At 39.3% G+C, this 72,089-nt stretch overlaps 4 protein-coding genes across 4 annotated transcripts; 2 read left to right on the top strand and 2 right to left on the bottom strand.

Moving 5' to 3' along the window:
- Positions 1–36,135: 36,135 nt before the first annotated feature.
- LOC109237551 (cysteine proteinase inhibitor 4-like) lies at positions 36,136–36,504 on the top strand. The gene has a single exon (XM_019403870.1). The coding sequence runs from the start codon at positions 36,136–36,138 to the stop codon at positions 36,502–36,504; it is 369 nt and encodes a 122-aa protein (XP_019259415.1).
- A 4,376-nt stretch (positions 36,505–40,880) lies between these two features.
- Positions 40,881–41,464, bottom strand: LOC109237556 (auxin-responsive protein SAUR50-like). Its single transcript, XM_019403875.1, has one exon. It carries the CDS (start codon positions 41,290–41,292, stop codon positions 40,981–40,983), a length of 312 nt encoding a protein of 103 aa, XP_019259420.1. The 5' UTR covers positions 41,293–41,464; the 3' UTR covers positions 40,881–40,980.
- A 14,866-nt stretch (positions 41,465–56,330) lies between these two features.
- Positions 56,331–57,220, top strand: LOC109237555. The gene is made up of 2 exons (XM_019403874.1): positions 56,331–56,580; positions 57,023–57,220. Exons 1-2 carry the CDS (start codon positions 56,385–56,387, stop codon positions 57,211–57,213), a joined length of 387 nt encoding a protein of 128 aa, XP_019259419.1. The 5' UTR covers positions 56,331–56,384; the 3' UTR covers positions 57,214–57,220.
- A 661-nt stretch (positions 57,221–57,881) lies between these two features.
- Positions 57,882–60,973, bottom strand: LOC109237561 (protein ROOT PRIMORDIUM DEFECTIVE 1). Its single transcript, XM_019403881.1, has 3 exons — positions 59,625–60,973; positions 59,259–59,409; positions 57,882–58,567 (listed from the first exon to the last, which is right to left on the bottom strand). Exons 1-2 carry the CDS (start codon positions 60,856–60,858, stop codon positions 59,399–59,401), a joined length of 1,245 nt encoding a protein of 414 aa, XP_019259426.1. The 5' UTR covers positions 60,859–60,973; the 3' UTR covers positions 57,882–58,567; positions 59,259–59,398.
- Positions 60,974–72,089: the final 11,116 nt, after the last annotated feature.

Raw genomic sequence — 72,089 nt, 5'->3', positions numbered from 1 at the left:
CCCCCCCCCCCTCTTTTACTTGTTTATTTTCAAATTTCTCAAACTGTTTTTTCTCAAAATTTAGCTTTTTCTCTCGTTTCTTTTCACTCCATCTATTTGCAACCTTTATGTGAAAATCCCCTCTTATTTGAATCCTTATTTGTCTATATGTTATTTGTACCCTAAAGTCACAACAATATCTTGGTCGGGAACCACACTAGTGGATTCTGAGGGGTGCCTAACACCTTCCCCTTGGAATAATTTCAAGCCCTTACCCAATCTCTGGTTATCCAAACAAAACCCTTCTTAGTGTCCTAATGCACTTTAATCATTAGGTGGCGACTCTTCACTTCTCTTAAACCCAATTCCCAAAAGGGAATGAGTTGTCCTCCCAAATGTCATAAACCCGATTTCGCGAGAAAAAGGGGGCATCGACAAGAGTTACCAAAGGCTTCAAGAATCCAGGGCAGTGCTCACACTAGGGAAGTTAACAGAGATCATTCAGATGAGGGACTAAAGACCAAGTCCTAGTGTGTTAGAGTTCACAAGGACCTCAAATGGTCCCCGAGCAGTGCTCACACTAGAGAGGTCAAAGGACAGAACCTATATAGCCTTGGGTTTCAGCCGGCTAAGAATAGGATTCAAAGAACTTACGCAAGAGGTGAAAGAGAAAAGACTAAAGTTGAGGGACAGGAATTGAGGGGTTTAAACAGACACGACCAAATTGAACATATTAGGCAAATAGTTGAACAATTCACAGAACTTAAAAGTAAATTTAGGAAACCAGTTTCAACACTTAGCACATAAACAACCACATGCTAAAGAGAAGCTGATAAGAACATGTTTGCAGGATTGACTGGGGTTATTATCACTAGACAGGTTGAAACATGATTGGGAATTATTCTAAGTATATAGGCAATATTGTGCTAAACCACATAATCACAGAAAGGAGAAGGTATCATGTTAGCAATGGGGCAAGATCACAGACGCATATGCCAAGGCATTTTACAGAGATTCTGGACAGCATGAAAGGCACACAAGTAGCAGATAAGCATACAAGCATTGTTATAGAGGTCTAATTAACAGAATATGATTCAGTTTGTGCCAAAGGTTTAACCTAACACCTTAAAGTAACAATTCAAAACATGCTGAGGTAACTGTTCTAAATTACAAACAGATACTAAAGGGGTATGGTATCAAATAAACATGCTGAGGACCATAATGACTAACAGTGAAAGTCTCAACACAAACTACTGTAGGGATTCAGGGAGGAGTGGGTGAATAAACATGTTCATAGGCATTAAAGAGTCAATACACTAACTGAACATCAAAACAAGACGAGATAATACATAAAATCAAGGCTTGGACCAATTCTGGTTCGAATCAAAGAGGATCTGTAAACCCTAACCTTAGGGTTCAGCAAGATCCGAACAGATCGGGCTCACATGGTGCAAAATAACGTGTGTGGACATAATATCGTCCAGATTCAAGAGACAAAGATCGATTAGGACCGAATCAAAGTAGGGATACTTGCCATTTTTAGGCAAGTACTAGGTAATTCCGTAAAGAATCACCCAATAAAGGAAATATGTCAAAATGGTAAGTAAATGGGAAGAAAATCCCATTAGAACGGGATTAGGAGATGATTTTGGTGAGGCGGCGGGCTAGGGATCTTCATAGGAGGAGAGTAGATAGGCGGCTGGTTTAGGAAAATGGGGTTAGGGTTTGGGGGATGGTGACATATGGAAAGGGGGGAATGCTTGTGAGCCGTTGATAATTTTTGATCAACGGTTGGGATTTAAGCAGGGGTTGGGTCGGGTTTAATAAAATGGGTAAGGGACTAGGCTAATGGTGTTGGGCCAAGGGTATTGGGCTGGTGTATTGGGTAGTTTTAGGCCCGAATTTGGGTAGGAATTTAGGCTAGTTTTTAAATATCCAATATTTAATAAATAAATAATTTATAAAAGCAATTAATAAATAATAAAAATATCATTTATGGACTAAAATGATTTAAAATAATTACTTAACATTATAAAAATATAAAAAGTTTTTTCTGCATAAATAATATAATTATACATGCATATGGGCTATTATTGTAAAATGTGCAATTTAGCCTAAAAATGTAAATGTAATTATAAAAATGCACTAAAAATATTAAAATTATGCTGGTATAATTGATAAGTTTGGATGATTAATTCATCATAAAAATAATTTATAGGGTAATTATTAGACATTTATGTAACAAAAATGCAAAAATAAATTGATTTAAATCTTTAAAAATCATGGAAAATTATGAAAAATACTGTGTATGTTTGTAAATCAAATGATGATGCATATGCATTATTTTGAAGGTATATGTATATATATTTAAAATATGAGAGAAAAATTGGGTATCAACAAGGGGTCGGAAGGCTTCGCGAACGCGATGAGGAGGTCACGAACACGTAGAGGAAATTTTGGAAGCTGTTGTTTTAGCCTTCGCAATCGTGAAGGAGCTCCTGCGATCGCGATGAAGGACTGGCCTGGGCAGATTGTTTTAAATCGGGATTTTTGTTCATTTCACTCATTTCTCTCTAAGTTTGGGCGATTTTTAGAGCTCTTGGAGGGAAGATTTTCATCAGCTATGTCAAGGTATGTAATTCCCGCACATTTATGAGTTAAATACATGGTTTGTAAATGGATTTATACATGAAAATTAGTAGAAATTTGGGATTTTGAAGAAATACCTAGAAATTGGTATTTTAAATTTTTTACCACGAAATTGGACATGGAATTGGGAATTAAATCATGTATTTGAGTTCGTAGAGTTATGGGTAAAGTTTATTTTCGAAAATTTTCGGAATCCGAGCACGTGGGCCCGGGGGTTGACTTTAATGACTTTTCGAGCGGAGTTTGGAATTGCTATAAATTGATTAATTATAAGAATTGGAGTATATTTTGATTGAATCGCACATTTGTTTGACTAGTTTCGGATCGTTTGGCTTTGAATTGAAGAGTTAGAGAGGCGTTGGAGCCGGTTATGAAACTTCCGAATGAGGTAATGTCACGACCCAAAATCCACTACGTGTCGTGATGGCGCCGGACACCGTTGTCAGGCAAGCCAACTAAATACTTAATTAAGCTCCAATTTTAACAATTTTTGAAAAGTCCAAGATTTTCCTTTAAATTTCATAAGTACAAAAGTAGTTACTTCATCTTGAATTAAATAATGAAAATCAATACAAAACATTTCAAAACCATCCCAGAACCCGGTGTCACAAGTGCATGAGCAACTACTGATAAGGAAAATAAAATACAATGTCTGTCCGAAATATAGTAGACAGGGAATAAATAAAGTACTGGAAGGGAACTACACTAGCTGCGGGTCGTCTCGAACAATGAAGCTCACCTAGTCCCCAAACATCCGTGCTGCCATCTAATGTAAAATATACCTGTGCAACAAATGCACAGAAGTGTAGTATGAGTACGTAATCAACGTGTACTCAGCAAGTATCCCGTCAAATCTCGAAGAAGTAGAGACGAGATGGTCGACTCTGACTCTTACTAGAGGTCAATTAACAATATACTAAAATGTGAGGAAATCATGGATTTTATAGCAGTTCTAGTTCATAAAGCGAGAAGACAGGTAAACACCTTTAACAAATAATAAAGGATTTTCAAGGTTTACTTTTCATTATCTTACCAATTTATGTCGAGCCATGAGAGGCAATATCAACATTTAAATTCTCGGGAAACAATGTATATGTCATGCACAAATCATGCCGAGGTCGACGGCCCGCTCCAACAGAAATGTAAGATGTGCACTGCCGAGGGTCGAGCGGCACGAACCATAGATGCATCTATTTAATCTGCCGAGGCGTTTGGCCCGTTCCATAAATAAACACATACCCTGCTCGCGAATCATGCATGCGACGCAGGTACACATAGGGATACATGCTCAATCAGTCAATTAAGAACTTATCGGGGAATATTTATCCAAATAAAACCAATTCTCCTTTAACAAATTTTAAGAAATAAAGTTTAATCCTTTTAGAAATTCACTTACTAATTCAATGTGATTTAAGCAATTCAAGCTATCAATGGGTTCATAAACAATCCAAGTATAACATGCTTTTGGGTCCTAACTACCCGGGTAATAGAATAATAGTAGCTACGCACGGACTCTCGTCACCTCGTGCGTACGTAGGCCCCGCAAATAGGAGCACATAATCAATTATTTCACATATGGGGACAATTCCCTCTTACAAGGTTACAAAGGAGACTCACCTCGCTCCGAAGATCCATAACCGGCATTCCAACCCCTTCCGAAGACTCGAATCGATGCACAATGCTTCAAAAGTAGCCAATAATTATGTAAATCCATTAATATATGCTAAGGTGCTCATTATAATCCATTTTATAACAATTCCTAACCCCGATCGAAAAGTTGACAAAAATGCCCTCGGGCCCACGTGCCCGGAATACAAAAATTTTCGAAGATAAAGACTACCCATAGCCTCACGAACTCAAATATATGATTTTCTCTAAATTCCATACCCAAAATCGTGGTCAAATCCCAAGAATACTAATTTTCTAGGTTTTCCCTCAAACCCCAAGTTTTCTACAATTTTCCAAGTCTAAATCCATAGATAAACCTTGTATATACTCAAAACTAGTAGAAATCACTTACCTCATGCTTGGTGATGAAAATGGCACTCCAAAGTTGCTCCAAAATCGGCTCCCATGGAAGAAATGAAGTGAAAATGAGCCAAACTTCGATTTTTAAAGAAATCTCTTTGCCTCCAGCAGTTTCTGCTTCTGCGGAAAAATTTGCGCTTCTGCGGTTGCGCTTCTGAGGAAAAATTTCCGCTTCTGCGGAAAAATTTCCGCTTCTGCCGTTCCGTTTCTGCGGTTATGACAGCAACCAGCACTTTTTCGACACGGAAATGAGCATAACTTCCTCATACGATATCCAAATTCGACGATTCTTTTTGCTATGGCTCCGAAATTACGATACGGATCTAATGGTTCAATAAAAACTTAATTTGGAGCTCATTTTATTAATATGGTAACCCTTTATGTCCAAAGAAACGGCGTTGAAACATCAAATAAGAGCGCGATTACCACCCGAAACACACCCGAGGCCCCCGGGACCCAGACCAATCACACAAACCAGTCCCAAAACACATTACGGACTTGCTCGAGGACTCAAATCACATCAAACAACGCTAAAGTCATGAATCAACCTCCAATCCAAGCTTTATGAATTTTAGAACTTCCAACTTCTACATTCGATGCTTAAACCTATCAAAACACGTCCGATTGACCTCAAATTTTGCACACAAGTCATATTTGACATTACGGACCTACTCCAGCTTTCGAAATCGGATTCCGACCCCGATATCAAAAAGTCCACTTCCGGTCAAACTTCTCAAAAACCTTCAAATTTCTATCTTTAGCCAAATGGCTCCAAAATGACCTACGGACCTCCGAATTCACTTCCGATTGCGCCCCCAACTCCAGAATCACCGTAAGGAGCTATTCACAGTCTCGGAATCCCAAACGGACATCGATAACACTAAAATGCACTTCAAGCCAAACTTATGAAATTTCTCCTAAAATGCTAACTTCCACACTAGGCGCCAAAACGCTCCCGGGTTATCCAAAACCCAATCCGGGCATACGCCCAAGTCCGAAATCATCATACGAACCTGCTGGAACCTTCAGATCCTGATTCCGAGGTTGTTTACACAAAATTCCAATCCTAGTTCATTCTTTGAACTTTAAGCTTCCGAAATGAGAATTCTCTTTCCAAATCAACTCCGAACTTCCCGAAATTCAATTCCGACCACGCGTACAAGTCATAATACCTGAAATGAAGCTGTTCATGGACTCCGACTACTGAACGGAGCGCTATGACTCAAAACGACCGGTCGGGTCGTTACAGGTAAGTCTCATGTCTAACCTTGTGAGGAGGAAACTACCCCTAGGTGATATTTATTGTTGTGTGCAACTAGTTGTGGGTGATACGTACGCACGAGGTGACGAGAGTCTGTATGTTTCTTAAGCATGATTTTATCCTGATAGACTTAGGACCTTATCATATAATATTTAAATGTTTGGACTCATCTTGCTAGTTTAATTAATTGAAATTTTAACTGAAAATGGATTTGGAAACAAATAAATATATTAGGCCACGCTTTATCACCTTGAGTTGTTGCCAAGATATTTGATAAATGTAAAGAGGTATCCTTATTATTGTGCTCATGTACTGTATTGTATATACATTTCTTGTAATTCAGTAACTTCCTTCCTTTCCTGTGGAGCAGGCCGAACGCCTCGGTAGTATATAGATGTATTTATAGTTCGTGTCGCTTGACCCTCGACAATGTACACATTATTCCGGATCGGGCCGAACGACCTCAGCAGAATCGTTGCATGATATCGCTAGTAGTCCGAATATTCACGAGATAAACCTTCCACTGTTGCCCAACATTTTATGGTACTTCTTATTTAATTGGTAATGGCACTTGTCTTATTATGAGATATTAAGGTTGAATACAAGATCGAGACATTTATGCTTTAAAAGAAATAATTGGAAAATTATGAAGTAACATATTTACACCACTATTATTGTGCACTTCATATCTGTTATGAATTATTATATTATTTACTTGGACCTCTAGTAAGTGTCGATGTCGACCCCTCGTCACTACTTCTCCGGGGTTAGGCTAGATACCTACTCGGTACGTGTTGATTTACGTGCTTATGTTGCACTTCTGCACTAAATGTGCAGGATCTGACAAGTCATTTGGTGATCATCTTGGCGCGTAGGTGCATCTGTTGAGGAGAATTTATGTGAGCTGCAATTTAGACTACGCATCGCGGTCCATCGAGTCCCCACTATAGTATTTGTTCTATCCTGTCTTAGTTACATTTTGGACAGATGTTGTATTATTGTTATACTCCTTAGAAAATGCTCATGCACTTGTGACACCGAGTTTTGGGGGTTCCTACGGGTTGTTCGTTATTGTAATTGCATATTTATTATCATTTTGCCCTGAAAATCCTATTTTATACCATTAAATTAATGGAATTTATGATTTTGAAAGAAATAAAATGAGTAAATAAATTGATAAATCAACGTTGGCTTGCCTGACGGTGGTGTTAGGCACCATCACGATCGATAGTGGATTTTGGATCGTGACAACTTGGTATTAGAGCGTTAGGTTCACTTAGGTCTCACGAGTCTAGTAGAGTCTTGCAAATCGTTACGGACACATCTGTACTTATCTTCGAGAGGCTACAGGGCTGTTAGGAGCACTTCCCTTCTTGATTCCTCATCGTGCAATTTGATTCCTGTGAGGCTTGTGGCTTTAGTTCCTTCCTACTCGTTCTTATACGACGTTCAGCACTCGTGTCAATTGGGTATTGAGGAGTTGCAGTGGTACTACAGACGTGGAGCAAGATGTTTCTCCCTGCGCATTCGAGCAAGTTATTATCTTCTTGCGGAAGGATGTTCTGTCATTTAAGCTTAGTAGTTGTATTTTCGATGGTTTCAAGGCTACGCGCAGATTGCTATGATGTTCAGACATTGTTATCACACAATGTTGGTGTAATGGTGGGGTGCTTATCTATGTGTTGAGGCAGTGAATGACTTGAACGGAGGATTTCTCAGTGCATGATTTAAGGGTGCAGCATTTAAATCCAGCTGAGGAAAGACAATCGGTCTATGAATGCTCAAGCTTTGGTTGATGGAGTAGCAAGACTTAATATTCTCAAGTGTGGTGGAATTCTCATTATTGATGTGGTGTCGTCGTCCTTGTTGTAACGCATTAAGGTTCACCGGTGTTATGGTCTTCTTTGATTTTTTGCCTTCGGGACAGGGTGTTGTGAAATGGTGCCCGAGGAGCAGGTGTCAGAGATAGCGGTGTGTAGCGGTTCAGAATCGAATTGGTATTTCTAATGTTAATGGCTCGAGAAAGATGAACTTCTAGGAGGTTTAGAGTTGGTAGCGACTCATTCGTTCAGGTGCTACAGGTCTGGATTTGATTTGGGGCAATGTTCGAGCAGAGAAGTATGAGGAATGGCATGACGGGAGGTGTCTCACGATTGTTGAATTACTAGCATGTCAAGTATGAAAAGCAGAGGTCGAGAAGTTGCTTAAAGAAGATGGTTTAGCCGAAGTGGGAGTAGCAGAGTAGCATATGGATTTTGTGGTAAGATAGCCACATGCCTTGAGAAAAGTTTAGAGCGATTTGGGAATCATGATGGACAATGACAAGTCCATACATGCCATTTGGGATGGTGGCTACTGTGTTGAGGAACATTGAATATAGCAGGAAGGAGTTGATAAGTAGGGATTTTGACCGCTTATTTGTTCTCTTTTACTTGCGTTTTAGCTCAAAAATGCATAAAGGTATTCCCAAGAACTAATGAAATGTGATTTTGTGGAGGAATATTGGGAAACAAGTCAAAGAAATCAAAATCAACTCATAAAGGAGTTAAAAGTGAACAACAACCAAAATATGGCAAAAAGGCCAGCAGTGCGGACCGTACAATTCTAGTGCGGTCGTAGCAGAGGAGATTCAGAGAGTTAGTTTTTGGGCCAGCTGATGGCATGCAGACCGCACCGAAATTGTACGGCCGCAGGATTTCAAGTGCGGCCGCACTCATTATTACGCGGTCCGCAGAAGTGAAGAATCAGAGAGTTGGGTTCAAGTCCAAAGTCAAGGAGTGCGGACCGCATCATTTTTGTGCGGTCGCACAATCTGAAGTGCGGCAGCACTCATTTTATGCGGACCGAAGAAGTCCCGAAGTTCCAAGCCCAAGTTCCAGGAATGCGGACCGCACTATAATTGTGCGGCCGCCGAAGCTCATCGTGCGGACCGCACTCAAAATTATGCGGCCACACTACATTCGTAGGGGCATTTTTGTCACAGAGTTTTAGCTTAGTATAAATAGGACTTTTTGTCATTTTTAGGTTAAGTTTTGTATTTGGGAGAGCACCTGAGACTTTTCCTTTACTGTTTTGAGTAATTTTGTACTAGATTAACTTCTAAAAATTAGATTATCTTTCTCTAATAAGTTATTATGCATTCTATCTTAATTTCTTCTAGTATTTTTTCATTTTTCATCAGTAGCTAAATTTCTAGCTAGGGTTGTGGCCCAACCCTAGTGTGGGTACTTACTGGTGTTTGATATAGGGCTTGTTTGTGATTGGGTTAGTGATATTTAGCCTTGTTCATGCTTTTATTCAAGAATTAATGGTTGCAAATATTGATTCATGCCTATTTAACTTAGTCTCTACTTGAGAAAGAGAGACTAAGTCTAGGAAAACTTGGCTAACAAGAAATTGGGGTGAACTCAAGAAATCGATAGCCCCAATTAAAGGGTCAAATATAGAGATAGTAAGGCCCGACTTGAGCATATATCACTTGTTTTGTGCAATACCCATTTAGACTGGAGAAAGCCAAATTGGGCAAAATCACTCAAACTACCGAGAGGTATAGAGTGGGTAATTGCGTGTGATTGCTATATTACGACCCCGACTAATCAAACTTGCCCTAGAGTTTACAACCCGTTAGGTAACCACCTAGGTGGAAGTCACGACCCTAGATCCTTTATCATTTGGAAAACAACCAAAACCAAAAATATTGTCTTTAGTTTATTATTTGCAGTCAATAGCTTAAAGTGGAAATAGAAACAACAAATAAGAATGTGGAAGTGTAATTTGAGGCACATCACACAATTGCACTAAATATATACCTAATCCCAATTCTAGCTCCCTTAGGATTGGACCCCGACTCGTGTTTGGGATTTATTATTGCTTCGACCGCCTCACTATAAATACTTGTGCTGTGAGTTTGGGCGACATCAATTTTTGGCGCCGTTGTGGGGGGAGTTGAAAAGATTTAGCTATATATCAAGGTTTTTGTGTGCTTTATCTTCTTTTCCTCCCGAGTAACTAATTTTGTTTGTAGGAAAATGGCTCTCAACAACGAGCCCATTGGAAATGTGCCATTGGGGGAGGAAGTGGACGATGATCAAATGGATGCGGTTCTTCTTGAACCTCAAGCTAATAGACGAGGCCGCCCGTCTCAAGATAATGTGCCCGCCCCTCCCCCACCTCCACCAAGAGTAGCAGCCTACCGACAATTACCAAACAAGGGTTATGTAAGTGCTATAGTCCCGCCCCGCATTAGGGCGGGCAACTTCCAAGTCACCAACGTGATGCTTACACTACTTGAGCAACGGGGATTCTTTACCGGGGCTCCGAGTCAAAATGCCTACAAGCATCTCAAGGGGTTCATCGATACGTTTTGGGGGAGCAAGAAAACAAATGTCTCTGAGGACACGCTGAGGTTGAGGCTATTTCCCTTTTCTCTACTGAGAAAGGCATTGGACTGGTTAGAAAGATTTACCAATCATTCCATCCACACTTGGGATGAGTTGGCGGAGAAGTTCATTTCCAAATTCTTCTCTCTGAGACATATGGCGACGTTTTCGGGATGAGATTCGTGCATTCAAGCAAGAACCCAATGAGCCATTCCATGAGATTTGGGAAAGATATCGTACCATGGTTAAAGACTGCCTGAACAATGATATGACTAAGGCCATGATCCAACAGATCTTCTACAGGGGGGGTCAACCCAACAAATCAATGTGTGGTTAACCAACTCGGCGGGGGAAACTTCATGAACACTCCTTACGCCGAAGCTTGTGAAATTCTTGACGAGATGGTGGATACCTCTTCAGCATGGCAAAGTAGAGACAATGTTCTGCAAGGTGACCCTAATGTTATTCACCTACACAAGGAGCTGCATGATCATGGGCAAGCTATTGCCGAGTTGACAACTACCATGAACCAATTAGCCAAAGCTCAGCTTCAACAAGTTCAAGGGACGAAACAAGTGCATGCAATGGAAGGTGTGAATATGATGGTAAACAAGAGATGGCAACAAGGTCAACAAATGCAAAACCGCCGGAACAATTCATGCAAGATGATAGTGGTTATGATCAAGGTGATTCATTCAATAAGCAAGAATAAGAAGTTCAATATGTTCAAAATTATCAAGGCCAAAAAACAATGATCAAGGATAAAGTCAACAACAATGGAGGTCGCAAGGAAATCAAGGCAATTGGAACAACCAAGGCCATCAAGACAATTGGAGTGGTGGCAAAAATAATCAAAGAAATTGCAATAATCAAGGTAACCAAGGCAATTAGGGAGGTAATCATCAAGACAATTGGGGCGGCAACAATCAAAGTAATTGGGGAGGTAATAATCAAGGAGGGTGCAACAATAACAACAACCGGGGGTCGAGTTTTCAAAGACCCCCGATGTTCCAACGACCAAGCAATCCACCTCCCTATCCTTCTCAAGGCCCAAGATCTTCTTCCAATGAGATGGGTAGAATTGAAAACATGTTTAAACAGATGATGGAGAAGAATGCCGACTCCGATGCTCAATTAGCCTCACACAACACTTCTATTTGGAATTTGGAGGTTCTATTAGGCCAAATCATGCAATCTTTGAACACTCGTCCTAAGAGGGCACTACCTAGTGATACGGTGGTAAACCTAAATGTGGGAATAATACGGGTGTCACACCCCAACCTCGGGAGGCGCGACCGGCGCTCAATCGAGTGAACCCAACTGAGCAAGCCTTATCAAACACTTTCTACCCAACTTAATGTGATTAAGGGATCCGGTTTCCATTTAATTAGATAATAAGAGGGGTTGTACATTCAACATTGACAGTTCATTTTATAACACAACCTTAAACTGTAGTTAGATTTCCAAGAGTTCATACAGTTATAGTTTAGAAGAAAGCAAGATTTTATAATTACAAAATAGTTCACGGACCCATCCAACGCCCGTACATAACCCACACAAACGTCTATGGAGCCTTTAAGGATACAAAAGACAATAATGACACTGCCGGCAATAAGGCCCCGGCTATACCTCAAATGTGGATATCTATAACAAAAGATGTACAACAAAACCCCTAGAAGGAGAAAGGGGCTCACCAAGACTTTGAGAGGAGGATGCTCCGCTATGCGTGATCGGCACTATCCGCTATGAAGCCACCTACATTCATTTAAAAATGTAGCTCCCCTGGCAAAAAGGACGTTAGTACCATGGAATAGTACTAGTATGTATAACTAAACACCATGCTGTTAGAAAGAACAACCATACAAGAGTAAAGAGGAAATCATAAAGACAACAAAGTTTCAAATAAGCAACATGTCAACAATATAAGGAGGTTCGCATGATTTTCACATAGTTTCTGAAATTTTTGATTGGAGCATCCCACACTGTTGCATCATTATCCACATTGCCACCGCTTCCTTGAGCGGAGTCCGATCACGGCCCGATCGGCTAAGCCATCTCCCCGAGACGTTACCATTATTTCATTCACACTTTCCAGTTTGAATCATCAATACATTACCACCATGTGCATATATCATAGCGTCCGATCACGGCCCGATCGGCTAAGTCGCCTCCCCGAGACGTTACCATTCTCCGTTATTCATCTCACTCCAATCTTTGGTTACACATGTATTAGTTTACCGGCACTTGGGGCCACAATTTCCACATTCCATAACTCATGTTTCACATTGTTCTCATTTTCAACATTTACTTTGCCACTTAAGATCATAGGCACATACAAAAGATATTTAAGTCATAAGCATAGAGAGGAATTCGTCAAGTTTGGCATATTAGTCCCAAAGTGACCTTGGCATGACATTTAGGCATTTAGCACATAGATCATGTTCTCCACACATCCTCCATTTACAAAGAATAACACATTAAACACATGAAGGAGTACCTACCACATACATTTTCACAACAATAATTCACTTAACATAACAAGTACCGCATCAATCACATTTCGAACTTACAACATTTACACGGGCACCATGGAAGCTCAATTTTTAATAGGAGGGGGTTTTATCCATACATACCTCAATGGAGCTTTCGTTAAATCTTTATATTAATTTCCGGGACTCTTAACACTTCAATCCATTTAATAAGAATTGCAAATTGAACCAAGAATTAGAGACATGATTAGGATTCTAGCTTATTCGAGCATACTACCAAACACTAAGTGTGCACAGTGATTCTAGGACCTCTTTTGTGAGGGATTCATCATCCTATGCCACAATTGCTATCCTTTTGGTTCACAACCTCCCCTTATCCCATTATCTTTTATGCATGCAAGATTATCAGCCTTTAAACCCATGAACCCACTTGCCAATCACTTATTTTAATAGAAATTTCGAAATTATAGGTGAGGGTACAGTTCTTACCTCTTAGGATTAAGACCTAGTAATTTCAATCGACAATCTCAAGGATTTGGGGCGAGGATTTAGAGGGGACTTGATGAAGATTACTCACTCTCACTCTAGAACTCCCTTTCTCTCTCTCTCTCTCTCTCTCTATATATATATATATATATATATATATATATATATATATATATGCCGTGAAATAACAAAAAAATGGTCTAATGGGGTGTTTTTAATGGGATGGGGTCGGGTTTTAAAAATTAGAAAATAGGAGCCCGACTCAGATTTCCGATCGCATTGCGATCGCAAAGTTGACATGCGGCCCGCAGAATGGACCGCAAAAATGCTCCCCAAAACCTGAACACACTGTCTGGGTATGCGACAGAAATGCGGTCCGCATACCCGTTCTTCGGTCGCATAATGCACCGCAGAACTGCCCCTTACAAAATCCCAAGTGAATTATGCGACGACTATGCGTCCTGCAGATCGATTATACGATCGCATAATTGGCCGCATAGTTGACGTCAAATTGGCCAACACACTGCTTCACTCTGCGGCGACTATGCGGTCCACAAAGTTGTTATGCGATCGCATTCTCGACCGCAGATCTTTCACGGGGCCTTACAACGGGACATGCTATGTCCGTGACTACTAGAAGTAGAAAAGGTGGAGATGCAACCACCTCAAATCAAAGAAGGATTGTGGATGAAGATGTTGTGGTACAAGAAGATGAAATCCCAAGCAATGTGGTTCATCTAATGAATAAGTGAGAATTGATATTGATGAAAGTGTGGAGAAGACGCAAGAAGAAGTGAACCCGTCTAGGGAACACGTGATTGACATGCCGGAACCGGTAGTGCCAAAGGCTCAGGCACCAATGCCTAGGTCTCCTCCTCCATACCTTCAAAGGCTTGCAAAGCAAAATAGTGAAAACTAATTCAAAAAGTTTATTGATATGATGAAGAGTTTGTCGATTAGTGTGTCGTTGGTTGAGGCATTGGAAAAAATGCCGAGATATGCCAAGTTCATGAAGGACTTGGTAACAATGAAAAGATCAATGATTGTGAGACCATCAAGATGACTCACCAAGTAAGTGCTATTGTGCATACAATGGCTCCGAAGTTGGAAGATCTGGGCGCTTTCATTATCCCATGTACTGTTGGGAGTGCCGACTTTGCCAAAACATTATGTGATCTTAGGGCGAGTATCAACTGGATGCCCTATTCGGTGTTCAAAATTTGGGAATTGGGCAACCAAGACCCATATTCATGAGGTTGCAAATGACGGATCGAACAATGAAGAGGCCCTTGGGTATTATTGATGATGTATTGATTCGAGTTGACAAGTTCATCCTCCCAGCGGACTTTGTGATCCTTGATTGTAAAGTAGACTATGAGGTGCCTATCATCTTAATCACCTTTCTGATAACTCGTGGACCTCTCCGGTGCAATGTGTCCCAAAGAAAGGGGGCATGACCGTGGTAACAAATGACAAGAATGAATATATCCCAATGAGAACCGTCACTGGGTGGAGAGTGTGCATAGACTATAGGAAGCTCAACAAAGTTACTTAGAAAGATCATTTCCCGCTTCCATTTCTTGATCAAATGCTCGATAGGTTGGCCAGACGTGCTTTATATTGCTTTCTTGATGAATACTCTGGCTATAATCAAATCCTTATCACTCTTGAGGACCAAGAGAAGACCACTTTCACTTGTCCCTATGGTACTTTCGCATTCTCGCGGATGCCTTTTGGGTTGTGTAATGCACCGGCTACTTTTCAACGGTGTATGATGGCTATTTTCACCAACATGGTGGAGGATATTCTTGAGGTCTTTATGGATGATTTTTCTGTGGTTGGGAATTCATTTGAAGATTGTTTGAACAATTTGGATAGGGTATTGGCTAGATGTGAGGAGATAAATTTGGTTTCGAATTGGGAGAAGTGTCACTTCATGGTCGAGGAAGTCATTTCCCTTTGCCACAAAATTTCAAAGCATGGTATTGAGGTCGACAAGGCCAAGATTGAGGTGATCTCCAAAATCCCCCCCCCCTCCCCCCGGCATCCGCGAAGGAAGTGAGGAGCTCCTTGGTCATGCGGATTTCTATCGCCGATTCATCAAGGACTTTTCCAAAGTGGTGAACCCATTGTGCAAACTTTTGGAGAAGGATGCCAAGTTCCATTTCAATGAAGATTATATGAAGGCATTCGAGTTGCTTAAGTTCAAGTGGACTACTACTCCTACTATCACCGCACCGGATTGGAGCTTTCCATTTGAGCTCATGTGTGATGCTAGCGATGTTGCGCTTGGAGTGGTGTTGGGGAAAAGGATCAACAAAATCATCCATCCGGTTTACTATGCTAGAAAGACCATGGATGATGCCCAAGTCGACTACACAATGACCGAAAAGGAGCTACTTGCTATTGTTTTTGCTATTGATAAGTTCTGGCCGTATTTGATGGGTACTAAGGTGATTGTTCACACCGACTATGCGGTGCTTCGGTATTTGATGAGCAAGAAGGATTTTAAGGCAAGGTTGATGCCGTGGGTGCTTCTACTGCAAGAGTTTTATCTAGAGGTTCAAGACTGCAAGGGCAGTGAAAATCAAGTGGCGGACCACTTATCCTGATTGGAGCAGGAGGGGAGGCCACATGACGGCCTTGAGATCAATGATTCATTTCTTGACAAGCAAATCCTAGCCGTTTCAATGACCAAGATGCCAGGGTTTGCCGATTTAGCCAATTATCTTGTATGCTACATTTTACCGAATAACTTTTCTTCAAACCGAAGGAAGAAGCTCAAACAGGATTGCTTGGATTATTATTAGGATGAGCTATATCTTTTTTGGATATGTACCGATGGTGTGATCTGGTGATGTGTGTCGGAAGAAGAACAAATAGGAATTCTTGAGGCTTGCCGCTCTTCACCGTATGGTGGTCACCATGGCGGAGCTAGAACGGCTACAAAAGTTTTGAGTTGTGGATTCTATTGGCCTACTCTCTACAAGGACGCTAGTAAGCTCGTCAAGCGTTGTGATGAATGCCATAGGGCCGGTGGGATTTCTAAGAAGAATGAGATGCCCCTAACCACTATCTTAGAGATTGATATCTTTGATCTTTAGGGTATTGATTTCATGGGACCGTTCATGAGCTTTTGTGGGGCCACTTACATTTTGGTAGTTGTGGACTATGTGTCAAAATGGGTTGAAGTCATAGCTTTACCCAACAACGAAGCTCGAAGTGTGGTGGCATTCTTGAAAAAGAACATCTTTACAAGGTTTGGTACTCCGAGGGCCATTATTAGTGATGGGGGTTCGCATTTTCGCAACCGGGCTTTTGACACCTTACTCACAAAGTATGGTGTCACTCATAAAGTCTCAACCCCCTACCATCCTCAAGCAAGAGGACAGGTTGAAGTCTCCAACCGGGAGGTCAAGAGTATTTTGTCAAAGACTGTGAATGCCGACCGGACGGATTGGTCAAGAAAACTTGATGATGCTCTTTGGGCTCATAGGACGACCTACAAGACGCCGATTGGGATGTCTCCATACTGATTGGTGTTTGGGAAGGCGTGTCATCTTCCGGTAGAACTTGAGCATAAGGTCATGTGGGCTTTGAAGAAGTTGAACCTTGAGTGGGATATCGCTACAAATCTAAGAGTGGCACATTTGAATGAGCTTGATGAATTACAGTATCATGCCTACAAAAGTTCGTCCCTTTACAAGGAGAAGATGAAGTACCTTCATGACAAGTATATCCACAACAAGGAGCTTAAAGAGGGTGATCTTGTGCAATTGTTCAATTCCCGATTACGGATGTTTCCGGGAAAGTTGATGTCAAAATGGAGTGGTCCCTTTGATGTGGTGAATGTAACCCCCTTCGGTGCTCTAGATTTGAAAAATAAGAATGATGAGGTTTTAGAGTCAATGGGCACCGGGTTAAACATTATCTTGGCAAGGTTGATGATGGACACATTGTGGCGGTTATTCATTTCAAGTGATTGGTAATCTGCGTCATGCCGCGACGTTAAATCAGGCGCTTCTTGGGAGGCGACCCATGTCTTTTTCTTTCTTTTGTTTTTCTTCTCTAGATTAGATAGGCTTTGTTTTGTGCTAACAAGTTTTGAAGTGTATGCAGGAATGGGTGTGCATTGTAGGGACTGTGCAAGAAAATTTAGCTAAGTATTACAAAAAGTGCAGACCGCACCAGAATTATGCGGACCGCACTGACACCCTGCGGCTGCATAATTCTGTGTGCGGTCGCACAATTGGAAGATAAAAAATGCATAGGCTCTGAAGTTTGGCCTGTGAAAAGTCCTTAAGAAATTGCGGCCGCACTCACTTTCGTGCGGTCCGCAGCAATTCTTCACAAGGGTAGGTAAGGAGTGCGACCGCAGTCAAAATTATGCGGCCGCACTCAGGTAGGTCTGGGCCCGACGGGTCAGAGTATAAATAGAGCACTTCATAACTTTTTACACTTTTAGACCTCTAAACTCCAAACGCCCTAAGCAACTACAGTGCACTCCATTAGCTCTAAATCTTCTCTCATTTCATCAAGTTAAATTCTCACCTGCATCTTCATTATGGGTATGTTAATTTCATCTTTAGATTCTTCATCTTTTGTTTTGTTTTGGTCTTTGATCTAGGGTTATTTCCATGCCTAAAAATGTCAATGTTTAGTTATTTTTGCTTAGAATCATGTGGGTAGCATCTTAAATGCTAATGGGGCCTGGGTAAGTAGTTAATCATGCTTAATTGCTAGAGCCATGTCTAATTCTTGAAAAACCTTGTATGAATCGTAAGGTAGTGCCCATGAAATTCAAATTATGCAGCCGCACACACTTTAGTGCAGTCCGCACTAGAGGCTATGCGGCCGCACACATTTTTGTGCGGTCCACAGCTCTCTAAGTTAGGGCAAGTTTGTTCATGAACTATGCGACCACACTCAAAATTATGCAGTCCGCAGTGGAATTGTGCGGCCGCACTCATTTTTGTGCGGTACGTACTGATGAAACATTAGAGACCCTAGTAGTCTGAACCTGGGACTGTGCGGCCGCATTCAAAATTGTGTGGTCCGCACTCTTGGTTGTGCGGCCGCACTAACTTTTGTGCGGTCCGCACTCGGCAGTTTGTGGCCACACTCACTTTTGTGCGATCCGCACTGCCCCCTTCTGAGACTGCTTTACTGCAATTATTATGTATGCATTTGTAGTTTACAAATCTAACTGAGTCTTACCCTTATGCGTTGCAGACATAGGTTAGATCTGGAAAGGGAGATATGTTAAAAGGGAGGGAAGAACCCTCCCGAGGCCGAGGTCGAGGCAAAAGCAATTTACCCCTAGCAATCCAAAGAGCAATAAGTAAGAAAGCTACAGCCAACAGAGCTCCCGAACCCTCCAAAAATAGTGAGTATGTCCCATCTGGGGAAGCTTTTGAGGGTAAGTTTGTGCAAGCACAGCCAAAAGCCAATCACAACAACTCCCTGGTAGATTCCACCTAGTAGATGAGTCATCTTTTTCTGCCAGTTCCTCTGAAGGTTCGAAAGAGGGTAGTCAAGACTCTGAGTCATCTTCCCCACATGCTCCAGCTGCTCCAATTAATTTAGACGATGATGATGATGTCCCGGATGATGGGAGAGGGGGTGATACTACAATAGGAGGGTTAGAAAGATCAAGGAGGCTAGAGCTATGGGAAGATAGATTTGTCAGTGCCAATGCATTTGCTAAATTTAGATAATGTTGGTCGAAAAGGTCGCTCACTCTTGAGCGACAATTCTTGATGAAATATTTGAACAAGCACAACCTCGATGTCCTTAGACAATTCCAGGAGCGCAAAGGATGGAAATGGTTCACCCACAACTTTCTAGATGCAAATGAGCACTTGGTCAAATAATTCTACGCCAACATTGCACACATCAAAAAGGGTACCAAGGTGAAAAAAGTCCGAAATCTAAAAATCCGTTTTGACTCTTGTGCACTGAACGCATATGTGGGGTTTGAAGAAGTAGAAGCAGTGCAATACCTGGAAAAGTTAGCTATGGTGATGCAGCTCGCCCGTGGCTAGCTGAGATTGTGGCGATCCAAGGGTCAATACCCTGTGGCTCAGAGCGGGGGTTCCAATAGTCCGATCCACCCTAAACTTTGAAGCAAAAGGGTGGCAGACATTCGTGTGCAGCCGCATTGATCCATGCCTCAATGAGAATATCCTCCCACTTCCCCGTGCAGTTTTGGTGGAATCCATTATGGATGGGTATCCGATTAATGATGGTGCCATCATGTCCACCAACATCTCTTTAGCTGTCCAAAAGGGTGAAAGATCCTATCCGTACCCTAACATCCTCACATAATACTTCAAGGATCAAAGGGTGGAGCCGAGGCATTATGACGTCGAGGTAAAGGCCAAGAAGCCTTTCTCATGGTACCACCTCCAATGAGCTGACAACCCGAAGTTCAAGGGTAAAGCTACTACCTCTACTGGCCAGTCTGAGGAGCCAGTAGTAGTGGTTACTGATTCAGGTGTCGAGCCCTCCACAGCAGTCGGTACTTCTACCGGGACAGCAGCCATGCCACCTTCATCTTCCGAACTACCTACTTCAGCTAGACTATCAGTGCCATTATCAGTGTCGGCTGCATGTACTTATCCTCAGACTACGCTGCGAGTCTCCCAAACATTGGCGAGTCTCAACAACTAGATGCAGGTAGCTACTACAAAGCTGACTAACATATCAAGTGATGTTGCAGCACAATCCTCTGCCCCAGCAGAGCCACAGGTACCTCCGTGAGTGGAGGAAACATTGAAGAAGATTCTGGAGAACCAGAAGACCATTACAGATACTCTAGTGACTCACGGGAAGGTCACTAAGGATTTGGGCAAGCAGGTCAAGAAGATCCTATTCATACCCAAACTTCCTCACAAAATACTTCAAGGATCAAAGGGTAGAGCCAAGGCATTATGACATTGAGGTAAAGGCCAAGAAGCCTTTCTCATGGTACCACCTCCAAGGAGCTGACAACCCGAAGTTCAAGGGTAAAGCTACTACCTTTGCTGTCCAGCTTGAGGAGCCAGCGGTAATGGTTACTGATTCAGGTGTCGAGCCCTCCACAGCAGCCATGCCACCTTCATCTTCCGGACCACCTACTTCTGCTATACTATTAGTGCCATTATCAGTGCCTGCCTCATCTACTTATCCTCAAATTGCACTGTGAGTCTCCCAGACATTGGCGAGTCTCAACAACTAGATGCAGGCAGCTACTACAAAGCTGACTGACATATCAAGTGTTGTTGCAGCATAGTCCTCAGCCCCAGCAGAACCACATGTACCTCTGTCAGTGGAGGAAACATTGAAGAAGATTCTGGAGAACCAGAAGACCATTACAGATACTCTAGTGACGCACGGGAAGGTCATTAAGGATTTGGGCAGGTCAAGAAGATGCGGAGGTCTCAGGCATCAAAGAAGTCGATGGAGAAGCTGAGCAAAGAGATTGAAAAGATTACATCTGTCGGAGATTTACCATTGGACCTGCTTATGCAGTCAGCAACCCCAGCAGCACAGGCAGCACCAGTAGTACCAGAGGCACCAGAGGCAGCAGCCGGCTACGATTGCCCACACCGCTAATGAGATAATCCAGATGCTCAGCAACCCTGTTGTCCCTCAGCCAGGTGATGATGAGATACAACTAGAGATCGAGGGTGCTGATGATCCCATGTAGACTGAGACCACATAGGGAGTTCTCTTAACTCTCTACCCTTTCCCTGTTCTTATCTTTTGTTAAGCATTGGGGATAATGCTTACTTACATTTGGGGGATGGTCTATTTTGATTAATTGACTTTGACATTTGGCCTGTAATAACTTACTATTTTTTCTTTTATCTTAATTTTCTCTTTGGTATGTATATATTCTTCCCTTTAGTTTGAAATATATATTCAGTTTCCCTTATGTATATATTCATTTTACTTCGGTTTGTATATTCATTTACCTCTCTTTCTGTAGTTTATTTCATAGCTTCTTTAGTTTGTTTTCCTTTGTAGTATAACTTCTTATTTACTCTAGTAGCTTCCTTTTAATTTTTTAGGTTCTTTTCACGTTTTGTGTGAATAATAAGCCTTTCATTTTCTTAAGGCCACGATTCTTTCCAAAGGTGGATTTTGTGTGAACCGGGTGACTCTTCCCAACGATGGATGGCATGACAACCTTCTTAAGGGATTGAGTCCGTTTTCTTTTATGTTTAGGAAAATATAGTAGTAATGAATAAAAGGAGTCTCAAGCATGCTTCACTTGGTAACAACATATTTACCTACGGCCTTATAGTTAAAAATAAGTTGTTGGCAAAAAAAAGCTCTAGTTGTGACCTTTTGACTCTTGTGTTGACTTAAACAGCCATCGATTGGTTCAGTTGAGTCATTTGTGATTATCAATCTAACTAGGGTTTTTGTGGTCCCTCGACTCCATTCTCTTTAGCAATCCAACGGCGTGAGAGGTGAGGTATTGAATTGCAAGTCCAAGTACCCGTGCTTACAGTCTAGAACTTGCCCTGAATATTTTTCTAGGCAAAATTCTAAGTGTAGCTTGGCTTGAGAAATGAATGTAGGCTCTCCTAGACCCGATTTGAAGTTTGAAATCTTCCATAGCCTACCAATGTGATATCCCTAGTCAAACCATTTGAGCATGAGCCCTTTTTCTTTCAATAACCACGTTACAAGCCTTTATCCATTTTGTAATGACCCTCTCTTGGCACCCAATCTTTCCTTAGCATTCTTGAGAAACAATTGGCAAAAACATAAGTTTGGGGGAGAGAAGAGGAGTTTGAAAGTGATAAAAGTTACAAAGAATAGAAAGAAATGTAGGAAATGGAAAGAAAAGAAAAGAAAGAAAGAACAAAAATAAAAATGCCAAAAAGAAAGTGAATAAGGTAGAAAATTGAAGGGATTCAAAGAAAACAATCATGAAAGGCATGGAGTGAAGAAAAGAGGAGAAAATGAATGTCATGACCAAGAAATAGTGACGTTGCGTCTCTCTAGTTCCCCCGAGGAAAAAGAAATTGACTCAAAGAGTCGACAAAGTATGAGCCAAAATGAGAAAATGGAGTGCCTAAGGAAAGATGAACCCATTCTATTTCATCAAGACCTACGTTGATCCAAAAAGCTTTCATTACATCCCGAAAAAGCCCTACATGATTTCAAGTTGAGTGAGATTACATTAGTGGTGATTTACATAAGGGGCAAGTTTATGGTACTTAGAGTCGGACTTGTGACATTCTTTTGAGAGAGATGAGCAATTTTTTCATAATCTTTGATTCAAGTGTTACATTCTAAAGTGAGATTTGCTAATGGAAGGTAGAGGAGGAGGAGTTTGGGATCCACAATGACCTACGTGAAAGAGCGAGCTTCCTTGATTAATAGAGAAAACTCTTGATTTTCTAGTGTCGCATTAGAACTATAGTTCTCAAACAGTCAAATCTTTGCATTGTTGATAATTCAATGACCAAGTCCATAAATGCCATTTGAGATGGTGGCTACTGTGCTGAGGAATACTGAGTATAGCAGGAAGGAGTAGATAAGTAGGGATTTTGACCGCTTATTTGCTCTCTTTTACTTGTGTTTTAGCTCAAAAATGCTTAAAGGTATTCCCAAGAACTAATAAAATGTTCTTTTGTATAGGAGTATTGGGAAATGAGCCAAATAAGTCAAAATCAAATCATAAAGGAGTCAAAAGTGAACAAGAACCAAAATGGGGCAAAAAGGCGAACAGTGTGGACCATACAATTCTAGTGCGGCCGCAGCAAAGGAGATTCAGAGAGTTAGTTTTCGGGCCAGCTGAAGGCATGCAGACCGCACTGAAATTGTGCGGCCGCAGGATGTCAAGTGCAGACGCACTCATTATTTTGCATTCCGCAGAAGTGAAGAATCAGAGAGCTGGGTTCAAGTCCAAAGTCAAGGAGTGCGGACCGCATCATTTTTGTGCAGCCGCACTCATTTTATGCGGACCGCAGAAGTCCCAAAGTGCCAAGCCCAAGTTCAAGGAATGTGGACTGCATTATAATTGTGCGGCTGCAGAAGCTCATCGTGCGAACCGCACTCAAAATTATGCGGCCGCACAACCTTCGCAGGAGCATTTTTGTCAAAGATTTTTAGCTTAGTATAAATAGAACTTTTTGTCATTTTTAGGTTAAGTTTTGTATTTGGGAGAGCACCTGAGCCGTTTCCTCTACTGTTTTGAGTAATTTTGTACTAGATTAACTTCTAAATTTTAGATTATCTTTCTCTAATCAGTTATTATGCATTTTATCTTAATTTCTTCTTGAATTTCTTCATTTTTCATGAGTAGCTAAATATCTAGCTAGTGTTGTGGCCCAACCCTAGTGTGGGTACTTAATGGGTGTTTGATTTAGTGTTTTTTTGTGATTGGGTTAGTGGTTTTTAGCCTTGTTCATGCTTTTATTCAAGAATTAATGGTTGCAAAGATTGATTCATGCCTATTTGACTTAGTCTCTACTTGAGAAAGAGAGACTAAGTTTAGAAAAACTTGGCTAACAAGAAACTGGGGTGAACTCAAGAAATTGATCGCCCCAATTAAAAGGGTCCAATCTAGAGATAGTAAGACCCGACTTGAGCATATATCACTTTTTTTGTGCAATATCCATTTGGACTTGAGAAAGCCAAATTGGGCAAAATTACTCAAACTACCGAAGAGGCATAGAGTGGGCAATTGCGTGTGATTGCTATATTATGACCCCGACTAATCAAACTTTCCCTATAGTTTACAACCCGTTAGGTAACCACCTAGGTGGAAGTCACGACCCTAGATCCTTTATCATTTGAAAAATAACCAAAAACAAAAACATTGTCTTCTAGTTTATTATTTGCAATAAATAGCTTAAAGTAGAAATAGAAACAACAAACAAGAATGAGGAAGTTTAATTTGAGGCACATCACACAATTGCACTAAATATATACCTAACCCCAATTCTAACTCCCCAACCCTGACTCGTGTTGGGATTTATTATTGCTTTGACCGCCTCACCACTTATACTTGTGTTGTGAGTTTGGGCGACATGAGGAGTTTGCTTGAAATGAAGGGGGTGTGGAAACTTGATTATCGTTGGGATGCAACATGACTTCGAGTTCGGGATGTGTTGTCTCACTTTTAGTTGATGTCAATGGCAAATGAACGGACTTGTACAGCTAGTGGATGAGCACGGGCTCAGGAGGGCCTACTGATTTTGTAGTAGTTGTACCTAGTGCAGCACCGTTGGAAGATGTTGGCATGGAATTTCCACAGGTGGGTCATCTCTTGTGAGCATGTTAGCAGTTGCATGATGTTGATGAAGCTTCTACGAAGAATACTACTTGCTACCCGGTAAGAGGTGTGATTGTGATGATGAGTCAGAATGTTCATGAAAAGCTTAACAAAAGACTTCAAAATATTTGGCGGGTTAACGGTACGAGATTAGGGTGATTAAGAAGGAGGAATCTTTGTGGGTTATAAAGTATGTGATGGTAGCTTAAGCTAATTGGGGGAGCCCACCATCTACGGTTGGATCGCGTGGTTGTCTGCTTGTATGGCTTCTGGTTATCGGTGCTTTTGTAGATTATTTATGTATTAAGAAAAGAAAATATCAGGATTAATTCGAGCAAAGGATTTGATGAATGTGTGCTATATTTTGCCTTATCAATTCATGCACTGATTTTGGGAAGACTAAGAGTTTATGCTTCTAGTACATGTGATGTACAAGGAAAAATAATTCATTTGGTTGCTTCTTTGGGAGTGCTCATATGCTGACAGCGCACTAGAGTTTGGCTTATATTCGGGACCAAGTCAGAGTGGGTGACTCTCAACAGTGGTTCTAATGGGTTCGTTATGTGGCTGGAGACCAGGATTTTGCAACAGAGTGTGAAGAATACTTGGGGAATTTTCTATGTTATCATTGGGTCTCCAGGGCAGTATTGGAAAAATGGGAGAAACAGTTTCAGACTCACAGAAGGCCTTTCAAAATGGGTGTATCAGTTGGAGATGCTATTGTGCGCATGAGGAAGGTATGAGATGGTTCATGGGTGTTGAGACGATGTGGTCTCGCGATTCGGGTCACTCGGGATAAGTGTGGAATGAGTTTGCTATGTTGTGAATGAAGCTATTATTATTCCTGAGTTAGATGAAGAGTAAATTGAAAGAAGTTGGGTCGGTTAGTAATGGTGAATCGGCATGATTTTTGCAATGATCAGTTCCTTCGGTGTGTGAAGTTATACATGTGGTTTGTGGTTGTATGTGCGGGCTTGACAGCCACAATAACTTGATTGATTTGGGAGGTATCTAATTCAAATGGACTTGTGGTGGAAATGGATTCCGGGAGAGTCTTGGCGGTTTAGATCACGACTTGAGGTTTATATTTTCTGTGGTTTGGAGATTCAGCTGCGGGTTGTATTGGCTCTGCTGAAATGAGCTAAGTGGAAGGTTTCTATCCAATGTAGTGTTTATTCTACTGGTAGTTCAGGGGTTATGATGAATTCGCGTGTTCTCGCGTAGCGGTATGATAGGTGTAGTGAGCGGCATGGGAATTTGACAGTTGAGGATCAAGGTTGCGGTTTGGTGTTGACAAGAATGTCACGAGCTCGTATGAGTAGGGGAAAATTCATATGTTCGGAGTAAGCTGGAATTTTCCGTAGTGTCACCGGAGGATGGCGTTCTGTGTGAGAGGCTTTCTGTATTGATTGGCGGATTCTCGATTTGCTTTATAAAAATTAGAACGGTTGGTGGTATGGATGCGCGGACTTTGCTACCTGAGCGGAAGGTCGTGGGTGCGTACCCCACGGGAGGAGGGGAGACTTGTTTAAGTGTGGCATGTTAGTCACTTGATTGTTAAAGATTAAACCAAGTATGGAGATTTTTGGTACTACCGTTAATTTGAGAGTTTATGCCTAAGAGGCGTTCCATTCCTTGGGCTGCGGACTGTGTGAGTTTGTTTCAGATTTGACGGTTGTTCTTATGTGTCATGGAAAAAGGTTATTATGGATCCTTGAAAGGTTATTAGCCCAGTACGGTACGATCAGAATTGGCTTGAGGTCCGTTGATGGGTCTAAATGTGAATGTGTTCTCTAATCAAGCCGGGTGTGTTCATTCAGCATAGCGTTGCTTATGGAGGAGTCTACGGGCATTGGATGTTATGTCCATCGTTAGCTATTTCGTGTCATCTCTATTGTGCCATGTGGGTTTTGAGACGGCTTGATTATTCGAACACGTATGGAGGTCCTGTGTAGCTTGTGGTGTTATGTGAGCAAGATAGCTCTCGAGACGCATGTCATTTATTGCACCTTAGTTGCGCTTGGGTTTCGTAGCGTATGGCGCTATCTGTCTCCCTAGGATTTGTATTATGCACTAGGATTGCTTGTGGTCGATATTCGGGCATTTCATAAGTATAAGCTTTACGACTTGATGTGCGTGTTTTCTTCTTGAAAGTTATGTGCAGATCGGGCCACGCCACCACGGGTATATTGTTTGGATCAGGTTGCACGTCGTAACAGTGTCATGTTGGATTGGGTTGCATACTGCAACAACAAGATATTGAGAATAGTTCCTTACACTTATTTTGTGTGCCTTGTTTTTCATCCATGAGGTAGGATCATAGCATTTATTCGACCGTTTTATTCGTTGCGCAGGCTAGGTAATTCCCTGTCAGAGTTTGTTCTCCCATGTGAGTTATATTCGAGCGGTGACTTGTTGGCACTTTGATGGTGCTGCATATGATCTTGGTCAGTGTTTGAGGTGAATCACTGCCTGAGCAGTTTGTACTGGGTGAGACGAGATTATTGGACCTGAAATTAGTGCAGTCAGATTTATATAAGGTACATTAAAGAGAAAATATTGTTATTCAATTCAGAATGAGGTAATGGTTCTTGTCCAGTGGAAAGACTCCATGAATTATTGATTCGGCAGGTGGTTATGAGTTCTATACGTCTCTTTCATCGTGGAAGTATTGCGAGAACTGGAAAAGGGCTTACATGTGTTATGAGGCATATTGCGGGCATCAGATTCGCGAAATTTTCGTTGTTGTGGTCAGATGAGATATTATGGGCATGTGAATTATGCGGTGCACGATGTGAATTCGGCAAAGGTGTACGATCATATTTTGGTACAGTGTGTGGTGATTGATACGGTGTTCGTGTGTTAGAATCAGGTCTTGTAGAGAAATTCGGAAGTTGGAACTTGGTTCTAAAGCTTGTTAGCTAAGGTCATAGGGAGGATTTTCAGTTTGGCTCGAGCTAATGTGCTCAACTGGGTTGTGGTGGCAGGGGTAGGTGCACAAGGTGGTAAACAGTGATTCTGGGCAACTCCGGAGCAATTCTTAGCATGTTCGAGGACGAACATATGATTAAGTGGGGGAGTATGTAACGACTCGACCGGTCGTTCTGAGCTCTAGAGCGTCGTTCAGCGGTTTGAGGCCTTGAGTAGCTTTACTTCAGGTATTATGACTTGTATGTGTGGTTGGAATTGAATTTTAGGAAGTTCGGAGTTGATTTGGAAAGAAAATTCTAATTTCGGAAGCTTTAAGTTGGAAGAATTTACCGTGGTTTGACTTTTGAGTAAAAGACCTCGGAATCAGGATTTGAAGGTTCCAATAGGTTTGTATGATGATTTTGGACTTGGGCGTATGTTCGGATTGAGTATCGGGTGGTCCGAGAGCATTTCAGCGCTTATTGTAGAAAGTTGGCGTTTTGGAAGTTCTAGAATTTCATAAGTTTGGTTTGAAGTGGATTTTTATGTTATCAATGCCCGTTTGAGGTTCCGCGCCTTGGAATAGGTTTGAATTGTGATTTATGTCTTGTACGCAAAGTTTGGCATCATTCCGGATTGTTCTGATAGGGTTTGGACGCGTTCGTCGAAGTTTGGAAGTTTGAAAGTGTAAAGAAGGAATTTGATCGTCGATTCGTAATTTGGATGTTGTTTGATGTGATCCAAGGTCTCGAGTAGGTCCTTGTTATGTTATGGAACTGGTTGGTGTGATTGGAAGGCGTCCCGGGGGCCTCAGGTGTGTTTCGGGGTGGTTTCGGACCAAGTTTGGCTGATTTGCAACTGCTGGTGCTGGTGTCAGGTTTTCTTCTTCGCGAACGCGAAGAAGGAATTTTGGGCTGCTAGGATTTGCCCACCGCGAATGCAGACCAGAGGCTGGGGAAGCCTACACAAACGCGTGTTGGCAGAAGCGAACGCGAAAAGGAAGGGGAGCTGGGGCCTGCCAGGCGTTAAGCCTTCTCGAACGCGACTCGTGGCTTGCGAACGCTAAGGGCAGGGGACAGAAGGCTTCGCGAACACGACGAGGAGGTCGCAAACACATAGAGGAAATTTTGGAGGCTGTTGTTTTAGCCTTCGCAAACGCGATGAAGGACTGGCATGGGCAGATTGTTTTAAATCGGAATTTTCGCTCATTTCACTCATTTCTCTCTTGGTTTGGGCGATTTTTCATGATCTTGGAGGGAAGATTTTCATCATCTATGTCAACGTAAGTAATTCCCGCTCATTGTGAGTTAAATACATGGTTTCTATATGGATTTATACATGGAAATTAGTAGAAATTTAGGATTTTGAAGAAAAACCTAGAAATTGATATTTTTGGATTTTTACCACGAAATTGAACATGGAATTGGGTATAAATCATATATTTGAGTTCTTAGAGTTATGGGTAAAGTTTATCTTCGAAATTTTTTGGAATCCGGGCATGTGAGCCAGAGGGTTGACTTTATTGACTTTTTGAGCGGAGTTGGGAATTGTTATAAATTGATTAATTATTAGCATTGGAGTAGATTTTGATTGAATCGCACATTTGTTTGACTAGTTTCGGATGGTTTGGCTTTGAATTGAAGAGTTAGAGAGGCGTTGGAGCCGGTTATGGAACTTCGGAGCGAGGTAAGTCTGCTGTCTAACCTTGTGAGGGGGAACTAACCCTAGGTGATATTCAATTATTTTGTGACCCTAGTTGTGGGTTCTACGTACGCACGAGGTGACGAGACCGTACGTAGATAAAGTATGATTTTGCCTAGGTAGACTTAGGATCTTATCGTATAATATTTAAATTGTTTGACTCATCTTACTAGTTTAATTAATTGAAATTTTAACTGAAAATGGATTTGGAAACAAATAAATATATTAGGCCAAGCTTTATCACCTTGAGTTGTTGCCAAGATATTTGATAAATGAAAAGAGGTGTACTTATTATTGTGTTCATGTATTGTATGGTAAACATGTATCTTGTAATTCGGTAACTTCCTTCCTTTCTTATGGAGCGGGCCGAGCGCATCGACAGTATATAGATGCATCTATGGTTCGTGCCACACGACCCTTGGTAGTGTACACATTATTCCGGATCGGGCCGAATGACCTCGGCAGAATCATGCATGATATCGCTAGTAGTCTGAATATTCACGAGATAAACCTTCCACTGATGCTCGACATTTTATGGTACTTCTTATTTATTTGGTGATGGTATGGAATTTTCTGAGATATTAAGGTAGAATACAAGATCGAAAAATTTATTATTTAAAAGAAATAATTGGAAAATTATGATATTACAGATTTACTCCACTATTGTTGTGCACTTCATATCTGCTATGAATTATAATATTATTTACTTGGACCTCTAGTAAGCATCAACGTCGACCCCTCGTCACTACTTCTCCAGGGTTAGGCTAGATACTTACTGGGTACGCATTGATTTACGTACTCATGCTGCACTTTTGCACTAAATGTGCAGGATCTGACAAGTCATTTGGTGATCATCTTGGCGCGTAGGCACATCTGTTGAGGAGACTTTATGTGAGCTGCAATTTAGGCTACGCATCGTAGTCCACCGGGTCCCCACTATACTATTTATGTTATCCTGTATTATTTACATTCTGGACACATGTTGTATTGTTGTTGTACTCCTTAGAAAATGCTCATGCACTTGTGACACCGGATTTTGGGGGTTCCTACGGGCTGTTCGTTATTGTAATTGCGTATTTATTATCATTTTGCCCTGAAAATTCTATTTTATACCATTAAATTAATGGAGATTATGATTTTGAAAGAAATAAAATGAGTAAATAAATTCATAAATCAACGATGGCTTACCTGACGGCACTGTTAGGCGCCATCACGACCGATAGTGGATTTTGGATCGTGACAGCGGGTCCTGAATGTCGTCTTTAGAATATCCGAGTCCTAAATCTTCAACTGGTGATACCCAGACCTCAAATCAATCTTAGAGAACACTCTAGCTCCATGAAGCTGGTAAAATAAATCATAAATGTGCTGCAAAGGATACTTGTTGTTGATTGTAACTTTGTTCAACTGCCTATAGTCGATGCACATCCGCATGGTATCATCCTTCTTCTTGTCAAACAGAACTGGTGCACCCCAAGGCGATACACTAGGCCTAATAAACCCCTTATCAAGAAGCTCTTGAAGTTGCTTTTTCAATTCCTTCAACTCTGCTGGTGCCGTATGATACAGAGGAATAGAAATGGGCTGAGTGCCCGGCAGCAAGTCAATACCAAAATCAATATCCCTGTCGGGTGGCATGCCCGGCAGGTCTGCAGAAAACACAATCGGGAAGTCTCGCACTACTGGAACAGAATTAATAGTAGGAGTATCAGCACCAACGTCCCTCACAACGGCCAAATAAGACACACACCCCTTCTCCAAATAACGAGCAAAATATGATGATACATACGAATAAGTGGAACTAGGGACAAATAATATTGAAGCATCTATGTGGCATAGCGAAACAATACCTGTGATCACTATGTCTGAAGCAACAGCCTCTGACCTGGCAGGAATAGCATAGAATCGAGCCTAACCGCCACTTGATCGGCATCCCACTCTAGGGCGACCTCTAGCTGCCTGAGCCCCACCCCGAGCTGGCTGAGCGGGTGGTGAAGCAACTGGTGTGCAAGTTGCAACCAGACTCCTGTGCTGAACTGGACCTCCCAAAAGGCGGGGACAATGCCTCTTCACATGCTCTCCACACTCAAAGAAACCCCGCTTTGACAATGGCAGTAAGTACTGAAGCGGACCCCGAGAACCAGAATAACTACTAGAGGGGCTTGGCATAAATGAACCTTGAATTGATGGAGCACGAGATGAACTCTGAGCTGGGAGGGCATTGAGAGATTACTGACCTGGGCGAGCATTGTATGAACCATGGCTAGATGATGCGCCATGATGAATCGGACGAGCCATTTGAGAGGGCCTATAAGGACGACCCGAATGACCCCAGAAGAAACACCACTGAAACCACCCGAACCACGAGGCCTCTTGGCCTCCCTCTCCTCACGCTCCTCACTACGGACTAGCTCTAGCTGCTGAGCAATATCAACTACCTCGGCGGACCTAGCACCTGATACATTCTCTTGAGTCATAACAAAGCGCAGTCCATGGTTGAGGCCATCAATGAACCTCCTAATCCTCTCCCTCTCTATGGGAACCAACCAGACCGCATGGCAAGCCAACTCTGAAAACCTCATCTCGTACTGAGTCACAGACATACCCTCCTGGCGTAGCTTCTCAAACTGCCTATGCAACTCCTCCATACGGGTCGGTGGCATAATTTTCTCCAAGAAGAGAACGGAGAACTCGTGCAATAAAAGTGGAGCGGCATCGGCTAGCCCGATCCGCTCATAGGCCTCCCACAATCTAAAGGCTGCCCCCAAAAGCTGAAAAGTAGTAAAACAGACCCCACTAGTCTCCAGAATACCTATCGTGCGAAAACCCACTGGCCCCTATCCAAGAAGTCCTGAGCATCCTCTAACTCATCACCACTGAATGATGGAGGCTTGAGCCTCCCGAGCCTCTCTAGTCACTTCTGCTCCTCATCACTCATAATGGGACCCACCTGGGCCAGAGCATGCAACCGGTTGGGCTGGTAGTACCCCCGGTGTCTGAAGACCCTGCATCACCTGCTCTGGAGTACGGGCGGCGGGAGTCTGAGCACTTCCCCCCCTCCCCCTGAGAAATGGCTGGCGCGGCCTTAACTAAAACTGCCTGAGCAAGGCTAGTGCATACAGTCAATATCTGGGTTAGAGCCTCCTAAAGGCCTAGAATCACAATGGGAACAACTCGTGCCTGAGCTGATCCCACCGGCTCAACCACATCTAGAATTTGCTCCTAAGCTGGAGCAACTGGTAGGTCTACAGGTGCTGCTCTAGCTGTTGTACGAGCTACACCTCGGCCTCTACGGCCCCGGCCTCTCGTGGCCCTAGCTTGTGGTACTGGTGGTCGTCCGCCCGATCCAGTAGCATGTGTCCTCACCATCTGTGAGAGAATAGAATAACAGAAGTTTAGTTTTCAGAATCAACAAATTCTTACGACAAGAATACAAGAAAGTGAAGTTTTCCTGACGGTTCGACAGCCACTCGAAGATAAGTACAGACATCTCCGTACTGAACCGCAAGACTCTACTAAACCTGCTCATGACTCGTGAGACATATGTAACCTAGGCTCTGATGCCAACTTGTCACGAACCAAATCTCACATCACGATGGCGCCTATCGCAATACTAGGTACGACAATCAGAATAAACCACGCATCATTAAATTTGGAAACATAGTAAAATAAGATCAAGAGTAAAATCTCATAAATATTGATAAGAAAATACCGCGACTCAACACAGTATCCCCCAAAATTTAGGTGTCACTGAGTACATGAGCATTTAACTAACAACATGGTCTAACTGCTAAACATTGTCTAGAAGGATAGAACGGTACAAATAACTAAAAATAAGGAGAGTCATGGTCTATGGACACCAAGGAAGCTACCTCAAAAGTCTCTGATAGATAAAGCTCCAAAGCTAGCAACCGCCGTGCTCAGAAGTACCTGGATCTGCACACGAAGTGCAGAGTGTAGTATGAGTACAACCGATCCAATGTACTCAATAAGTAACAAGACTAACCTTGGGCTGAAAGCAGTGGCGAACTCAACCAATACAGTTCAAATAGAGAATTTAACATTTCAAAAATGACAGGAAATATGACAATAATATCTCAGAGAAACTCTTAATATGTTGGTATACAGTATAGGAATGTAGACATGCTTCCAGGTTTAACAGTTAAGCTCAATACAGATAAAATATGCCAAGTGTAACTGATATGAGGAATATTACATCTCTATATCTATAGGTCAACGTTCATGTCACATGTGATGCAACACAATGGAAACCTCACATACTCACACTCTCAGAGTACTCAATCTGACTGTCTCAATTCTCGCTCACCACACTCAGTCACTCAGCATTGTATGGTACCTGCGCTCACTGTTGGTATGTCAAACTCTGGAGGGGCGGATCACGCCTAAGCACTAATAAAACATACTGCGGCGTGCAGTCCGATCCCATCATGAATCAATAATACCTATTGCGGCATGAAACCCGATCCCATCATGAGTCATTAGTACCCGCTATGGTGCGCAACCCGATCCCATCAATATCACTCACAAACAAGCCCTCAACCTCACTCAGCCATCTGTCTCTCCAGTCTCTTGGGCTCACAACACTCATGCCAATCAGCCTAAAACAATGACACATGATGTGACAATAAATGGTAACAGAGACTGAGATATAATATGCAATGATGATTGTGACTGAGTAAATAACTGCAATTTGAGCAAATAACTCAACAACAAAAGAATGATCGTTGTGGGTCCCAATAGTACCAGCACATAGCCTAAACATGATTTCTAACATAAAACACGGCTCAAATTCTCTAACACATAGAGTAGACATGAGTAATAGCAAGATTCGGTGAGTACACAGTTTCACGGGATCGATCGAGTCACAATTACTACGGTGCACGCCCACATGTCCATCACCTATCATGTGCATCACCTCAACACCAATCACATAACACGTATTTTAGGGATTCATACCCTCAGAATCAAGTTTAGAAGTGTTACTTACCTCAAACCGTGAAAATCTCAACTCCAACAAGTCCTTGCCTCGCGATTCGGCCTTAAAATGCCTTGAATCTAGCCACAAACAACTTGATACAATCAACACAAGCTATAGGAATCAATTCCATATGAAAAGGCTAAGTTCTTCAACAAAAGTTCAAAAATCAACTCAAAAAGTCAACCCTAGGCCCACGTCTCGGAATCCAACAAAATTCACAAAATCCGAACGTCCATTCAACCACGAGTCCGACCATACAAAAATTACACAAAACCGACACCAAATCGTCACTCAAATCCCCAATTCTTACTCTCCAATCCCTAGCCCGAAACTCCCAAAATACCACCTTAAAAACACGTAAACTAGGTGGGAAATTCAATGAGTATTCAAGTGATCAAAAGTGACATACCTCTTGAAATCTAGTGAAATCCCCGTAAAAATCCCCTTCAAATATATACCCTTCGACTATATACACAGCCCATGCATTTTGCTTTTACGGGCCAAAAACCCACATTTGCGAAACCGCTTTTGCGTGAAATCTCCGGACCTGCAGAATTCACTTAAGCCCTCACAATCCGCACCTGCTCTCCAAGATCCACATCCGAGGAACCGCTTCTGCGCCCAAACATGCGCTTCTGCGAAGCCAGCCATGCCTGCCCATCTCCGCATCTACGGAGCCTTGTCGCATCTGCAGGCTCGCAGATGCGGAAGATCCCTCGCACCTGCGACCACTGACCAACTCATTCAAGCCCGCATCTATGACCCTTGTCTCGCTTCTCCGAGCTCGCGCCTACGACCAATCCCCTCGCAGGTGCGGTCACACCTGAAAGCCCCCCAGCTTCATCAACTTCCTAAGTCTAAGTTCCAATCCGATAACCATCTGAAATCCACCTGAGGCCCCCAGACCTCAATCAAAAACACCAACAAGTCCTAAATCACGATACGAACTTAGTCAAGGCCTCAAATCACATCAAACAACATCAAAAATACGATTCGCACCCCAATTCAAACCTAATAAAAACTAATGAATTTTCAACTTTTACAATCGATGTCGAAACCTATCAAATCAACTTTGATTGACCTAAAATTTTGTACACAAGTCATAAATGACACAATGGACCTATTCCAACTTCAGGAACTAAAATCCCAGCCCGGTAATGACAAAGTCAACTCTAGGTCAAACTTCTCAACTCTCCAAATTTTTATTTTTCCAACTTACCCCAATTTAAGCCAAAATCATCTACGGACCTCCAAACCAATATCCGTACACACTTCTAAGTCTAAAATCACCATACGGAGCTATCGAAACAATTAAAACTCTATTCCGGAGCCAACTATATCAGTCAACATCCGGTCAATACTTTTAACTTAGACTTCCAACCTTGGGACTAAGTGTCTCAACTTATTATGAAACATCCCCGAAACTAAACCAACAACCCCGGCAAGTCACATAACAAAAATTGAGCACAAAATAAGCAGTAAATGGGGGAACGGGACTACAACACTCAAAACGATCGGCCGGTCATTACATTATCGAACAAAAGGTAAAGTCGCATACCTCCTTATATTATGTAAGTATATAGTTTAACTTTTAACATATTGCAGGAAGTTTAAGAGTTTTCTTAATATGCAATAAAATAATCTTAAAGTTAGTGTAATTTTGGAAGGAGGATAATTTTCAAATGTATATGAAATAGTAAAACATTAAATAGAATCACATAGTAGTTCCTCTAAACAGTAAAACATATAATTATTTTCTTAATATGTATTCTCTAAAATCCTATTTCTTTCTCAATTCCAAAGATAGTTATTAATTATAAATATTATACCAAAATAGTCTAATTAAAACACTAAAGTAATAATTTATTCATATCTAATTCACTTGGCTAAACTAATTTCACGATACTTTCTCCTATAAATAAGTCCAACATCACTTGATGTTAATCACTCCTCTAACAATTCTAGGTGAAAGAAAAATGGCCCAACAATTTAACTTTCTCCTCCTCTCATGTCTCTCAGTCATTGTTGTTGCTTCTTCTTTCTTTCATGTCTCCTCCGCAAGGAGTGGCTTGAGACATAATATTCTTGATAGTGAGCAGCCCATAAAAAATCCAAATGACCCTACAGTTGTGGGAATCGCAACATTTGCTGTGAATGAGCACAACAAGGAGTCTAAAAGCAACTTTCAACTTGTAAGAGTGATGGCAGGAGGAACTGATGTAATTCCTGACGGAACTGTTTATCAACTGGAAATCAGTGCTAGTGAATCAAATGTTATCACAACCCGACTTGTGGCTGTTTTGGTGCATCCTGACAATGCTAAAGAACTTCTTTCCTTTGAATGATTATCTTTTCTTATAGTTTAAGTGTACGATCATCTAGAAACGATTATATTCAAAGTATTTGTATGAAATAAACTATTCCAATTAAATATTTTATCTTGTTCTATTGATTCGTTTGGCCATATTAAAGATAGATGATAATTTTTTAATTTTGGTTAACTTGTATTAATCACATTGATATTTTACAAAATTAAACTCCAAATGTTCCAATTGTCTTTTGTCTCGAAATATATATCATATGTTATTTTTCGATTTGCTAATCCGTCCTTTGTATTGGGGAAATTGAGCAGAACTCCTTTTTTCATGAATCTTGAACTATGATTTGTGTGACAAAATAAAAAAAAGACAATGTTGTAAGCCTATGGCTAATAATTCATTCACGAATTATCACTTTTCTTATTAAAATTTTAAAGGCAGGGTACACACAAGGAAAGCTATTCCAGTCTTTAATAAGTTATCACTAGGAATATGTTTCGTCCAATAAATGACTTGGACTCTGTCACTTATTTTATTCTCATACAATTAATAATTTTTACAAGCAAAAAGTTAATCGTACAAACTAGAGAGGACTCTAAATTTTTTCAAAATATAAAAAATAATTATGTAAATGAAATGGCGTATACCTCATAGAAGTTTGTTAATATGTTGGGGTTGCTCCAGATAAAAATACCATTAATGGTGTTGGTGCGCTTTAGCACATGACAATCACCACTCAAATTGGATGTGGGAGGAACCAAAGGACCCTTACGTTTTCCTATCCATCTTCTTTTTGGAATGGGTCAATGAACAGAGAAGTTATCTTTCAAAAGTCAATTTTTTGAGGTTGCTAAACGATGACTAGTAACTTGCCCCAAATTAAATGGTAGAAATTAACTAATCCCTCCGTTCCAATTTACGTAAACCTGTTTGACTGGGCACGGAGCTTAAGGAAAGATGAAAATTTTTGGAATTTGTGGTTCAAAATAAGTCAAAAAGGGGTCCAGCATATTTGTGTTGTTATAAAAGTTTCTCATTAAGGGTAAAATTGTAAGTTTAAGCTAAGTTGTTACCAAATTTAGAAAGGGATCATTCTTTTTTGAACGGACCAAAAAGAAAATAGATTTACATTAACTGGAACAGAAAGAGTAGTACTTATAAAAATGGCATCCAAACTGACTACTTTTCTTGGTACGGTGGTACTGAGTTCGTCCCAAAGTCTTCCCTAAGGTCGGAGTGTGCTAATCAGAGTCCGGAACCAAAATGTGGTTCCTTTGGACTCAAAGTACACAAATAGGTGGGAAAAAAAGTTATATTTTTATGTATAACGCCACAATACCTGGCGCTATACATTAACGGTAACTGCACCGTTAATGTATAGCGCCAGGTATTGTGGCGCTATACTGCAAAAGCTGACACGGCGCAGGTATAACGCCATAATACCTGGCGCTATACTCTTTTTTCCTGGCCCCACCAATAATTCCTGAGTTCAATAATTCAAAAGCGTATAGTGCCAACTAGTTTGGCGCTATATATATAAAAAAAAAAACTTCCCGGCTAGCCATTTCCTATATAAAGAGGTTAGAATCATATAGAAATTCATTCAAAAAAAATTTAACTCTTGTTGAAACGTCTATTGTTGTTAAATTCTCCAGCAGTTTTTCATTATGTCTGAAGAGCGTAGGATAAGAGTTTCATTATATTGGGGGGGTGAGGTTGTGATGGAGAATAACTCCGTGGGCTACAGTTTACCTGCTAAGTGTCATGTTAAATTGCCACTTACAATGGAGTACGATACATTGATATCGTTGTTATGCAAAAAAATGAGTGTGAGGAAACGTTCAGTGATACTTAAAGTAACCGGAAGATATCCGTATTCCGTCACTCCACAAGGGGTTGCTTTTTACTCGGAGTTTAACATCGACGATGATGAAACTTTGAGTGATTTTCTGAGGACTCCGGACGAATGTCGGGAAGTTCTTGTAATCACAATGTTGGAGATGTACGTGAAGGTCGAAGACGTTCCAAAAAATGAGGTTGTGCGTAGTAGAGATAACCCCCAGTCATCGGGTGGTTATTCTGGAGCAATTTTTGCCGGACAGGTTCCGGATGAAAGAGTTTTCTTTGATTTAAACTTATCACCGCCGGTGAATGAGCAGCGAAAAAATAATTTATACCCTGCTTTCCATAACTCACAAGACGAGTGGTAAACTTCAATTTTCATTTGTGTTAATTATGTATATTTTTGTTGTATTGAATTTGTATTAACGCTCATATATTTAATAGGGGGTATCGGCCGGATATGAATTTTACAAGTGGCCCATCCGGTAGTCATCACATAATTGAAAACGTCCATCATGGAATTTCATCACATTACGACTTGTAAGTGAAGTGATATAGCCATATGGAAAGCATTTATTAATTCAGTAGCTTATATTTTTGTTGGTTGTGCAGTGAAAACGAGCAAGTTGAACTCACTCAATTGCCCGAAAATGACGTATTACATCGGGATCTGGAAGATGCACAGAGTGAGGAATAGAACAGTGATTACAATAACAATGCGGATGAATCCGGAGACGAGACACCCTTTCCTCGTGAGGATGGTGATGCGCAGGATGAGGAAGGACCTGGTTTGAAGAGAGACCTCCCTAGACGAAGAGTGTATGACTCGAAGTGTCGTTATATTCAAGAGAGATTCCTTTCATTGATAACTTGCCAACCGTGCCGGATGTGGAAGCTCTCACAAGGGATTTTGATGAAATCCGGACAGCAATGTGGGATGAGTCTAGACCAACGGTGCTTGCAAAGGGGATGCTTTTTCCTGATAAAGCGCGCCTAAGCAGGGCTTGTAAAATGCACAACGTAAAAGAGTGACATTAGATGCAGGTATGGGAGTCAAGTCCGACGGTATACAAGGTTGTTTGCCGCAAGTGGTTTTGGCCATGTAATTGGATGTTGCGTGCGACCAAGAAGAAGACAGGTATGTGGAAAGTGGGTAAATACATTCCCACCCACACATGCGAAATAGACACATTCAACGGGAATCACTTCAACTTGGATATTGACTTGATTTCTCTTGTTCTTATTCCACACATCGAACAGTCCATAAGGTATAAAATCAAAGAGTGCATTACAACAGTCCACAAGGAATATGGCCATACCATTACCAAAAGGAAGACATTTCTCGGGTGCAAACGAGCGTTTGAAATAGTCTATGGTAACTGGGATAAGTCATTTGCAGATGTACATGGCGCAAACAAGTTGAGTCATACTACTTAAGTCATTCTACATTTAATTTATTTTATCAAAATCTAATCTTACTTTTAATGAGAAAAAAAATGAAGCAAGAGATAATTGCCCCTTTTGTTAATAAAACTGTTCGCATATATGTGCAACTTTGTCCCCATTACAATCAAACTTTGTCTTCAACTAACACCCCAAGGAGATTCTTCGTGATTTCACAAACCTAGTGATTGGAAATTAAGTCTAGGCATATACACTCATTGTGGTCCTACAAGCATGTGACAGAAGAGGATGTATCGTTACTTGCCCGATATGTGTACTTGGACTGATAGCAGGTACTTTATAATTAAATACGTGCAAATTGTCCGGTCATCATAATTATTATAAAAAGAAAAAGATTGCTTCAACATCTGATCTAGATCAAGTGATCAACTAACTATTTATTTGATAACCGGTAATTGAGGTTAAGACTACTGTTGACGATAATATGTTTGTCAAAAATAGCATAGTAAAATAGTTAGAAATTTTAGTGCTATCTTAAAGTGATTGGAAAACAACACAGTTGATAAATAGCTGTCGATGTCATATGAACTATCCACTTGGTTCAACTAATTAATAATTACTCTGGAAATCTCTGAATTCATTCATCATGATTATTAATATTTGAACACTTGGTTATCCACTCATATAATAAACAAAGGCCACTACTGGTTGTGTCAATTTGAGCAGCTCGTCTGTTTTTCTTTTATTTACCTATTTTTCTGGTTGACCAAAAATAAATAAAATAACACTTAATTGATCATCCTAATGTGAGTTGGGAAATGAATCGCTATCTTTTTCATTATTCAGGTTATTAATTGTACTTATTATGAATAATTATCTTCTATTAGATCTCTTAATTAATTATAGTGTCACAATATAGAAGTTAATTTAGAGATGAAATAAGTCGAGAAACCGAACACACGCAAGAACACATACAGGAGATATATTTGTTAAATTCAGCTTCTGCTCATGAAAAATGGCACTAAGAATTTTCGACGGGTGCAAATTCAGCACCACTGATGAAAATACAGAGTACGTGAAACCAATATAGTACAAATTTACACTCAACCCCGAGAGAATTAGAAGGGGTTCCTTTATAGTCGCAGTTGATTCTAGCTATTCACTTGATTGCTGGATCTGCTCTTTCTCGAGCTTCGTGCATAGCAAGAGCTTAGTGCACCATATATATTATAAAGATCATAAACTCCTTGAGTTTCTCTATCTGAACATGGAAATCAGAGAGCAGAAATCATCTTCATCACAAGGAATAGTAATTCCCAAATCATGGCTAAAACCAAACTCTTCTTCAGCTCTTTGAAGCAAGCTTTGAAATCTTGGATGTGTCAACCAAGAAATTGGAACTATGTACCTACTCCTATTTTCTCCCACGTATACAACAAAATGGCCTTTTGGGACATCATGGGGGAAGCCATTCTCAATATTTTTTCCAAAACTAGAACATTTTTTGAGGATTTGTTTGAGGGCTGCTGTTTGAGTGATGTGTTTGCTTGTTTTCTTAATTAGAGCCATTTTCGGAGAGAATTGAAGGGCTTAGAAAAGAGTAGAAAATAGATCACCTGATAAGAAAGGGAAAAGTATTGTGTTTTGGGAAAAATGGGAATGACAAGAGTGTATTTATGGGGGAAATTGAAGTGGGAGAACAAATGCATGTGAGTGAAAGGGGACAAAGAAACTATACACAGTGGATGTTTATGTGGGGGTAGTCACTTGAATAGACCACTCACCTCTCTCTTAACCTCAAAACTCAAAAGTCCAACTCCTCTTTATTTATTTATTTGAATATTCTTTTGTTATTATTATATATATACATGTATATAAGAGGTCTTCTACGCGTATGAAATTACACTATTAAATCACATGCTATATAATTTTATTATACATTGCTTGTATAAAGATAGATTTACACGTTTTTCCATTAAATCTCATTTCCTAAATCTGCAATATTAATGTGAGAAAAACCCTTAGACTGAATGTTTAATGGATGGTCCTTTCATCCTTAGCCAAAGTTTTCAAGCTTTGAGCACCAAAAATAATAAAATTTCTACTAGGTAACACTTTCTAAATAGGTCTCATGCGACGCAAATTTAAATTAGACTAACCAATTGAGCTCCTAGCTAGCTCTACCCTGATGGGAAATCTGTTAAGATTCCCTCATGGTTCATGGAATTATTTCTTTGTGTGCCATATACTAGTTGATTTAACAAGATAACTTCAATCAGCATATGTGACCGTAACCCCCGGAATGATATACTATTATATACTGAAGCCAGAATTTAAAGCTTACAGATTTAATTGATATTTTAATATTTTTAAGTTATTGAGTGCCAAATTAATAATTTATAAATTCAATAAAAATTTTAAAATAAATATATGATTTGAATCACAACTATAAAATTCGGCCAACCTCATAACCTAAACTCTAGCTCTAGCTCTGTAAGTAAGTTCGCGTAATTCCAATGAGATTGTCATGGCACAAATAGACAGAAAAGAAGATGCAATAGTCTCTTTACATTGGGACGCGGCGGGGGCTTGTACGTTATTAATAAGGTTGAGACTAAGAGCATGCTTGGAAAGTCATTTTGATAATGGATTTGCGTGTAACTACACAGTTTGACATGTTTATTTGGTCAAGTAATTACTTGGTCGGTATGGAATTGGGTGTAATTGGAGGAATATAATTACACTCTCCAATTCTCAAGAGGAGGTGAGAATTGGTGGTAATTCACTGCGTAATTACAAGGTTGCTTTTTAGTTTCTTTCCTTTTTGTTTTTATTTTAATTTATTTTTATAACTTTTTATTTCTATTATTTTATTTTTTAAATTTTATGTTTACTTTTTAATTTCTTTTAAAAGTTTAAAATATATTTTTCTTTGTTCATTATTTATCTTTTATTTATCTACCTTTACTTCTTATGATTCCATGTAATTGCCTATATATTATTTTTTATTTATTTTATTATTCTATTTTATTGAAACTACACCTGCTAATATTAGAAATAATGAGTCATTAACAAACATGGCAATATGGCAAATAATGAATGATGCAATTAAAGTGGAATTTCATTGTTGAATGTGGTTATAAACTTATTATGTTTCCTAATCTTAAGTGGGTGGAACTTACTATTATTATGTTGGAATATGACATATGTTAAACTATTTTTTATTTTTTATTTTAACTTTAAAATTGTGTTATATTCATGGTTCCAATTTACTTGTATTAGTAATATTGACTCATATTGCATGTTATTCATTTTTTTAGTTAGAATTGATAGATTACTTTTGTCAAACAATTGAATAATGCTATGACATTATATTTATAAATATTAATTTATTTTAGCAAACATGAATTCCATGATGGTCTTTCATAATGTGTATTTTTAGTTTTTGTAAGTATCTATATAAATTTGAAATATATATATAAATTATTTTTATAATATTAGTTATAAATATTTGATTACTAATTAATGTATATTCACGAAAAATATACATCTTAAATACCAAATACAATATCATTTATACTTATAAAAATTTATATGCATATATTTATTATATTAATTTTTAAATTATGATAATTACTTTATGTAAAATTAAATTTAACTGTGTAATTACACTTGTGCAACCAAACAGTAAACTTGTAATTACACTGTAATTACACTATGACAAACAAATAAACAGGCCGTCCTAATTGTGTAATTACGAGGCTATGTAATTACTACCTTAGTAATTACACCAATTCCAATTACATAGTGGCTTTCCAAACAGACCCTAAAGGTGAAAACTAAAACTTCTCAATCAGATATTTATGGGATAACATGAAGTCTGAATATACAATTGTTTTAGATATATCATGCATAAACGTAAAAAAGTACAGTGGTATGTTTTGGAGTCCTTGAATTTTTGTATAAGCTAAAATTTTTGTAACTTTTTTATGGGTTAGAGGTATTGTAATTCCTTTCTTCTTCTTTTTGAATAGATTTTCTACGTAAAATTCTTGGCTTGTATTGCCTTTTTCATATTAAAGTTATTGTAACATTTTTTGCCCACATTAATTTTGCTTGAGTTTGCTTGCTCTTTCCGATTCAAATAAATTAAGAGGACTTTGATTGAACATTTATTTAGACTCGACATTGTCTTGTATTGTTTTGATGCTTTCTCTCCACTAGTAAATACATGTAACGGTTCTCAAAATTAACAAACCATTTATAGTCAGGTGAAATTCAAAACATAAAAAGTAAACACACAAAAAAAGTCAAAAGATACAAAATATATATATATATATATATATATATATATATATATATATATATATTACCTATTTACACAATATAATTTTTCAGTAAAAGAGTGTTAGTTGACGCCCCTCGAATAAGGATGGCTCCGCCCCTCCATATAATAATACTGGAGCGTTAGGCCGAAAAAAAAAAAAGTTAGCTCTAGTGAAAATGGCAACTTTGAGAAGACTAAGGAATGAGAAAATGTCGGTTGGACAAGTACTACTTTTGGTGATTCAAGTTCGTTAGATTTATGATGTTGATTTGATTACCTTTATGAAGTGGAACCTTATGGTTTATACTCATTAGAATGCCATTTTCCAGTTGATACGATATGTATCACTTTTCTATATGATTTGAGTACTGATGGATACCCCTGTGATATTAACAAAGTATAATTGTTACGAGTCGGTCGGTCGTTTCGAGAGTTATAGCCATGTTTCTCCATTTACTGCTTCTTTTTTGTTCTTCAGCTATATTATGATAACCGGGTTAGTTGGTTCGGGTTCGGAGTGGATTGAGACACATAGTCTCTTATTTGAAAGCTTAAGTTGAAAAAGTTGACCGCATGTTGACTTATGTGTAAACGACTTCGGATTTGAATTTTGATGGTTCTGTAAGCTCTGTTAGGTGATTTTGGACTTAGGTCCGGAATGTGAATTGGAGGTCCGTGGTAGAATTAGGCTTGAATTGGCGAAAGTTGGAATTTTGGTGATTTTGACCAGTAGTAAAGATTTTGATATCGGGGTCGGATTGGATTTCTAGAAGTTGGAGTAGGTTCGTGGGGTCATTTCTGACTTGTGTGCAAAATTTGAGGTCATTCGGGCGTGGTTTGATAGGTTTCGGCATCGTTTGTGGAATTCAGAAGTTTAGAAGTTCTTTAGGCTTGAATCCGAGTGTCGTTTGGTATTATAATGTTGCTTTGAGTGATTCGAAGGTTCGACTAAGTTCGTATGAGGTTATGGGACGTGTTGGTATGTTTGGTTGTGGTCCGAGGGCCTCGGGGTGATTTCGTAGTTATCGGATTGTTTTGAGTTGAAGAAGTGCAGCTGAAGCTGCTGGTTCTGGTGTAACCGCACCTGTGGAGTGGGAACCGCAGGTGCGAGCCCGCAGAAGCAAAGGAGGGGCCGCAGAAGCGGCCAAGGACAAGCTAGGAAGGAGTCGCAGGTGTGGGCAGCTGGGCGCAGGTGCGAGAGGTAGCCGTAGGTGTGATGGATTTTCGCACCTGCGATGGACGCAAATGCATTCTTTTTAAGTGAAATCCACACCTGCAATGGATTTTCTGTAGGTGCGGCTTCGCATAAGCGATAAATGGACCGCAGGTGCGCTATTGCTTGGCAGAAAACACCAGCTCGAGGTTTTTGTCTTTCATTCTCAATTTGGACTTGAGAAGCTCGGGAGAGAGGCGATTATTCGAGGAATTTCAAGGAAAACGTTGGGGTAAGTAATTCTAACCCGTCTTGGTCTAAATTTCGTGAATCCGTGGCTTTATTCATCATCTAATTAGGGATTTGAGCTAGAAATTTGGGGGTTTAGGGCTTGAGAATTGGATAGTGGATTTTGGTGATTTGAGTGACCAAATGAGGTCGGATTTTGATAAATTTGGTATGGTTAGACTCATGAGTGAATGGACTTTCGGGATTTGTGACTTTTATTGGATTTCGAGACGTGGGCCCGGGGGCCGAGTTTGAGTCGATTTCGGATTTTGACTATATTTTTTGTGGTTTTCTCATGGAATTGGTCCCTTTAGCCTATATTGATTGTATTGTATTGCTTGTGGCTAGATTCGGATCGTTTGGAGGATGATTTGAGAGGCAAAGGCATCGCGGAGAAGGATTTTGCTTGGCTAGAGATAAGTAACACTTCCAAACTTGATTTTGAGGGTTCGAAACCCAAATTATGCGCTATGTGATTGGTATTGAGTTGCGCACATGCCAAGTGACGGGCGTGCGGGTGTACACCGTGAGAATTGTGGCTTGGGTGAATCCATGGAACCGTTTAGTGACTCTATCCTGTTGGTATCCATATTTTCATCATGTGATAAAGTAATTGAGTTGTAAATCATGTTGCATATCATGTTTAGGCTTCACGCTAGTAATGTTGGGACTCTTAGTGGTCGTTTCTTGCTGCCCTCTCATTATTTTCATTAATATTCCGTACTTAGACATGTTCGTGCATTTTTATATCATATCTCAGTCTCGGTTAGTTATTGATTCATCATATCATTGTTCCGGGTTTGTTTTCATTACATTGTGAGCCCGTGGGTGAGACTGGAGAGATTGATGACTGAGTGAGGCCGAGAGCCTGGTTATGAGAGACAGTTATGGGATCGGGCTGCACGCCGCAGTGGTTATATTGATTATTATGATAGCCCTTGGGCTGCAGGAGCCCTTCCGGAGTCTGTAACACACCCCAGTGAGAGCGGATGATATTATTGAGGGATGAATTTCCCTGGACAGGATTTGTCCAAAGTACTTGCTACCTGGAGATTGATTTCTCCACAGTGTTGGATTGCCCCTTTTTCCTCGGTACTAGGTGACTTATTGTCAGTGTTGTATATGTTCCAGGATGGATTTCTCTGGGCCGGATGGCCATATACAGTACCGAGTGGTTGAACACTTGAGAGTGGGAGCATACGGTGCATTTCATGCATTCTGTGCATTGGCATGTAGAGATTAGCTGAGCTGTATACCTTACACTGTTCAGATCTGTATTCATTTTACTGCTTTGAGCTGTCTATTTGACTTGAAAGCATGCCTACGTTTCTGCACATTTATTTCTGTTATACCTGTTGAGGTTGAGTTCGTCACTACCTTTCAGTCCAAAGTTTGGACTTGTTACTTACTGAGTTGGTGTATTCACGTACTCCCTGCACCTTGTGTGCAGATCCAGGCGACTCAGTTCACGGCGGCGGTTGCTGATCGAGTATTCCATAGTTTGGAGACTATCAAGGTAGTTGCACTGCGTTCGCGGGCCTTGACTCTCCTCCTTTATCATGTGATGTATTTTCAGCTGTTTTCTTTAGACCTTGTAGTGATTTGTATTCCGAGTAGACGCTCATGTACTCAGCAACACCCTGGTTTTTGGGCTGGATTGTGTCACTTTGGGTTCGGGATTTTCTTATGTTTCTAACAGTTTTTTCTTTAATGTTAAGTGCTTCCGTTTATGTTTTCAAACCTATTGTTGCTGTGTTGGGTTGTTAAGTCGAGGCTGGCTTAGTTTCACGATAGGGGCCATCACGATGGTCAATTTTGGGTCGTGACAATAATATTTGACATTACCTATTGAAGAAATAATACATGGTTGAACATTGTTTCGTTTCTAGTTTTTGGTTTATAAAAGAGCAAAGTTTTTAAGATTTTAAACAAAATCTAGTGATTGGAATTAATATAAGCTTAATAGACTTCTAAATTTGAATTTAGTTGTTTTAACTTTAACGAGAAGTTTTTGCAGCCACAAAAATGTTCTGTTATATTTAAAAATTAAGCTTCAAAAGTTTTACATTCACACTTTGTCAAATTAAATATGTCATATTTCAAATTTAAAAATAATATGACATATTTCAAATTTAAAAATAATATGACATATTTCAAATTATAAGTTTCAACAATCTTTTTTTTTTTTTTTTTTAACTTGGTCCCTATTTAAACTTTGTCACATAAAATAAAATGGGGGAATAAGTCTTTTGATCATGTTTGTCCAATTTTATTATTCTATGTTAACGATGCAAGACATAAAAATGCAAGATTACATTTTGCATATTGGATGAATATTTGAAGTGGAATCTCCTTGAATGGACAATACGGCAAGTTCCAATTTAATAAGAAGTGTTGGACCAATAAATGCAAGTCTCTTAGTCAGAAGTCATATACAGAAAAACACATCAATTATCTACAGCAGTGCTCCTTCAAAGTCAAGCCCATCAATCACCATAAGTCACCAAGTAAAAAAGAAGGTATTTGATTTTCTGACTTTTAGTAGATTCGATTTTTTTTTTCTTTTGAGATTTTTTAATCATGTTCCTCTATGTCCCTCACTCCCAGGGACCAGGGCTATCAAGATGCACAAAGTGATCTTCATATTAATTTGACATTATGTTATATACTAATACAGTTATGGTTGATATTTTGCTTTTTATTTTTGGAAGGAGTTGATACTTTGTTTCTGGTATATGCAACATCATATAATTTTCTATTGCTTCTAACATGAGATAACTTATTATATAAGGATTGGTTTTATGAGGATAAATCACTTATAAGACCAAATGACTTTGATTTTTGAGCACCACCACCACGATCTTGATTTTTATTTTTTTAAATTTTTTTATTTACTATTAAAATACATGTAAAATTGTAGACTTTTATATAGGCAGAATAGCCTTGGAGGCATTTGTACTAGTTTCGGATTGTTATCCCGGTCCCTATACTCCATAAAATTTCATCCAAATACCTCAAATTGATCAAAATAAGACTTTTAAACCATTCTGACCGTTGACCGAGCTTATGATGCATTGATATGGCTCAAGTGGACAAAATGAGTGATTTACACGCACATTCGGTGAGTGAGTTGATAATTTTTCTTTATTAAAAAAATAAAATGAAAAAACAAATAAATAAAAAAATACTACTAGTTCCCCTCCATCCTTCTCTATTCTTCTGCATATCTACCCTCCCCCTTCGTTCCCCCCCCTCCCCCCCCCTCTTCTTCTTCAAATCCGCTCCCTTTCCCTTTTTCTTCATCTTTCTTCATCCCTTCTTCCATTAGATTTTCTTCTTGGTGTGTATTTCTTCTTCCATTATTTCATCTTCCTCTTCTCAATGGCTCCTCCATTTTTTTCCGTTGGCCTAAGCTTTCAGACTTTTTCACAACACTTCCAAATTGGGGTAGTGGAATAAGTCAAAACTCAAAAAAATTAATTCTCTGCTCATGTATTTTTCAAGAGGATTTTTCATGGATAGATGACTTTCTTTATAAGAGGAGTGAAGGAGGTGGTGGTGGTATTCATGGTGGAGGAGCCATGGCTCGCAGGTGGCGTTATTCTTTTAAGAAGGTTGAGTGGGTGGGTTTGAAGAAGGGAGGAGGGGTTTTTCTTTAATTGTAGTTTTTTGCTTTTCTTTTTTTTATGAAATTAAAATTTTGTTAAATAATATTATTTTGGCATAGAATCTGGTGTGGATGATGATATGTCATCCACGTCAAGCAAGTGAGCATCACACGAATCCGAAGAGATTTAAAAATTTTGTTTTTGATGTGTCTGGATGAAACTTTATGGAGTGGGACCGGGATGATAATCTGAAACAAGTACAAGTGTCTCCTAGGTCATTCTGCCTTATATATGTTTGACTCAAAAGATACTAATTACTTTGTAAGCGAAAACAATCAAAATGAATCAAAGGTAAATCGTAATCGAATATAATTAGACCTAGAAATATGTATTATGCTTGTGATTGTTTCAACAACTTGGATATTCGAAAGAGAGTAAGAGAAAGCTTGTTGAGAGAGAGAGAGAAATAGAAAGAAAAGATAGCTTATTATTGAAAATATCTCCCCTTTACAACATTGAGATTCTCCTTTATATAACAAGAGAATCCCCTCAAAAAATAATAAAATAATACAGGGATAGGTCACGTGCTTTCGAGGAGACGACGAGACTCAAGGGCATACTTTCGCTCTGACATTCTTAGGTCGTCCCCTCTACTTCGGCTATTTCTTAGTCGGGGGTCGTTGCTTACCATAGTGGGCAGAATTTGACCCCATACAATTACCAAAATATTTTGGCGTACAATAGGTACGTGATCAATGACCATTCATGCCATAATAATGGCATTGTTTTCTTATATCATCTCAAACCTCCCTCTAGAGGTGAGTGTGGTATATTTACTACCACTAGCACGTTCATATTCTTCCAAGAATGAATATGTATTCATAAATAAGATGTTGTCACATTCACATCATGAATTGACCATAGTCATCTGTATGTGCTTTATAAAATCTCATGTCAAATCGATGACAAATATTACTTTCACTGAGTGAAGAATTATTTTGAGAATCCTTATTATTCTCATTATCATAATGATGACAATTATAATTTCGTCTATTGCTACGTCCGCATTCATTGATACCTTCACGGTTATTTTGTCTTCTTTCAGACTTATTACATATTGCTACCACATTCTCTTAAGGGAATGAGAATGAAGCAAATTCAATGGGACGGGTTTCCAATTCTTTGCCCACAGTCATACATGAATTTGATCATGGCAAGGCATAGAAATTTCCACTTCAGGTGGTTATAATTTCTTACAAACTCCACTAGAGTTAAAATCAAACTTGTCTTTGCTTGTATATAAAATCAAATTATAAAATATCAAGAATTTAAAAGAGAAAAATAAAGTAAAATACTTGTCTTAAATCCAAAATTTAATCCCGTTTGCCAAGCTCAATGCAATTAGCACAAAAGCAACTGATCAAATATATCTCATCCTTCGAATTTGAAAAATCTGGATTTGTCAATTTGCTATCCTCACAGAATGCAACTCATCACACCAAATTAATTTCCATGGGGAATGAATTTCCACGACAGGATGAGTCAAATACATCTAAATTGTTGATTAGTCTCTCCATCCTACGACTTAGCTTCCAAATCCAAAACCCAATGGTTCATCATTTTAGTCTCTACTCAATTGGTTAGAGTCTCATGCTGATAACGTGTTATAAAACAATAAAAGAACAAGAGCAATATTGCAGAGAAAGAGAGAGAAGGAATTCTTATTGAATTTTGGGGTGAATTACAATGGAATAGAACCCTCTATTTATAGGGAGAGGGTGACTTAGCCACCAAGTAATAAACCCTAAAATCTCTCTAAATATAGACATTCACCATAAATAAAATTCTATTTATAACAGTAACTTATTACATCTAAAAATGTGATTTTTCAGTTTTTTTTGGTCTAAAGACCTGATTATGAAGTACTCAGGTGGGGAGTGAACGTGGGTATATCAACAGAAAATACAATTGACGTTACATTTGGTAAAGCAGTGAGTGTTTAATGGACGTGGGATACAAAAATGAAAAAATAATTTATCACTTAGAACGAGGAGAAATAGTCTCAAAATGAAGGAAACAAAAAGCAAAAATCTGAGGAAAAAGACAAAGATGAATCTTGGATAATAAGAGGTGCCATGGCAGCATTCTTTTCTCCTCTTTTATATATACTAGTCTCTGGGCACGCGCATTACGCGTGTATCCATATCAATGAATATGAAAATTTAAAAAATTTATATCATTATTATCAAAAAAAATATTGAGCGACTAAAATTAAAGAAAGAAGTATAAGTTCTTGATATCTTATGGTGATCTAGATGTATTTATTAGCTTGTTTCAAAAAGCCAAAACACATTCAGGGTGGCAAAAAACTCTATACTTCGAGTAAAAACTAAACAAATCATACTGAAAAAATATTTATCTGAACACAAAAGAAAAAAATGCTTAGCCCCGTAGGCTCCTTGATTTTTATAGTAGACGTCATTAAACTCTCATCGGCACAAACATCTCCTCTAACTTGTTGCAACACCAATGATTGTCCAAAGGCACCACCATATTCAAGAACTTATTAGATATGTCATCCATATCAGCAAGTGATTTGTTAGACTCATAATGTAACCCAAAATTATAAAGTTAGTTTGTTATATTAATATCACTGACGAAAATAATGGCAGGCTTTGTCTTTCTTATAATACAAGGAGCGCTAGCCAGTAAATATTACTACTATATTTTAGTTTGTTTATAGAATATTATGTCTATCAAATATCATTAATAGTATTTTTATCTGGACGTTCTCAAAGCAAAAATTCTATGAATTTAATTGAGAATACAAAAAGCACCAGATATTTTTAATAGACCATATACATTAAGTAGTTATCCAATTAAGACTAATGGGCAAGACTATGAAAATGAAATGACTAAAAGAGTTTCAACTGGATATTAGATGAATTTAGTTGGGATTACAAAAATATTTTGCAAGTTCCAAAAATATTTTATATGTTACATTGTATTTTACATTTTCATGTAAAGTGTAGTAGAGAATTAAAGACCCAATTAATTATGAGATGATTTTACCTTTTGGTACAAAAATGACATAAGAGTAGTATTTAAATGAAGGGCAAAAATGTCACTTAGCTTTAAGGGATATTTTGATCATTTAACTTTGCACTTCGGCCTTGTTTTTGAGTATTTTTGCATACTATTTCTTATGTGAGTTGCTTAAGATTACATATTTATAAACATATAATATGCTCATTACATGTTTATTGTGTGTAAAAATGAATTTGGATGGAAGTTGGCAAGAATTGGATGATTCGATGCAAAAAGTGTAGAGATGCAAGACCTGGGAGCGTGCCACAATTGGTGCATTACATGAAAGTAGGCACGAAATGACCTAGGGAATGAACAAAAAAATAGTGCAGTATGGAGGTTGGCACTGGACCTGGCACGCGAAAGAACAAAGAAGAAAAAAAGAAATAACTGGGAACGTCCTAGAAGTCGCGCGTTGTACCAACTCTAGCACGCGATTCAGCGTGTTCTTTTCGAATTATGAGAAATCAAGGACGCCCCACATCAACCCTAATTGATATATATACATCATAGAACGTTCTTTTGAAGGAGGAGACACTACTTTAGGGTAAAACAATACCCAAGGAGGCGAGAACACGTTAGGAGCAAGGAGGAAGATTCAACCACGAGTTTTTTCCCTTATTCTTTCTATTTTTCATTATTTCTTATGACTCTTAATATTGTAGTTTTACATACGATTATGAGTAAATAATTTATTATCTAGAGTTTTGATGGAACCTCTTGGACGATGAATTCTTGTTATGTTTTAATATAATTTAACCTTTAATTTTATCTATTTGTTCAACTACGTACTTATTTTAGTTGATTGAATGGTCATCGATTGACTGTGCCTATCTATTATGTGTTATTTGAGAAAGGTTACATATTTAACGCCACTCCTAAGGTATATGAGAGATTAATACGGCGGGTTTAAAAGTGAGATTAGAGATTGTAAGGCCCCGTGAAATTTTTAATCAAAAACCCAAAATCACGTAGTGCCAAGTTAGGAATATGTGTTAGAAATTTATAAAATTCTTCGCGGCGGACCTTTTGAATTGATCTGTGCATTAAAAAGTTAAGAAAAAATATTTTTCAGAAGAGCGCGTTTCTGCGGCCCATTATGCAAATAATGGAAATGCGGGCTGCATAACTGCCGCAGAGTGAGGCAGAATGTTGGCTAATTTGAGGACAACTATGTGGCCAAATTATGCGATCGCATAATGGATATGCGGGCCGCATAGTCGTCGTATAACCTCCTTGGGATTTTTGCGAGGGGCAGTTCTGTGGTGCATTATGCGACCGAAGAACAGGTATGCGGACCGCATTTTTGTCGTATACCCGGGCAGAATGTTCAAGTTTCGAGGGTCATTTTTGCGGTCCCTTTTGCGGGCCGCATATCAGTTATGCGGTCGCATATGCGACCGCAGATTGAGTCAGGGCTCCTATTTTTTAACTTTTAAAACCCGGCCCCATCTCATTAAAACACCCCATTAAACCCTTTTATGCTATTTTCTACTACATTTAGAGTGAGAGAAGAATTCTAGAGAGAGGAAGTGATCCTCACCAAGTCCCCATTCAACCCTTGCCCAAACCTTTGAAGATTATCAAGTAAAGTTACTAAGCCTTCATTTTAAGAGGTAAGAACTTGTGCCCTAATCTTTGATTTCGAAATTTCTACTAAAACGAGTAATTAACAAGTGGATTCATGGGTATAAGAATTGATTATCTTGCATGCACGATTGATAAAAGGGTATGGGGAGATTGTGAGCTAAAAATGTAACAAATGGGGTGTAGGATGATAAAACCTCTCACAAAAAGGTCCTAAAATCACAATGCACACTTAGTGCTTGATAATATACTCAAATGAGCTAGAATCTTAATCATCTCTCTAATTTTTGGTTCAACTTGTAATTCTCATAAAATAGATCGAAGTTGCTAAGAGTTCCGAAATTTTGTAAGAATTTAAGGAAAGCTCTATTGAGGTATGTATGGCTAAAATCCCCTCTTCTTAGAAATTGAGCTCCTTTGGTGTCCACGCAAATGTTGTAAGACCGAAATTTGATTGATGTATTGATTGTTATTTCACATGAATTGGTGTTGCAAATATATACGTGAAAGGTGTGCTCAATGTGTCCAATATACTATTCTTGGTAATTTAAGGATGTGTGAAAAATGTGAACCATGTGTTGAAATACCTAGACTTCAAGTCAAGATTAAACTGAGATTGTTATGCCAAACTATGTGAAATCTTCTCTATGCTTACAACTGGAATTGCTCTTGTATGTGCCTATTATCTAAAATTGCAAGGTTAACGTTGAAAGTGGAAATGATGTGAAATGTGGGGGAAAAGAGCTTGAATTATGAAATGTGGCCTAGTGCCAAGCATGATGTAATAATTGTGGCCCCAAGTGCCTATGAACTAATATATGTGAAATAAAGATTAAAATGAGATGATTAATGAAAAAGGAACAACGTCTTGGTAAGACGGCCTAGCCGATCGGGCCGTGATCGGGCGCCATGCTGCACACATGGTGGTATTGTGCTGACATTGAAACCGGAAAGTGGGAATGAGATTGTGATTGAGATACATGTCTCAAATAAGGCAACCTAGCCGATCGGGTCGTGATCGGACTCCGCGCAAGAAAGCGGTGGTATTGTGAATGATGATGAACAGTATTATATGCCCCAACCTAAAGCTATGGAAATTATGTTAAAGTTATATGATCCTTTTATTTGATGATGTGGTGATCGTTTAAAGCTTTTTGATTGATCCTTATGATTCTTTTGTTCTTGTATGATAGTTCTTTCTAACGAGATGGTGTTTAGTTATACATACTAGTTCCATGGTACTAACGTCCCTTTTGCCGGGGGCGCTACATCTTTGAAAAGATGTAAGTGGCTCCATAGCAGACAGTACCGATCGTAGGTAGCGGAGCATCCTCCACTCAGCAAATCTTGGTGAGCCCCTTTTCTTCCAGGAGTTGTGCAGTATGTCTTTTGTTATAAATTATCACTTTTGAGGTATAGTCGGGGCCTTGTTGCCGGCATTATCAAAACTGTCTTTTGTATCTTTAGAGGTTCCGTAGACATTTGTGTGGGTTATGTACGGGTGTTGGATGGATTAATGAGCTATGTTGTAATTCCAAACTCTAGTTCTTCTAAACTGTATATGTATGAGGTCTTGGAAACTTAACTATGGTTTAAGGGTTGTAATATAAAATGAACTAACAATGTTGCATGTACGATCTTTCCTACTGTCTAAATAAATGAAAGCATGGTTTCCTTGATCATAGTGAATTGGGTAGAAAGTGTCCAAAAGGCTTGCTCAGTTGGGTTCACTCGATTGAGCGCCGGTCGCGCCTCCCGAGGTTGGGACGTGATAAGTGCAAGCTAGAGTAGTTTGAGAGAATATGTCTAGTAAATTGTTGTAGTTGCTCAAGAGAGAATTACGTCACCTAAAGTGCTCACGATCAGTAGAGAATACATAAGCGAAATTGTACGAAACATAGCGGGAAGGATTCCGACAATTGGGGAAATCATAACTCTAGACCTCCTTAATCTTGTCTCCAACACTTAGTATCTTTAGTTGTTAATTTACTACTTTAATTTGTTAATTAATTATTTAGATATAAGAATCTTAATCTTTTTAACTTAGGAATTTATTCGAGTTTGTCTTCTTGTGATATTGAACGATTATAGCGAAACCGTAGTTCTCTGTGGGATTCGAATCTGGACTCTTAGACCGGATTATATTTACAGCGACTGCTTATCCTTTTTAGGACTAGAGTTGGGCGTGATCATGCCTTCACACTTAGAATATATGATGATATATATAAATTCTAAAAAATTTGTACATATTGATACGGGACACACGTGCAACGCACATGTCTAAAGACTAATTCTTTAAATGGAATGGGAGGAGTTTTAATTTTAATTATTAAACTAAATATAAATTAATGATATCCAAGGTGTAAAATTAGATAATGCAGCATGTATTGTACACTCCACTTCATAGTGGTACAGGAACGAAGCGTTTATAATATCGAGAAACGGACATAAAAACTTTTCATGTCGCGCTTTATGGTCAGTTGACACTGTACGAGGAGTTGGATTTAAAAACAAAGGAACAAACTCATTTATTAATGAATTCGAACTTTCCGGCTTTTGCTCTTCTTCTGTCTTTTCATTTCCCTGAAAGTTCTAAGCAAAAAAGGAAAAAATGGAATGGCCATCAACATCATGGAATGTGTTTGGTTCAGCAAATATGATAGAGCAAGCAAAAGAAGAACTGGAAATTTTGGAAGATCAGCACCCAAACAAGTTTGAGTATCTGAAGTTGGAGCTCAGATCCTTCATCTCTTTTCTTGAATCCAACAACTCTGATTCTGTTCCTTCAACCTCTGCTGCTACTCAAGGTTATTTCTTCTTTATGTTTTGCTATCATATGTTCCTTTGATAGTGAATTCTACTTAACCAGTTGCGTTTAGCTCGAACTTAATGCATATAGTTGAAAATATTTAAAATTTATATAGTTTGACTATGTATGCACACCTTCCCACAAAAGAATTGTGGGCACGGGCGAAGATACATGGTCCAAGTGGGGTTCAATCAAATTCCTTTTGTCAGAAAATTATACTGTATAGCTATCCTAATTTAAACTAATTCTTTTTAGTAAATATATCAATCGTGTCAAAGATAACATTGTGTAGTGGCTAAGGTGGCTCAAAAATTGTTTTAGGTTGCAATCTTGAATCTTGTGGCATTCTTGCACTTTTTTAAAATCCTATGTTTGCGTAGGACAATTCTTTTGTTATTTTGCTCTGCTGATGTTTGATTCTGTGCTGGGTGTCTGAATAGAGTCATCAAGCAACAGGAAGAGGAAAAATGGAAGCTATGGTAGTCAAGACAATCAAGAACCCAAGAAGAAACTGCAAAAAATAGTGCTGGATCCTGTGAGTTGTACTAAGAGGAGTAGGATTGATGTTGTCATGGAAAGAGCTAAGGCATGTCTTGAGAAAATTCAACGGTTCAAAACTAGTAACAAGTGATTTTATCGACTTCCTGAATGCTTACTTTTTTTATCAGCCAACTCAAGAATTAAAGTTAATGGTCTGGAATTATATGCATGCAAAATAATTTTTGTATATGCACTAAACAAAGTTGACACATATGTGTTTGCCATTGTTCCAGCTTAGTAGAGGGCTTATTGGATTTTAACCACATACCATAAAGAAACAAACACTGGTTAATGATGGAACTTGTATTTAGAGAGAGAACAAAGGATGAAAGTATCATTCCTGGTGCATGGAGATGGACACCTAAATTGCCGTTGGGCTTGTATGCCAGTCGTTATTATTTATTACCTTGGGTTTTGGTGAAACTTCTCTGATGCCAAAGAAGCATTAATGCTCATTGAACTGTCACCTCACCGTATCATTTACTTTAAGGTGAAGATATTGCATTAAGTGCTCAGGTAAAAACACCTGTTGCATACACCTCCGCCAAAAAAATTCAACTAAGAAATTAGCACGTTTCTCTACTTTTTAACATTGAGGTGGAAACTAAGCTGTGTGCAGTATATTATATGGCCCAAAAAGCTTTAACTATATCTGGCATCCTAAGAACCAGGAATGCAATTTGTGACTGTTTAATTTAATTCTACTACTTCTAAAAGTTGATAAGAAAGCTTAATGCATGAATTTACGAGAGGGACTAATTCAAGTAACTCCTTGGGCTGTACCATATGTGCAGCATTCCAATTTCCAAACCAAATTTCATAAATTTAATATACATTCTTCTTCAACTAATATCAGCTTACAACTCAACTCATTCATAAAGAAGGAGAAACCACGGACCCAGAAACTTGTGAGCAATATACGACACAACTTGCAGTTAATGCCTAAGAAACCAAGATAATTAGTAAGCAAGCAAGATACGTCATTTCACTTGGCCTGTCTCCAGGTCCCAGATCATGCAGGATTTGGAATTCTTTTTCCAAGATGACACAATGAATGCTCCGATTCCATTCGCTGGCTTCCCCACCTTCACAAAACTTGTACAAGTTCCAAAACAGCTTGGCTAAATAGATTTGCAACAATCAAAAACAGTCGTGCATTGTTCAAAAAGCAGGGCATTGCAAGCATTACGGACTGTGTTGCTTCACCCAAAGACCACAAGTTCTAAATCGAGTAACTCTCTTAAAGTATCAGTGATACTCAACATTCACTTGCAGCTACCACGTCATCCATTATAAAGCAGCAAATTTTGCAGCCTTATAACAGTGTAATCAGTAATTGAAACTCGGCCTCATTTCCTCAAACGCAAGCCTCTATGCTAATGCGGAGGATAATTCATCTCACTCTCTGAAGTTGGTCTCTGCTAATATGGATGTTACTCATCTCCCTGGAAGTTAACAAATAGAACAAAATCAATGGACCAGATATGCAGCTTATAGCTTCTTTTCCAACAGGGAAAGTTCACGACATGACTGCTATGGACTGTTTTGTCAACTCGAACTTGCTATATATGCAAACTCTCAAATCATACCATCCTATCATATTAGTTAAAAGGTCCCTAAACACTGAAGTCCTTCATTTCATTCCTAAGACATGCATTCATGTCTGGTGCGTGAGTTTCATGTGCATAAGATTTTATGCATTCTGTCGGGTTTCACTTAGTTTTTATGCATTCTGTCGGGTTTCACTTAGTTAAGTTAGACCGACCTGAAGTGATAGATTAGTTTTCTTGATCATAAGACATAAAGAAACATATGATCATACAGTACAGAACAAATGAGATATATTTAACTTATTTCTGCCTCTAAAAGACATATCAGGGAGCCATGAAAAGAGGGAATTTAGTTTTTTGATAGTATAAAAGGATATGATGTAATGAAATGAGCCAAAAAAGAATGAAATGAGTCCGAGTAGAGTCGAATGGATATGTAGGATTCATATAGCCGTCCCTAACTAGTTTGGTATTTGAGGCATAATTACATGAATATGCTGAAATCCGCGGACTAGAATGCTGTAATCCAACTGAAATTAAACGAAAACAATTCTTGTGCGTTTGAATCAAAAGATTTGAAATCTACCTCAGAGTAAATGAACAATCCAGCACTTCGTGTTCTCTATTCCTACCTCCATTTTCACTGCTAAGCATTTTGTTCAATGCTTCTTGACTTTCCATGATCCTTTCCATCAGGCCTTTAGCAATTGCAAAGCATCCCTGCATTCAATCTTCATCTGAATCAGTCAATATAGAACTCGTGTTCTCTACTCTTACCTCCATTTTCACTGCTAAGCATTTTGTTCAATGCTTCTTGACTTTCTATGATCCTTTCCATCAGGCCTTTGTTATTGGTGGGGGTTCGGTTCGTTAGCTGGTATTTGTTTGGTCATTCAGATAGTGACTGGCGTTTTTTTAGCAATTGCAAAGCATCCCTGCATTCAATCTTCATCTGAATCAGTCTTCAACTCGTCAATACCATCGTCACCCTGTCTCACACTCGTTGGCTCAGAGTGACCTCTAGACAATCCACGCCGTCCCAAAATAACAAGATCAAGAAGCTTCCTCCTAGCCTCATACACCGGGTTCGGTTCAATCAAGCATCCCCTTTCATAAGCCTCCCTCAAAAACACTGTATGCCTATACCCTTTCGTAGACAAATAAAATATCCCCGGATGATCCAAAAACAAGTCCCTTATATTCAAATCAATCCCAAACCATTTCCTAAAATGACTAATCTTCTCTACCTCAACCATTTTCTCAACTGTCAAACTCAAAAACTCATGAACAATCCCAACAGCTCTTTTCTCCATCTCCATCGTCCCAATCTTACTCTTTCTCTTCTCCCCAATCTCCACAACCTCGTACGGCCCCACGTACTTCAACTTTTCCCATTCCTTAACCTTTGCCTTAAAACTCCTCCTCAACTTCATCCCTGGTGGATAACTATGCTTAAAACTATACAAAATCTCATTCCTATCAACCCCAACATCCTCTTTACAACACTCCATAACCCTCCAACTATCAACAGCTGCAACTAACTCACTTTTCGGTATTACATCCCCAACAAGTTTCAATAAATGAGTGTTTGGTTCAATCCCACTATCAACAAGTGCAAAAAGATTAGATTTTTTCAAGATTACACTATCCTCAAAATCATCAGGCAAACCAAGTTCCCTAAAAACCTTGAAAATGGCTCTAAGGGGCAGTGTTTTAGTCACTGACATGGACAACATACGCACTAAACGGTTGATTACAAGTGGTAAAGAAGCATTGATAGCTGCAGCTTCTTGTTGGGTGATTTTGAGGGCGGATTCGGTGAGTGTACAAAAGGGTTGTAATTTGGTGGGGTGGTGGAAAATGTGGAAGATGTGGGGGTACTTACGGAGGAAATGGGTGGCGCCGCGGTTGAGATGGAGGCGCTGAGATAAGCGGTTGAGGAAGTCGACGGACACGGCGGGGGGTGAGGCGGTGGCCTTGGTGGTGGTGGTGGTGCCGAGGATGAGGTTTTGAATCGAGATGACTTTGAAGAGGTTTTTGTATTTGTCCATGAGTTTTTCGAAAGTGGGGTCTCGGTTTCTCGAGGCTACGTATTCAGCTGAGGTAGTTTTCCGGCGGAGGAGGAGGAGGATGGTGGTGGTGGTGGGTGGTTTATGGTTTAGTTTAGAGAGGAGTTGGATCAGCATGGTTTATCGCCGTGGTTGTTAACGGCGGTGGTGGTGATTGGTGGTAGTACTAATGGTGGTTTGCGGAGTGGCATTTACGGGTAGCTTCGTGGACCTGGACTGGGATTTGCTCTGGATCTAAACATTGGACTTTTAGCCCAAATGATGAATAAGGCTTGTTAGTAAAAATAGCACGGGCTAGCAGGTTTTCGGACCGATCATTCAAAAATAGTTATGTTTGCAAAGTCATTAAAAAATGTCACTATTTTGCTGCAACACGAAAAGTTCCAGTATAATACTGGAGATCGGTGCACCTGTGTATGAACTTCCAGCATATTATACTGGAACTCCACCACGCGAAAAGTTCAAGTATATAATATACTGGAGATTGGAGCACCAGTATATTATACTGGACCGGTATATTATACTAGAACTCCAATATAATATAATGGAGTTCCAATATATTATATTTGAGTATTTTTTTCAAATTTTGAACAGTTTTTTCGTTCAGATTTATCTTTACATGAAAAATAACCAAATTTCGATCACTTTTAAAACTGTGACTATTTTTGAATGACCGCTTGTAAATCTGGATTTTTTTCAATTTCTCCCGGCTTGTTAAGCTTCGTGGCAAAATCAGCCCAAGAAGAGTTTGACCTGCCCAATTCAGCACATCATGAAAAACTTATCAAAAGATTTCTTAAAGAAAAAAATTTTTTGTTTGAAAAATGACACTGTATAGCCAAAAATATATATATTTTTTGTATTTATATATTTTTGTATGTTGTATCAGAAAATATACAAATTTTATCTACTTTGCGTTACCAAATATAAATAATTTTGGCCTCGAACTAAAAATGATCTTTAACTTTTTTGTTTGATATGCCGTATAAAGCTATAATAAAGAAATACTATTTTTTATTAATTTGTTTGGTAATTATAGAATAAGAAAATAGACAAAGAAATAAAAATGTGATAAGAGTTGAGAGTTGAGTTATGACCCTTGTTTTAACCTATCTTGGGCCCATTTCAATCCAAAGAAATTAAAAAAATAGCTAGATTTACATGCGGTCATTTAAAAATAGTCACAGTTTCTAAAGTAATCGAAATTTAGTCACTTTTATGTAAAGATAAATCTCAACGGAAACACTATTCAAAATCCGGAAAAATACTCCAGTATAATATACTGAATTTTCAGTATAATATACCGGTCCAGCATAATATACTGGAGATCTGGAACATTCTGCGTGTTGTAGTTCCAGCATAATATGCTGGAAGTTCATACACGGGTACACCGATCTCTAGTATATTATGCTGGAACTTTCTGTGTTGCAGTAAAATAGTGACTATTTCTCAATGACTTTGCAAATGCTGGCTATTTTTGAATGACCAGTCCAAAAACTGGCTAGCCCGTGCTTATTTTACAATAATATTTGGGCGAACATTTACCCGTTCATTTATTAACTAGTCCATTTTGATTACACCCCCAGGTTCTGTTTTGATTTTTGTCACTCTCTCTTTTCGTTCCAAAAAATTGATATCTTTTTATATTCAATACAAATAATTTTTGTATTCACATTTTGATGCTTATACTACTTTTCATAATTTCATGTGATATAAAATAAAATTGTTTGGTAAAAAGTGATTTCATTATTTTATTCATATATTTAGTTTCCATATAAGCGTCTTTTTTCCTCCTAAAATACGTGTCTAATTAGTCTATCTAACCAAATCATGTCGGAAGAATTTAATAAAATTCACTTGAAATATATAAAGAGACTAAAGAGACCGTTTGGCCAAGCTGCAAAATTGCTTATTTTGAAAAGTGATTTTGTTCAAAAGTGTTTTTTGAAAAAGTACTTTTGCAAAATACCAGTTTGTGTTTGGCAAATTCATTTGAGTAGTGCTTTTCGCAAGCATATTGTGTTTGGCCAATATGTTTAAAAAGTACTTCTAAGTATCAAGTTACGAAAAAGGACAGCAAATGTTTAATTTGCAATTAGTTTTATTTAAAAGAGAAATAAAATAAGTTTTTTGTTATAAAGAAATTCAATTAAAATTTTAAACTAAAGATTCTAATCAATAGAGTTACTCCAAAGTATAATATAAAATATAGTTATTCCAAAATAATAACAATGAGTATCTACTACTGTTGATACCCAATTTTTCCCTCATATTTCAAAAAAATATATATATATACCTTCAAAATAGCTTGTTTGCACCATTATTTAGTTCACAAACCTATACAAGCATTTTCTATAATTTTTAAAGCTCAAAATTAATTTCTTTTATATTTTTATTATATAAATATCTAATAATTATCCCTCAAATTATTTTGTGATGACTTAGATACCTAAAATAATTATTTTTCACCTATAATATATGTTTCAAATATTTTATTTCATTATATATAATTACATTAGCATTTTTAAAGCTATTTGTCTAATTTTGCAATAATGGCCTATATTCATACAATTGCTCTTTATTTCATATTATTTTGTGCCAAAATAGCATACTTATATTTTTATAATACAAATTTATTATTTTAAAATATTTCAGTGCATAAATAATATTTTATAATTAAACATTTTATAAATTATTTTTTTTGATAAATTTTGGGTATTTTAATAATAGCCTAATTTTACCTATTTTTTCGGACTTGAATTGACCCAAACTTTAAACCCAGGCCAAAATTAAACCCCTTTAAAAACCCGGTCGTGACCCGCTTAGCCAACCCGACCCAATCCCTTATAAAATTCTGGCCGTTGATCTTTAAAATCCACGACCCACATTTAACCCCACCTTTATTTACCCAACCCCAAAAACCTAATTCTTATTTCCCTCTAACCCGCCGCACTGGAACCCTCACCTTTCTTTAAAGAACCCCAATATCGTCGTCGCTCCCTAAATCTCTCTCCTAATGGGATTGTCCTCTCATTTACTTGCCATATCTGTGCCTTTCCGCTACTTGGTGTTTCTCCATGGTATTACTTAGTACTTGCCTAAACATGGCAAGTACTATCTCTCTGATTCTGTCCAAATGAATCCTATTTCTTGAATCTGGACTGTATTTCGTCTATACGCGTTTGATTTGTATTATGTGAGTCCGATATCGTTTGGATTTCTATGATTTACACTTTCCCTAAAAAACTAGGGTTTACCGAATTTCTCTTTTCAATCGATTTCAAATTTATTTGCATGTTTTCTTTCCTTATTTTTTGTTTATTTTACTTTGTTTCATTATATGTTTGCCCGAATTTTGACTATATAAACCCCCCTCATTTTTCCCTTCTAGAGCAGCTTTTGAAATCGATTCTTTTACTAAAATTCAAGGTTTTTGCTATTCTCTTGTTTGGTATTATATACTGGCCGACTGAAAGCCAAGGCCATTAACATCTTAAACTCGTTCCTAGTGCGAGCACTGCCCTGAGTCATCGAGGCCCTTGGGAACTTTGACGCATTAGGGATTCTGGGTTGTGGGGATTTATTCTTTATTGTTCTTCGCTTAATTGGTGAGTTACTAGACTTTGCAATTTCATTCCTAAGCATCTATGGTTTATATATATTTTCATCCCTGAAGTCAGTCAACTCAATATGTTTTCTTGGGTCGTGTTTGTGTGTGATTCTGTTTGTTTCTTTATGTCTCTTTAGCTTTAGTTTCAAGCATACCTGGTTCTATTGAATTATGATTAGTTGATGTATTAAAATTACTGTTGTTTAAAGCTCTTTCTGCGTTTAATTTAGTCATTTTGTTTGAATATGCCTATTTGTATAATTTGCACTTCTTTAGTCGACTAGTGGGTTGAGTGCAAAGCGTGAATGTATACACTCAACGTATGGTTAAACTTGTTATAGATTTCTGTGGTAGTCTGCTTATCTAACATGCTTTGACCAGCATGCCCCTTTAGTATGATTAACCCCCTCTTTGTTCACCAGTAATGGTAATCCGCCTTTTCTCATATCTAAATGCTACCCTACTACTTATACTCAACATAATCTGAACCACCTTAGGGTAATCAGTCGACTGCTTGTGGTATGCTTCACTATGATTTGCACTCTGTGATTTCTTATCTCCTAAGACTGGTTCTATACTCTGTAGCATCTTAACATAATTTGGCATGAGTCTGACTATTATGGTTGTATGTTGTTTCTGCTCGTGTGTTTGGATAATACCTTAACTCTATGGAAATCCCCTTTCACTTGAATGAATTCCTTACTAAGTCCCGTGCTCTAAACTTGTTTCATGCCATCCTGTTTTTTTAAAAGACAAACACTACATTTTGATAACTAGAACCTTACTCTTATGTCAACATGTTTTCAGTATGTTTTGGTTCATTTGCCATTCTTTCCTTTCTGTAATCGTCAATATGTGTATCCCTCCATTATGTCCAAGTACTGAGTAACAAGGCATTGGACTGGACTTAACCTAATTAGACATTTAGTTGTCAACTAGTCCAATCTATGTTTTGCAAACCTGTTTCTTCTCCTAACTCCTATGATGGCTGATTATGTGGTGCTTTGATTATGTGAACATGGCTTGAATTTGCTGGTTGTGCTGTATGATCCTTTTGGGAATTTCCGTCCATCCTCCTTACCTGATACTTTGGTATTCTGAATCTCTATTCTTAGCCGGCTGAAATCCAAGGCTACCTAGGTTCTTTGTTGGCATCCTTAATGTGAGCACTGCTCGGGGTCCATCTGAGGCCCTTGTGAACTCTGACACACTAAGGGTTTGGCCTTAGTCATTCCTCTAACCCCCCCCCCCCTCCAAGCCATCTCTATTGTTCTACTCCCCTATCATGTACTGTGTTTTATGTTGGTCATCCCAAGTGATGCAATACTTGGTGTTGTGGCTCATTGGAAGGGGTCTAAACTCCCCTATGGACCTGTGATCGTGTGGTATACTGGACCAGTAAGGCTGGGTATCTAGTTGTTTTACTTGGGCCTGCTATAGGCCTGTCTATTGCCATGTAATACTACTATTTTTGCTTATTCATTTGGGTCTGTAATAATACCTTTGTATAAACGATTGGGGTGTTAGTAAAAGGGGATGGGGTAAATTCTAATATTAACATGCGATGGGTAGATAACATGTCTATAAGATTGAATAATGTACTTGCTTTTTTGTTACTCATTCTCTATACATACCGTAGAAAGTATGGTATTAGGAAAGGCACACACACTTTCACTACTTGTTCATTACCAAAGCATGAGCTCAAATGCCTCAATATCTTTGCTGCTAGAGAACCTGCCCGTAGGAAATAAACATCCTGGAACTCCCCTCTAATTTGCTTTATTGTAGAATGTCCATTAGAGATCATGCCTATAGGACTCTAATCCCTTTATCTATCATTGCATCACTTTATCCACCTAGAAAACCTGCCTATAAGTTTTAACAACAAAATCAGGTCCCAAATGTTTATCGTTAGAAGTCCTGCCTATAGGATGCCACTGCTTGCCCTAATAACTGGTAATGACACCTCTTTGACATTGTTCATCGCTCACTTAGGCCATTATCAAAATCATATGTAATTCTGAGTCTCTACTCTTGTTACCATAACTCACCTAGGCGCAACAGCTACCGGACTAATAACTAGGAGTTGGCCTTTTCAATAATCAGTGTGTAACAATCTAGGCAATCCTATCTAGGAATAACGCTGGCTCCTCAGACTGCTTGCATGCATGGATGCCTATCACGTAGAAATCATGTCTATAGGAAATTAAATTCCTCAATCTTGAATTGCATAACTTGAAAATCTGTTTGAGCGGCATTGTTGTTTAATTGTGGAGGTTAATTTGAGCCTTTGACTGCATTCGTATGTGAAGTCCAATGTTTTTGTATGTCGCCTAGTTTTGACATTTTCGGAGCAGCCTAAGTTAAGTCTAGAACCACCAAAAGTAGAGGTCCAATGCCTCCTAGACCGTAGGCATGGGGCGGGTAGTGCACGCATAGGGTACGAGTTATAATTGAACTGGTATGCTTCAGGTAACAACTTAAAGATAGTAATCGGGTAGGAGGAGATGATAGTCTGTGCCCGCTGAATAATACGAGTAACACCCTATCTGGACGGAGTTACGAAGTATTATTTATGTTGCACGGGGTGATCTTTTAGGCTAAAAAACATAGGATCCCCCCCCCCCTTTATTTTAGGCATGGCGACTCTGCTCGGGATTTTTAGGCTCTTACCATAAGTGAACTTGGTATATATGAATTAGTCTCTGATAAACGTGCCTTAATTATCTTTTTTGTTACATGAATATCCCACTCCCGTTTCCCTTTTATTTGCTGCCTGTATACCCTTTTCCCCGTCTTCCCTTTATTTGGATTCGCCTGCAAATCCTTGCTTAATTTGGTCATAACATGCGCTTTCCTTGGACATTTTTTTATGAATTGCAACATCATGTCTCTCCCCACCCTCACTCCCTTATCTACCTTATTGCAATTTCTATATTGCGCGAACTAACTTCTTCCTTGTTTTGTTCTTTTTATGTCTTTACGTTTCATTCAGTACCGCATTTATCGTTTTCATCATGCAAAATATTTGACAACGTGTTATTTTATCTTTGCATAAAGCATGCTCCACATCATATTCCATTCGTGCGTAATTAATACCATAGCGGCACTTGATGAGTGTCCGCGCTCTTCCTAAATCACCCTTTACATTTGGAAAGGCTTATTTGCAGTAAAACTAGTCGATCGACGGTGCAGTCGACGGTTCCGTGCCTTTCCTCTCAAGTTGTCCGCTTGAGGGTACCTGTCTAGACTCTTCTAGAAACCCCACTCTAATATTGCTGTGCATGCATCATGTCCAAACCTAGAATGGGTTAGACCGATGTCCGCGTAATAACTCGCTAAGGCAAGCCCTGTCCAAAGTCTGCCGGGATTTCCATCATCCTAATGGACACAATCACGATCTGTGCATTATTTTGAGAAAACGTGCCAATATGTTGATCATTAACGTGTAAATATCCAAATTCAGAGGGGGAAAGGACTAACTCTATTTGTTTTGCAGAAATGAGACACGAAGTCCCCAGGTTCGGCATGGTTCGAAATATCCCACCTTTGCTGCTGTATTGGTGGGAAAATCTTGCACCAAGTGCCAAAAACCATGTGAAGAGAGTCCTCGAAAATTTACCCTCTATGTTAGACATTCATCCAAACAATGCATTAATCGAGGCCGCCACCATGTTCTGGGATAAGAAGAGAGCCGTTTTCTGTTTTGGTCACATAGAAATGACTCCCCTTTTAGAGGAAATAGGAGGTTTTGCTGGACTCCCATGGGATAGTCCTGGTTTGTTGGTACAGGGAAAACGCACTCCTCGAGGTTTCTTAAAAATGATGGGTTTCAGGAAGAATGATGATTTAGTCTGTCTGAAGAAGTCTTACATACCATTCGATTTCCTCTATGAGCGTTATGGGCACAACATGTCATACCGCCTTTACCAAGATGAGTTTGCCATTACTTCTTTGGGTTGGACTCACCGTCGAGTTTTTTGTATTCATTGTCTGTTTTCTAGGGATATCGGTATTTCCAATACAATGAGAAAGGATCCACACTCGCCTAGCATGCTCACTAAGGCTTTAATGGAGGGGATTGAGGGGCAGACTTACACTATTGTCCCTATGATTCTGGCTGATATGTACCGGGCTTTAGACCGTTGCAAAAAGGGGTATTGGCATTTCGAGGGTTGCAGTATGTTGCTGCAAGTATGGTTGTTGGAACACCTTTAGAGGGGAGAATACCGTCAAGAATTTCCGCGACGACCATGGAATGACCACATAGCCTATCACCATCCGAAGAGCATGACCTTTATCCCAAACAGGTTTGCGCAACCGAAAATCGCTGTGAGCTGGGCACACTTCTTCAGCAATCTGACTGATGATAAGGTACATCGGATGTTCGAGTGGTTTCCTAGCGGTGAATTCATCATCAGGTCGAGAGATACTCCTCATCTAGTGCTAATTGGATTGAGGGAAATCTATCCTTATGCTCCTATCAGGGTTATGAGGCAAGCTGGGAGAAAGCAGGTTATACCACGAGTTTCCAAAATGGTTCAATACAAAGCAGACTTCCAGGGGAACGCCATTACATTTAAGTTTGAGGCACAACACATGTGGCATCAAAAGATCATTGTGGAGAAAGATACCATTGAGCCAGATCAGTATCATGCCGGCCATGTGCACTTCTATCCATCATGGTTGGTAGATGATATAGCAGGAGATGTCAAGCCAGGGATTAATCTGAAAAATAGGGTTAAGCACAAGTCAAATACAGGATATTGCGCAAAAGGGTCTTCGAGTCTGAAGCCAGGCATTTGGAACAACATAAAGCATATATGGAAGCAATCAACGAGTGGAGAGAAATCGCTACTAAGTCAACAGAAAGGCTGGAATATTTGGAGCAGGGGTTGATGGAGCTTGAAGGGAAGATGAGAAATAGGGTTGCAGGCTGTCAAAACATGGATGGCAATGAAGGAGGGCTCTTAGCAAGGGCCTTTCTGTTGTTGGACATGCGCGACCTGGGGAACCTGATCGATGGAGAAAAGAAGCCCAAGCATGGAGAACGTCCCTCTGGGACCAAATAGATTAGGAATTATATTTTACTTGCTTTCTAGACTCGTTTAGACTTTGGTTGTAATAAGGCAAATGCCATTAGTGACTCTTTATCATTATTGTCGTTTTAGTGTAGATTTGGTTCATTTATCATATTAATGAAATGACGCTGTTATTGGCATTGATTTTCTCCAAATCTATACGTCGCTTAGGCCTACCTCGGGCACAATGAGGACCCCAAATTAGGACGCGAGTTATAACTCCGCAATATGTGTTTAAATACAGCAAACATCCTTTTAATACTCCTTACTGACTTGTTTACCTTTTTGTTTTCTTCCTTTCTTTATTTGTTTATTCCTATCCCCTAAGGTTGGTTCGTGCATACTGGCATCATTAGCATACCACACCAGATCTAGCGGTGCTCCACCTCCTCCTCTTCAAAGTGATCCTAATAGCAAGGGAAAAGCCAGAATGGATGATACGAGTGGTATCAGGAAAGACAATGCTACGCACGCGGAGAATGTCGAGACTTCAGATGGTCGAAGTACTCTGGCACAGAATGACTCAGTCTTACGGTTGGAACAGAAGATACTAGAGCTACAAGGGGAACTTGTGCAGATCCGGAACTTGGTAAACCTTTCCCTTACCCTGAACGTCCCCGATATCAACCAACAAAACACAAACGCCCAAAACCCAGCACCTCCCCAGAACACACAAAATCAACAAAATCCTCCCGCACCTCATCAGTATGCCACACCTCCTCAAAATCCTAATCCTCCACCAGTACCTACCCCTCCACAGCATCATCATCACCCAACTCAATACCCACAAACCACCACCTACCATACTCCTCAAAATTCACCACAACCTACCCCTGATCCCCAAAACTCAACCAACGACCACCACTACGCCCAAATTTGCGGATTCCATCAAAGTAACCCCATATACGTGGAAACTTTACCCCACACTCTACTACAAACCCTATACATAGCTAAATTCGCCAAGAAGTACCTGCTCATCAAGAACATGGTGGAAGAACTCAAGAAACTCACTAGTCGAGTCCAAGGTGTTGAAGGTGGTAAAGGCATCGAAGGTTTGAATTATGAGGACTCGTATATTCAGTTGCACGTAGAACTACCAGAGGATTACAAACCTCCTAAGTTCGAAATGTTCGACGGAACAGGTGATCTAAAGGTACATTTGAGAACATATTGTGACAAGCTCGTAAGGGTTGGTAAAGATGAAAGAATCCGCATGAAGTTGTTCATGAGGAGCCTCACTGGCGATGCCCTGTCCTGGTACATCAGTCGAAACCCGAAGAAATGGGTTAACTGGGTAAGCATAGCATCAGATTTTATGGATCGGTTCAGGTTCAATACAGAAAATGCGCCAAATGTCTTCTACATTCAAAATCTTAAGAAAAGCCAACAGAAACTTTTCGCGAGTATGCTACTCGATGGAGGTCGGAAGCTGCAAAGGTAAGGGCAACACTGGAAGAAAAACAGATGAATAAGTTCTTCGTCAGAGCTCAAAATCCACAATACTATGAGACGTTGATGGTCATTGAAAACCATAAGTTCTCTGATGTCATCAAACTGGGAGAAAGAATAGAGGAAGGAATTAATAGCGGAATGGTGACAAATTTTGAGGTACTCCAAGCTACAAACAAAGCCTTGCAGTCGGGAGGTATCTCTAAGAAGAAAGAAGTTGGTGCAGTAATGGTAGCCCAAGGTCCGAAGTCTCCCTCACATACCAAACCCCCTACCCACGTATCATCCTTCACCTCCCAGATACCAATAATTCGCCACCACTTACCATACTTATAACACCCAACCTGCATATTACCACTCACCACCACCAGCTCGCCAAAACTACCAAAAACCCAGACCAAATTTCGACCATAGACCACCCAGACAATACACTCCTATTGCTAAACCCATTAATCAGTTGTATGAAAGACCGAAGGCTGCCGGTTATGTCACTCCCATTCCCGCCGTTGCCAAGGAAAACTCCTCCCAGTGGGTTTATACAAACAATACATGTGCCTATCACTCGAGCATGAAGGGTCATACTATTGATGAATGTCGCACTTTGAAGGATGAGATCCAGACGCTGATTGATACCAAGGTTATACAAGCAAAAGAGGTCGCACCCAATGTTCGCAACAATCCTTACCTCCAGTCACTCTCACGCCTATTATAGTGCAGATTCAGTCACCGATTGAGGTTGAAATAGCCACGCTAACTCTGTTTGAGGTTAAAGCAACAACGCCCTCAGCCACACTAACCTCGTTTGAGGTGGAAGTAACCACACCCTACACTGTGACGGTAGCACCTAACCCTTCTTATCACTCTAAAGCTATACCTTCGGACTATGCTGCAGAGGCGGGAAAGAAAGGAAAGGGAAAAATGGAAGAAACCGGTGCAGCACAAGGCATGACCAGGACCAGTAGGGTTTACACGCCTGAGCATTTGGGAGGAACAAGTAAAAAAGGCGCTCCCAAGCAACCTATCATTGAATTTGGACTGGATGATCTTTGGAGAAAGGTGCAAGCAAGAAAATATTCTGTGGTTGATCATCTGAACAAAACTCCTGCTCAGATATTCATTCTATCACTACAGCAGAATTCTGAGATGCATAGGAACGCATTGATGAAATTGTTGAGCGAAGCCTATGTACCCAACAACATCACTAGCGA

The sequence above is a fragment of the Nicotiana attenuata genome, unplaced genomic scaffold, assembly GCF_001879085.1.
Source record: "Nicotiana attenuata strain UT unplaced genomic scaffold, NIATTr2, whole genome shotgun sequence".
NCBI lineage: Eukaryota > Viridiplantae > Streptophyta > Magnoliopsida > Solanales > Solanaceae > Nicotiana > Nicotiana attenuata.
This window is presented reverse-complemented; position numbering and strand designations above follow the sequence as displayed.

What these genes read in the sequence shown, in the direction of transcription:
- LOC109237551 (XM_019403870.1), top strand. Translation starts at nt 36,136, where the DNA reads ATGGCCCAACAATTTAACTTTCTCCTCCTCTCATGTCTCTCAGTCATT.
- LOC109237556 (XM_019403875.1), bottom strand. Translation starts at nt 41,292, where the DNA reads ATGGCTCTAATTAAGAAAACAAGCAAACACATCACTCAAACAGCAGCC.
- LOC109237555 (XM_019403874.1), top strand. Translation starts at nt 56,385, where the DNA reads ATGGAATGGCCATCAACATCATGGAATGTGTTTGGTTCAGCAAATATG. An exon ending in AACCTCTGCTGCTACTCAAG is followed by an intron (nt 56,581 to 57,022) that starts GTTATTTCTTCT and finishes GTGTCTGAATAG; the next exon opens with AGTCATCAAGCAACAGGAAG.
- LOC109237561 (XM_019403881.1), bottom strand. Translation starts at nt 60,858, where the DNA reads ATGCTGATCCAACTCCTCTCTAAACTAAACCATAAACCACCCACCACC.